Source organism: Haliotis rubra, unplaced genomic scaffold (genome assembly GCF_003918875.1).
Source record: "Haliotis rubra isolate DU_JTF1 unplaced genomic scaffold, ASM391887v1 Scf1866, whole genome shotgun sequence".
NCBI lineage: Eukaryota > Metazoa > Mollusca > Gastropoda > Lepetellida > Haliotidae > Haliotis > Haliotis rubra.
Window position 1 is genome coordinate 26,822 of NW_025765854.1, and position 72,089 is coordinate 98,910.

The 72,089-nt window shown below is 39.2% G+C and overlaps 2 protein-coding genes across 2 annotated transcripts; one reads left to right on the plus strand and one right to left on the minus strand.

Annotated features, from left to right (window-relative positions):
* The first annotated feature begins 18,068 nt into the window (after positions 1-18,068).
* Positions 18,069-23,378, plus strand: LOC124273982 (acid-sensing ion channel 1-like). The gene is made up of 3 exons (XM_046709317.1): positions 18,069-18,223; positions 21,503-22,028; positions 23,223-23,378. The coding sequence occupies exons 1-3, from the start codon at positions 18,069-18,071 to the stop codon at positions 23,376-23,378; spliced, it is 837 nt and encodes a 278-aa protein (XP_046565273.1).
* A 6,802-nt stretch (positions 23,379-30,180) lies between these two features.
* Positions 30,181-50,656, minus strand: LOC124273983 (CD109 antigen-like). Its single transcript, XM_046709318.1, has 33 exons — positions 50,555-50,656; positions 50,197-50,274; positions 49,123-49,316; positions 47,614-47,639; positions 45,742-45,901; positions 45,175-45,245; positions 44,578-44,706; positions 44,097-44,136; positions 43,790-43,874; positions 43,418-43,529; positions 42,869-43,093; positions 40,450-40,683; positions 39,843-39,941; positions 39,614-39,676; positions 38,929-39,120; positions 38,425-38,574; positions 38,221-38,304; positions 37,846-37,921; positions 37,191-37,461; positions 36,705-36,822; positions 36,441-36,554; positions 35,917-36,021; positions 35,626-35,754; positions 34,154-34,292; positions 32,927-33,103; positions 32,607-32,688; positions 32,229-32,385; positions 31,768-31,842; positions 31,377-31,554; positions 30,980-31,186; positions 30,680-30,829; positions 30,486-30,548; positions 30,181-30,243 (listed from the first exon to the last, which is right to left on the minus strand). The coding sequence occupies exons 2-27, from the start codon at positions 50,244-50,246 to the stop codon at positions 32,259-32,261; spliced, it is 3,252 nt and encodes a 1,083-aa protein (XP_046565274.1). The 5' UTR covers positions 50,247-50,274; positions 50,555-50,656; the 3' UTR covers positions 30,181-30,243; positions 30,486-30,548; positions 30,680-30,829; positions 30,980-31,186; positions 31,377-31,554; positions 31,768-31,842; positions 32,229-32,258.
* Between the last annotated feature and the right edge of the window lie 21,433 nt (positions 50,657-72,089).

Here is a 72,089-nt window from a genome sequence, read left to right on the forward strand (position 1 = left end):
GTCAGCCTAACTGTATTCTCGATGTCTAATATTTTGATGTAATTATTAGCAAAGCCATATACAAAATTTCACATATGTGGGTAATGCGGTTAACGAGATATTAGTCATCATAAACACATTGGGGTATACATTTCTTTACAAATTACAGAAAATGAGAAACTATCCGCCATTTTTTGGTACCGCTTGATAATATACTGAAAGCCATTAAAAACGCAATTGGTATTTGTTGTCCTGAAACTTACAAAGTTCTATTGAAGATGTTTTCCTGCGATACAGAGGATGTAGGATAAAGGCTGCTATTCTGGCCCATTTCGAGTTCGAGTCCCGAGCATTCCTCTCACATGAACTTTGATACTTAAAACTGAACCTTTGACATTTCGTAAAACACAACCACATTCATGAAACACATTGTGCACATGCATTACCTGCACCCAGGCCCTGTAAAAGCACAAGGAATTGTGGAACTCAATCACTTTGAGAAAATGCCACACTTTGGACACAAGACGAAAGGAATGAGGTTATCGGTATGGTCAGCCAAGGTGCTTCAGATGTGATGATTGCAAGGCACTTTAATGCATCCATCCACTGTAAGTTGACTCAGACAACGTTTCGCTACCGGAAGTGTTGTTGATCGTCCGCGACCTGGTGCACCACCTGTGATAACAGCTCGACAAAACCGCAATATCCGAGTTTCACACTGCGAAATCGGTTCCAAACAGCTGATGATTAGGCAAGGAGGACAATTGGGACAAGCCAACGTCATTTCAGCGCCCTAAAGGTGCAAGGACGCCTTGCTGCCCTCTTCAACATCCGGTGTCGTCACCCGTACTGTGGTCCAACCTTATTGCATCGCCACAGACTCTGCCAGACAGCGATGGGCAGCAAATGGGGCCAATCTTGGCAACAGGACATGGCCAGATGTCATTTTTTCAGATAAATCCAGGTTTAACTTATCCTTGCAGATGGACGTCAACAGATTTATCGACGTAAAGGAGAAAAGACTTGCGCCAAACTGTGGTCCTTGAACATGATCGTTTTGAGGGGATGGTGTCGTCCATCAGACCACAGACCATCAGAGGCTGCAGACCATCCAATGCTGTTCCTGAGAAATGTGTCTTTCAATGCCCCAAAGACTGCGAGCATGTCTTGCAGCGCACGGTGGACACACACGATATTGACTGCAAGTGACCTCCTTTTGTTTTGCGTGTCGTTGTTGCGTCACTGATGTTGTTGTTGACTGGACATTTTCAGGATGAAATTATTCACAGATGTTCACTTAAAACATATCTGCCAGTTAGGTTTGTATATGTTGCAATTAGTGTGAGTAAAGAAAGTATGAATGTCAAATTGCATTTTAATGGCTTTCAGTATAGTATGCGGTCCTCAGATAATATCTTATAACATAAGTTTAGAATAGTATTGATGACCCCGTCATAATAAACATTCAAATATTTGGATTTGCTTGAATAATATTTAGACGGGGCTGTTTTAAGGACACCCTCATTTTATTCTTTTCAAAACCATTGTGCCCAGATATTCAAGCTCACATTGTTTACAATATATTGAGAGCTGACACTTGTGCGACCATTCAGTATTTAGTTTGAACCCTTGGCATCATGTAGGAATAAATGAAAACATAAGAATAAGTTTTGTCCTTATGATTACGTCATCTGAAAAGGGTCAAGTAGTTCCAAAATAAGATCTTCAGTAAATATGAAGGGGAGTCACTTTTAACAAGCCATTGTAGTTTCAAACTGCTTTTATCCACTTTGATACCTAAGTATGATTCTAGCGGACTTCTGTCTAGTTTCAAACACACAAAATGTTTTGCACATTTTGTTTGCTAAAGTGTGCTGCATATATTGCAGATTTTGCGTTTTTTGTTTGGGTACCAAGACAAAGTCAAATAAATGGGGATCGTGAGTCTGGAACATAACAAAAGCAATTTGATTGAGGTTGACAGATAAGCATGTAAAAAAATATGGCATAAAACACCTCGCATTTTATTTATTTCTAGATGAGGCTCTAATTTTGAACGCCCCTCGCATTATCAACTTCATCATAAAGGATACGTTTCTGACAATGTCTTCAGGGGAGATCTCTTCATGCAGCTTGAACATAAGTGTAATCATCCCTCAATCCGCATCAGAGAATCAATTTGTTCTTCTGCAAGATCTTAACTTCGTACAAGTGTCACGAATTGAATACCTTCTGTCATGTAGTTGGTAGTAGACATGTGACGTTCATATTGTCCTCCGCGCTTTAACTATAATAGTTCATGGCGAAAGTGCTTTATTACACTATACATGGTGGTAGAGCGAACTGTATTTGAAATCTATTTATGGCTATTGTAGTGAGGGATGACTGGGTTTAACACTGCTTTGAACATACGTAGCCTCTGTAATACATCCATGTGTCAGCTCAGTATAGAACAACGGCTGAAGTGATGCAGGCATTAGACGTTCATCACGCTGGTAAAGTCCACGAGCATGGGTATGTTGCTGAATAACATCTAAACAGGAGGTTTCTGTCGTAAAAGCGGATCTCGAACCTACAATTTCAAGCAAGGGACGCAACTCTGTACAGTGAAATGCAGCCCGTCCGCCGTTCAAGCAACTCCGTGCCTCCTGCACATGTTGTAGCATATATCTATGACTTTCAAAATACCGTCAGTTAATTAGACACTATTTTTACTAAGCTTTCAACAAAGTTCCACTCACTGCATATTCCGTCAATTGTAACAAGCGTAAGTTTGTAAACGCACCGAGTAACTCTACACAGACATCTCTTCAATTCTGTATGTATCATACACTTAAAACTTGCAGAGAAAAATAACGTTTAATGGTTGATGATAATTGAGAAATCACATGGAATATAAACATCATCAGAGTTAGAACGAAGTAGACAAAAGCACGTGTTTACATTTACGACTCATTGTTAATCTGTTTGACAAGACTGGCTATTATACCAATAACACATGAATAGTCACATACCGCTTTTAAATGCAATTGTTCCTCCCTGGCTGTCCATTATGGCCCAGGCATTGTTAAGCTTTAAACATACATGATACTGAAAGTCTGCATTACAACATCAATCGACAGAACGTATTATTACATGCTTTACCTGTCGCTCACGCGAATTTATCGATGCTACTTCTGAATAAACCTGTTCTGTCAGCCTATTCTGGGACTATACAGTAAAGATTAATCAGATCCTTCACACCGGAGTTCTGTGAATGGCAGCATGAAGGTTCGAGCCGGCTGCCACGGTGAAGGATGGTAGAACATTGCGAGAAGAACTATTTTCGCAATGGCATGGACTCTATGTCAGCCTTCCGCAAGATACCAGTTTCCACGGATGGAAATATGTTCTTGTAAGAGGCGAGCATATATTAGTCAGGTAAGACGAGTCCTTTGTATTTTATTTGAAACAAATACGTATTATTCATGCATTTTACTTCTTCTATGTATTTGTCTGTCTGGCCATTTAATAGGTCATTGGTTAGAGGCACAAAACGTGTCATAAGACCCAGTAATTTTTAGGTCGGTTTGACATGCATACATTTTATCTTACCCGAAGTCTGTCGTCATGACTCCTCCATCCTGTCGTTGTTTGATGTTGTTACTCATATGGATCAAAATAAGGAGTAATTGGTCCTTTAGTAGCGAATCTCTCAATTAGATTTAAATTATTTTATTTTCTGCTTACTACATTCTCGTCGGTTGTCTCTAAAATGTAAACTCTAGGAACATCTCCTACCTAAGATGCTAATCTGTCCTCTGTTTTATGCTGGAATTACGAAGCCACCTTTCGTTGATTTTATATCCAGATGAGATACGGTGCTGTGGCATCAGTTTCATGTGTACTCTTAAAATATTACGTGGTTACTGAAAATAACCTTAAATTTCCAAACTTATAAGAGAACAGTCTCGTAAAAGTTGTCTGACAATTATGAACTGTTTGGAAGTGAAGTATGACAGTAGATGCTTTGAGGACCTGAGGGACTATACAGATCGACATTTCCAAGACGATATTGGATCAGTACCGCCATGATTGGTCAACTCTTTATTCACTGATTAGGCATAAACCGCGTCTTCTGAATGCCCGTACAGGCAAACAATAACAGTGCGTCTCCTAGTCTCGATGATGATTATGTGAATCATATATTCCAGGCGAGCGCTGATGATGACAACTATCCCATTGATGATCGTCATTCTCACGACAGTGTTCTTAAGACTTTTGGTAATCTGTTATTAGAATTATGCTATGCCTTCAACCTGATCATAGCGAACGGTAGAGTATATGGAGACCTCGCAAGGTGAATATACGTTTCATGGGCAACAGGGACTGCGTCAATGACTATTTTATTGGTTCACCAGACTTCTTCCAATTTATTAACTTGTTGAATATTGAGACAGAGTAGACTCTGATCATTTACCATTAGAACTGACTTGTCAATTTCCAAATATTAACAACTCAAGTGATAAAAACATATTGATGATTATAAAGAAAAGATTGTTTGGAACGACGCCTTCGCGAAATATTTTAGATAATTTGAAAAGCAAGATTTCATTTTATACTATCTCAAAAAGAAACGCATAGACGTTTTGTAATTTTAAAAAATCTATTTACCGATTGTGTTCAAACAATCGTCAAAATATGTAACAAAAGTGTTGATAACATGACTTTACACAATTGCACAAGTAAAGAAATCGACTTTTACCTGAAAAAATGTTTGATTTTGATGACAGTTCTTACAAGGATTAAAAGGCATCATTGCTACAACGCAACAGAAATCACCTTCCAGTTGTAATTGTACAGTAAAAGCACTGTCTGGCTATAAAAATCCAGACTACTTTCGGAAATCGGCATCTTGTTTTGAAGGAGATTCAAATCAAATCACTATGCCACGTCTTGACGCTGCAACACCGAACCTCGCCATTGAAAATGCAGGCTGGAGATTACCAATCTTCTGTTGCCAGGCGTCTGAATGTTAGTCTGAGCGCGATATCACGGCTTACAGCTCGTTACAACCAAACAAGCAAAACAAATGACCATCCCCGCACTGGCAGACCTCGAGTCACCACTGTAACCCAAGATCGGTACATCCGGATACTACATTTGCGTGATCGTACTGCCACGGATGAGAGCACAGCAGCTTTGGGTGCCTGACTTCGAGGATATCCGGTCAAACTGTACATGAACAGGTTGAGAGAGATTGAACTGAGAGCCAGGAGATCCGACGTCGGGCCTTGCTGCGTCGTCACCATGGCGCTCAACGTCTCCGTTACCTCAAATTATGCACTTGGTTGTATAGACATTTCCTTCTTCTAAACTGATGCTAAAATACTTGTACTAAAGTCTGTTTGTGGACGAGTTATACATGTTTGAAAATACAACAGTTTCAAGCGAACCGATTTCTGGGTTATGCGTTTCTTTTTTGAATAGTATATAATGACCGTCTCTTATCAAAACTTGAGTTCGATCTAAACGGAGCTATAGATGAGTTTGTCAATGTCATATTAAACTCACCAGATTGTATGAAGAAAAAGATAAGACGTTTAAGCAAAACTATAAAACACCCCTTAAGTGACGAGTGTAAAAACTGCACGACGATACGCGCAAAGCACTTAGAAGTTTTGAGCGAAGTCGCTCGAGAGCAACAGAAACTATTTTTTTAAAATGAGAAAACAAATATAAAGCTTCATGTAGAAAATTCAAATCAAACCTGCGTAATCAAAGACTGAACAGATTGTATGATTCTATCCACAATACTGCTATGTTCTGGAAACAAATTCGTTCATTTAGAAAGAGATCAAATCCTAAAAGTAATATCTTCAAAATGAGAATGGATGACACATTTCAAGACAGTTCTTTCTAATGATGCTGTTTTTCAAAGTGATGGCTATTCCTTCCATGATGATGATATATCTTCGAAGGATTTATGACACTATTCATCAAATGATTTTGGAAACACAAATTTCAGTAGATGAGATAAAAGAATGCTATGAATAATTTGAAGAGCGGAAAAGCAGCTGGTCCCGACAATATTATAATCGAAATGATTAAGTGTTCTCAAGTCGAGTTATGTCCTTCCTCCATAAGTGTTTCAGTACTGATTTTTGAAAGTGGCTCATTTCCAGAAAGTTGGTCTCGTTCAATTATCGTCCCTATACATGAAAAGGGACTCAAGACAATCCAGATAATTATAGCGGCATATCTTTGATGAGTGTTATTCGGACAATATTTACAACTGTTTTAAAACAACAGAATCTCAAACTGGTCAAATCTAAGAAACTTAATTCCTGAATAATAGGCGAATTTTTTATAAAAGATTTTTCAACTGCTGACCATATCTTTACATTATATGCAATAATACAAAAGTGTCTATCGCGTAATAAAGAAAAACTTTTATGTAGCATTTGTTGACTTCAAGAAAGTTTTTTGCCTTTTTGGATCGTTGTAAAGCATGGCACTGCTTATGAAAAGTCTGGTTTACAAGGAAAATGTATTTTATTTTAAAATCTATGTACTTTGAATATTAAATCATGTTCGTTGTGGGGATGATGTTGGGAATTCGGCAAGGGTGTATTTAAGTCCCTCTATTGTTTTCCTTCTTCATAAGCGAACTGTATTATGATATTTCTGATTCAGGTAAACATGGTGTGCAAATGTTTCCAGATATGATTGAGATTTTTATCCTCCTTTTGCCGATGATGTAATTTTAGTGTCAGATACTATCGTCGGTCTACAAAACCAACTGAATATTTTGGCACGTTATACAGATGAATGGAAATTATGTTAATTTTGAAAAACAAGCATAGTTATTATTTTTAAAGAGGTGGGCCTGTCGCCTCTAAAGCAAAAACTGTTTTGAATGGCAAACAATTATCTATTGTTAATCACTATACCTATCTCGGACTTGTGTTTTCCCATACCATGAACTTTTAAAAAGCGTGTCATAGATCTGAAATCACGTGCTAAGAAGGCTCTTATTGTCAGTTTCCCAGAATTTGGGAATTTTAACCCCGAAAATATATTTCAAATTGTTTCATGCACAAATCAAACCGATTATGCTTTTATGGGTCTGAAATTTGGGGATTTCAACGTCATGAATGTCTGAAGAAACTACACCTTTAGCATGTAAAAAGATTTTAAATGTAGCGCTAACAACACCAACTTTTATATGGTTTATGGAGAATGCGGTAGATATCCGATATATATAAATTCACAAATCAGATGTTTAAAATATTGGTTAAAGATCCTTTGGGATGTACAAAACAAAGAATAAAAACTAGCTAATAACATGCTTATACATCTAGATGATAGGGTAAGGCAACATGCGTCTCATATTAGAAATCTCTTATTTTCTCATGGCTTTGGATTTGTGTGGCTTAGTCAAACAGTTGGTAATATTAATCTATTTTTTAAGCAATTTCGAGAACAATCTGTTAGCATGTAATATCAAGAATGGCATTACTGTCTAGACAATATTTCAAATTATCAGTTGTATAGATCGCATAAGAGATAAATTCAACCAGAACTATAGCTATCTGCACTGACATCTACAAATAACAGACGCACATTTGTCAATTTTCGATTGGGCTTGTTAGACTATTCAGTAAATAAAGGCAGACGATTTTCAATAGACAGAAGTTTAAGGATGTGCCCATTATGTAACTCGGCTATAGAAGATGAAATTCACTTCGCTTTTGTATGCCCACATTATGCTGATTTAAGAACAAAATATATCCCAAATAATTACTTGTTAAAATATCCTTCAACTGCCTTTGTTTCCATTCTATCCTCCAAAATGTAATAATGTAATCTAGCGCTTTTGTAAAACATGCTGTTATCCTTAGAAGCAATATCTTATCTGAAGTATAATTTCTTTTGGGAAATGTCTGTAACATGTGCTGTATATATACTTGTATTACTTGTATATGGGCCGGAGGCCTTAAGTACAATAAATAATCTTTGACTCTGACATGAGGGTATTATGTCCCACCTTCTCGGCACCGCCTACCCAAGTTCGGCGCTCTATGACGTAGACTCGCACTCTCCGCTGTTAATTTTACCATCGGGTCTGAGGTTGACACTGAGTTTAAAAAGACCTCTGTCTAGTTAGAATTTGTCAGACACGGCGACGTCTATCAAGGAGGTGTAAAGTGAAAACTTGACCTTTAGTTTGGACTTATGTACCATTTACGTCTGTTGGCAATGTAATGATTTTAACGTGGCGTCACATGTCACCGTCGAGGGTGGAATAGGATACACAAAGAAGAATCTGACTCATACCTCGATATCTGTGTGAAAGTTGGCGGTTAAGCATTTCCTTTCTTGAATATATTTTGGGAAATCCTGGCATCCCATAAATCGATCCTGTACACTGTGCACTGTTGTCCTGGGATCAGTCATGAATATTTTTGGTTTGTTGTTACCCTTTCCATCGGCGTGGTGGTGGCAATACCCCGTTACCTTAGGGAGAAGGCGACCATAAGTGGAGCACTTGTGCTCAACCCTTTGTCTTATGGTCAATAAAATATGTTTAAAACTAACAATATCCCGTTGGAGCCGTTATGTGTTGAGACAGTGTTGGGAAAAGGCTTACAAATAGTATTTGGGAAAGTGTGACGTGGTAGTAACAAGGAGCATGATGCAACGTAGTATTTTTAAAGCGAATGGTAGGATCCTTACTTTGGTAAGTATTGGCTGAAACATTGCTCCTGAGGGCAGCCATGTACAGAACACATGGGATGGATTGTGCATTGGTGCTATATGCAACTCATATTTGGCACCATTATTTACATTCACATGAATATAAAAAATATATGATTGATTACATATTCCGTTTGTTATGGACGTACAACAGTTGAACGATTAGGATTGAATCAATTCTATATTTAGATGGCCATACAAATGGTCCTTTTTAATACATTTTATAGTAGGTAACGCCTTTTATTTTCATATTCAACAATAAAATGTTGAGTTATATTGATCTAGTCTCATGAAATAATTTGAAACATCTCCATTATAAGCAATACAAGGGCATAGGAGCGAAACAAATACACTTTACCGTATTCAGCAATGAGATGATTTGTGATACATATGGATCAAACAAAATTACGCCACTTCATAAGAAACAGGTTTCAGCTGGAACTATATTGTCTGTCGTTACAAACTAAGCACTGACGTTAGTATTGCACATTTCAGGAAAAAGTGTAATGTCTCGGAACTGTTTGTATCATGATGAAGGTACAACCTGAAATTTTGCTAAACAAAGTATATGTACTATGTTCTCAAGGGCTCGCTTCTTATCATTAGAAACACACTCGTCTGATTGCCTCTTTACAAACAGGGTAATGTGGAACCCAGTCTGCAAATCCATTACCCACCTGGTCCACTGTGTCTAGTCAAATGCGAAACGCCAAAGCACCCGAAGAGCATGAATGAGAATCAATAATTCTTCTGTGTTGTCTCTAAAAAGCAGTAAACCAGTATATATTTCTGTTTCAGAATATTATGGATATTGATGCTTTTAACTATGACTGGAGTGAGTTTGATTTCGCTGACTAATCTTTACAAGAAGTACTACAGCTACAGCTTCATCACCAAGATTACAAGAGAACGCAAACAACAGATCAGGTTTCCTGCTATCACTATATGCACTTTGAGCAAGTTTGACATAAGCAAACAGAACCTAACTAACGCAGAGCTAGCCTATCTTCGAAGCTCTGGGTACCTTGCACAAATTTCACCGCGAGTTGACTGGGATGGCCAGGAAGGAGAGAGCTCGATAAACTGATAATGTCAAGTTCTGGGCTGCTGGGGCATATATAAAAAGAGGATATTTTCAAAGTCATATTCTTCAAAAATAACCGAATCCTCCAGGAAAGCTTGAACTATAGTCAGAAGCAAGATCATCGCTGCTTCACCTTTAACGCTAACGCTGACATCAATGCTCTTGAGTCTGAAGAAACCAAATTGACAATGTCTATTGACATCATGCAAGATACCTATCTGGAAGGAGCTGCATACGAGGCAGGATACAGGTAAATATCATAATAGATAAATATATCCTGACAGGCACACATGTGCCAAGGGTCGAAAAGCAAACTATTTGTTCATAGTCTAAGACAAATGTAGTATAACAATCTCTGACATTTACAGACCAACATTTTGCCATTATTCCAGATGAAGTTATGTCAGACAAATCTGTTTTTCAGATCATCTGAACGTATTAGATTGCCCGACTGTGTGACTTGATTGATTTCTTGTACAGCACACACTGATGATGTGGACCCTTTCTTATAAATTCACTGTCACTGGTTTGTCTGGCCCATTCTCAATTATTTACATTAGTAAACAACTAGGAAGGAATATTATCTCTGGGCAAAGAACATTCAAGACGGTTATTTATAACTCTGCAGTTTGCACGGCAAAACTGAAGCCATATTATGAAAACAATGGAATGTATAATTGTTATGATGAGTGCAACTTCTAATCTGGTGCCACAATGTCGTCTTCTTTTGTTAAATCAGGTATACATCGATGAACCAGAAACAGCACCGAGCTACAGTGATCATTCATTGATTGGCGTATCAGTCGGGACGTCGACGTGCTTAGGGCTAACAAAGAAGATGGTAAGTTTGTGTCAAAACCAAAGCATATATTAAATTATGAGTCATGAGTTAAAATCGGTTTATAAGTACACACGATATTACCTCTAAATCAGTTAATTTCACCAGTATAAATAACGCTAAATAATTTGGTATATTCCCAGCAAATTGGTGGACAAAGCAATGGGACTGAAATAGCTAGAAGCACAATGATGGTGAACTAGGATTCGAACCAGTGTTGGATGTTTGTGGCACCCGGAAGACACACAACCCTGTACAGTGAATTGCAGGGCCATAAATATCTTGGACACGCCTGTCGGATTAGAGCATACAATCTCATGCATCTCGAATCCAACTTTGCCAACAAATAACATGTCCTTACGATGATGTTAAGATGCATCTGTTGATACATGCCCTCAGATGAAGTACCTTCCAGACCCCTATAATACCCACGGGACGGATTGTATAGACACTACAGCCTCGGACTTTGTCAACCCTCTGGAGTGGTTCAAGGTGTACAGCTTTGACGGGTGTCTTCTGGAGTGCTCCAATAAGGCTGCCATGGATGCCTGTAACTGCACCGCCGGCTGGGAACCCCAGCAAGGTACCTTTCCCATTTTAAAAAGCAATGGACACTTCACATCCCAAGAAAGCAATAACACAGTTTCTGCCATTTGGATATATGTCTCAAAATTATGTGTAGTAAACAGGGATGAGTACAATGGTGTCCTGTTTATTTTTCATTTACTAAACTAAGGCAGTGTGCCTTTAATATCATAGACTACGAACATGGCTGTTTTCACTTAGGGCATTTCTTGAAACTATTTGGAATCTCTCCAAGCTGTTGGCGTAGCGTTTTACCTTTTCTCCCAATACACAAAAAACATCTTAGAAAATACAGAAAAGTTTCACGTCAGTTTAAGATAGTTCTTGAACCTGTGGCATTTACACACATTTGAATTACTGAATTCGAGAATTTAGTTGCACACATGCTTTGTATTACATTAACTGGTGATGTATTTTCAGCAAGAGTCAGTCTGCGGCACTGCTCAGTGAAGGAAGCGAAAATATGTTACCGTAAGATCGTTTCTATTGCACTGAATATACAAACACGTATATACAGCATTGACATTTTCCCATGGTACATTCATTGTTATTGTTGATTTCCAAATGATAAAACCCAAAAAAATGTTGCATGTGTCTCGCAAGCGTGTGTCTATTAATCACTGTGACATACTGACACAGGCAATGAAGTTGCGTTAGGATAAGTGTGTCCTGAAGTGCCGATGGCTGCGATAAACAAACATGCAAAGGCTCCTTTTTCAAGCAAACACTTTCTGAAATTTGGAAACGAGTAAGTTCTCCTGTTGAAAAAAGGAAGGGAGACTGCAGAAAGAATACTTGTTAACTGTATACGATTTTTGCCATATGTTTTGAAGAATGGCAGGCTGATTAGTGTAAGAAGAACAGGGACAAGTGTCATGATGTATGTGTAATGTATAATGTATGCATATGATGTAATGAATATCTTCCACATGACACATAGTGACTAGTGAGGTCAACATATTTACTTTGGACCATACGGATTTGCTAATGCAAAACTCTTTGTGTTTAGATCAAGTACAGTCGGAAGCCGGGAAGAGTTGTGCATGTCAGTACCCATGTGAAGAGACATCGTATGACATACAAGTATCATCCATGGTGCTGCCATCAAATGTCACGTTCCCAAGTACTTTACTAAATGCGGCATATACCCCTGACAAGATAAGGTGAGACTAGATCTGCAGTGAAGCATTTCTTTAATGAATTAATATTCATCTTTAAAATTACTAAGCGCGATGCCCAGATAAGTGATTGTGCAGACAATATGCATGAAACAGTCTCCAGGTACGATTACAATCATTACATCAAAGAACTAACAAAGATCGTTCATACAAATATCATCCATGGTACTGCAGTCAACATCCATCGCTTCTCGGATCTGCATTGATTTTCTATACCGTATTTCCTCTAATAAGCGCCCGGGCGCATATTTTTTCAACGGACTCCTAGACCTGGTGCTTATTGCGCTTACTGGATGTACCGCAATTAATTGTTAGTAAGCGTTAGGGACCATTCCTTAATAAATCTATTTTGGGATCAAAGGAAAAGACATTTATGAAAAAACGTACCCGATGCTCATCAGAGACCCAGCGCTTATTTCTTAAACCACTGCTCTAACCCTGGCGCTCATAAGACGTCCGGCACACATTAGATACCCGGTGCGTATTGGAGGAAATACGATATCTTTAAACTTATAACTCAACAAGATGCATAGCAAATTGATAGTTAAGAAACAACAATGAAAACATGTCTCATTACGACTGAATTCTTAAAACAAAGCATACGCCTTTAGCTTTTGTCACTGAATTCAGGATCGGAGCATGTTCTGTGGAACAATTCTTTACTCATGTTTTCCTTTATATCATCCAGACAAAATTACCTGGTTCTACAAATCAGACTTGCCAGCATGGTAGTTGAAAGGACCGAGCAACATACCAGAACTGGAGCTGAATGATATATTTGGTTTGTATCAAACTCTCTATTTTTGTGATGCCTTTCTTTGGGAAAGTGTTTTCAAGTTAGTTGGGACGCAGTAGCTTGCTGTGTAGAAACTGTGTTCTGCAGTCATGAACGTGATATATAATGTTTTCATATTGTTCAGTCCATGGTCCGACTCGTTAATTTTCCTTGGTTTGAGAGCACCGAATTCTTGCTCTTAACTCTATATGAAAATGATCAATTTCAACATTGCTCTCACAGTACCCCAACATTAATAAAAACACATGTTCAAGTGGAAATATCAGTGGATCAGTCATCCGGCGGTACTGCTCATGTTGATCAAGTCATTTATCCTTTAAATGGATCAGGATATCACATTGTTCAACATTGTCAAACTGATTTACGAAACTCGTGCCAGAATTCATGTGCTACCCTCACTCCCCTACCCCTCTCCTCCCCAAATGATACCCAAACGTGCACATAGGCACTCTTGAAATAGTTTTCTATTAAGTATATTCGAGCATGAAGATAGGAATGTCACTCACACTCTGTTGACACAGAAATACTAACTACGCATACTTAATGTCAAGGTGACATGATATTATCTACTTGTGCAGCCAATATTGGTGGCCAGATTGGACTGTTTCTTGGGGCCAGCATACTCACCATCGTCGAACTCTTGGAACTAGTGGCCGCATGTTTGCTGGCAAGCCTGACGACCCTTTGGGCCAGACGTAAACGTGATGGTTGAGGAAGAACATGGACCACGGTAATGTTTGACCTTTGAGGATTCTATTCTTAATAGCAAATCTATTTCATGTTCTCATTTGGTTTGTTTGAAGATTTCCTTTATTATATAAAACAACATTTTAGGGAAGTGATTGTTAGACAGTGTTACATGATCAGTGCAGTTCTTTTAGGTCGAAATTCAATTCCAGGTTTAGTTGTAAAGACATAATCATTAGCACAACATTAAAGTTTTCAACTTCAGCATAAAGATAGGTTTCTGACAAAGTCTTCAGTAGCCAGTTTCTGTACGCAGCTTAAACAAAAGGTGAGCGTCGAAGCTTGGGGCGCGAGCCTGAGTGAGCCGCCTCAGGGTGCAGATCTTGGTGGTAGTAGCAAATACTCAGAGAATCAATTTAACTTCTTACAAGGGCCAGTACTCATGTTAGGTAAAACCTCAATATTTATAGGTTTTTGGTAAGTCAGTTCGATTATAGTTTCCCCGCAGTAGACTAACTGCGATAAATAAAGAAATAAGGGCATCTTCAGTTTCATATAATGCTCTCACAATATTTAAGTTTTCCACTTCAGAGATGACAAATCTTACTGTTCATTCACATGGCCAGTATTTCGATAAAATAACCATTTCACTGTTAAGCTAATGCGTTTGAAAGCCCTAACAAACCAACTTGTTAAATGCTATATTCAGAACTCGTGCAAACTCGTGAATACAGCGAACAGTTTTGGAACCATTTGTTGGAATGTGGACAAATAGCATTACTGAATATTGCAAAATATGCTGCTGATACATTGATTGCACCAAAACAAAACTGCTGTCGAAGTAATTCATACCGTTTGTTGACCAGCTGATGACAAAGAATAGCCACTAACATAGCACTGACCATAAATTATCACAATTCTCTGTCAAGACTATGAAAGAAACATATTCAAAATACAAACAAACATATATCATTTAGATCGTAATAATCAGGACCGTTCATATTCCTTCAAAATGTGTGATAATTATTAAGCAATTGTGAGTGGGACGCTTCGATATAGATCGACAAGGAAAACGAATCTGTATGAAACGTAGGACTAACGAAATATAATAAGTTGTTATCCATAGGGTTTGTCAATATTGTACTTCCAAACTCTAAAATGCCCCTCAAAGAAATTGTTACAATTTTTTCATTTTGTCATACATTGTCATGCATTTAGATACAATATTATTTGCTGCTTGCCTTGTTTCAGATTGCTCCAGTCTCGAGGAAGCTTGATCCCTGCTGTGTTGAATTGTAGATATTCATGTTCCATTGAATACATATGTCGGTTTTTTAAATAATAACGAGGCTTTGTGTTGTGGTTACTTTCTCCTCCGAAGTTAAAGTTTAACGCTTCACTGCGTCCATCTAAACATTGTAAAATATGGCTTCCAAACACAGCCTTGAGAAATATTGGTTGATGTATGTTGTCAGAGATAAGCCTTAAACACATCACTGACATGAAATGTAAATTATTTGTAGTTTCAAGCATGAGTTAGAAGAACTAATCGTCGGATCCCATTGTATGATATAATCCCTACCCACCAGCAACACATACCTCGACTACCTGGAAAATGCATTTGGTTCATTCACTCACTTTAAAAAAGGAAGCTCTGTGGAGCCCTGTTGTGCCATGTTCGAGAAACGCCGTCGCCACAGCATGATCACTTTCATCTGCATCAAATGTTTTCAGAAAAGAATGTGTGTCTTCTCTTTTCACAAAATCACATTTCAACGGCAAAAGTTGTAATAACATACATTCATAAAGCTGTATGGTGATGTTGCCTTTGTTTGGTTGATTGGTTTATTGGTTGATTGTTCTTTCTTTCCTTCTTTGTATTGCTTTAATTGTTAAATATCATCGAAATGAAACATTTATATACATCACGGATATCATAGGTTGTTTTAGTTGTAGGCGTACATCTGGTGATCAAGGGTGTAGTTGTAAGAAAAGAATCCAGATCATTATATTCAAAGTTTTCTTTACTTTGAAAGAGGAAAAACAAATATACTTATTTTCTAAGCTGTGTGCTAAGTTTCTTTATGCTTGAATGACTTGGGTTACAATGTGCCTTGGCATTTGATCATGAAAAGGACAACCATGTTTCATTATGAATGAAGATTTAAATGTATCCTTCAAGACCCCACACATTCACCCTAAATTAATGCTGTCTAAAGATTCCAAATCTTCCCCAGAAAACATTAAACAGAACAATCTAGTGATCAGCTTTGATATATTCTATAAATGAGCAGTAAACCTTTAGAATAGAAACTAATTAATTCCTCTCTGCCTTAAATGTACATATAACTGTGGTTACCGAGATCCTCTTTGGTGTTTTGCCTGTTCATAAACAAGGTGGCAATACAGTCGATGATTTGATCATGAACATGATCTAATAACCAGCATGGGTAACGTTATCATGGTATATATTGTTAGTTGGTTGTGTATTACAGCTATATGGCGTCGGTTTGTAAATAATCGAATCTGGACCACACAATCCAGTGATCAACAGCATGAGCATTGGTCTGGGATACGATGACATGTGTCAACCAAGTCAGCGAATCTGACCACCCGATCTCGTAGGTCGCTTCTTATGAAAAGCACGGGTTGTTGAAGATCGATTTTAACCTTTATCTATTCGGGTAGTAGATATTGTCAGTATGAAACAAACCAATGAACAGAATTAATCAACACTGTGTTATATTACCTCACCGAGGGCAAATGTCAACAAAAATTAACGTACTTGATACCAAGTACAAAAATAATCATTTAAAATCATCAGAAAAAATATTACCATTTCATGAGGGCACTGTAGTTTTCCAACAGAATTAGTGTTTAGTGTTCTTCGCTGTATTAAATATTTACACACACACACACACACACACACACACACACACACACACACACACACACACACACACACACACACACACACACACACACACACACACACACACACACACACAAATTTATCAAAAGAGGACGTTAAGGTAACCGGCATATACACTTATCCAACCAATGTTGATAGACCAACATTATTAATTTAACATCAATATTCTAATGTGGGGAGGTCATCATGCGAATGTGGATCGTAAATATCTTGTATTAGGAAAACACTGTGTGTTTTGAGAGCCTTGGCGTACATATTACTGCACCGGACTGTACTATTGGTTTACGATGATCACAATCAAACAAATACAAAGATTCTACACATTATTACGGTTCTGAAAAGTTTTATTAAAATACAGTACATATTATTATATAATTAACTTCATAGATGTTTGTCGGCTCAGGTAAAATGTTACACCAATCGCAATAAATGTGTATTTCCTGCCCAAACTGTAAAGGTCTGTAACATATGCAGTACCGTTGAAAAGAGTGAGTGAGTGAGTTTAGTTTTCGCAATATTCCAGCTATATGGCGGCGGTCTGCAAATAATCGAGTCTGGACCATACAATCCAGTCATCAACAGCATGAGCATCGAGCGCAATTGACATATGTCAACTAAGTCAGCGAGTCTGACTACCCGATCCGTTCGTCGCCTCTTACAACAAGCATGGGTTACTGAAGGTACATTCTAACCCGGACCTTCATGGGGAGACAAGCATGGGTTACTGAAGATACATTCTAACCCGGACCTTCACGGGTAACCGTTGATAAGAGAGACCAGGATTTCAACAAACTGCACAAATGCCCAGCAACTGTAAAAACATCGATCAATTGGGCAGCTATAACATGCACTCAGACAAGTTCCGAGAAAGCAAATTAAAAACATCGGATGATCTGTTTAAATCACATCAAATATAACCTATGACAGATGGAACAAAAAACAAAACAAAAGCTCGTGTTAACAATTTACAGTTCAATTGTAAATCTGTTTGACTAAGATGAATATTACACAGATAACACAATTCGTCACACACTGTGTTCAATAAATATATTTACTCAGAGACTGATATAACAGCTCTGGCACTGTTGACCATTAAACAATTATGATATTGTATTACTTCATCAAACAACAGGACGTCTGGGGTGATTTCATTGATGATACTCTGAAAACATGACCTGTCAACCTTTTTCCAGACCACACAGCAAGCATTGATCATATTCTTTGAATGCGGCGTTGTCTCCACTGGCAGGATGAGGTTGGGGCCCGTGGTCCCTCTTAAGGATAGTGTGACATTGCGGGAAGAAGTCATATCTCAGTGGCAGGACTTATGGCGAGACTTCCTGCAAAATACCAGCCTCCATGGCAGTAAGAATATCAATTGTCACAAGCGTCATAAAATTGTCAGGTGAGTCGCGTCATTTGGGGCAGTTTGTGTTTCTTGATCGAGATATCCTTATGGAAATGAATAAATGTATTGTTTTGATGTTGCTTGACGCTCCACTCTGCAATATTCCAACTGTACTGCAGCAGCCTTTAAATAATCGTGTCTGGACCAGAAAATCCAGTGCTTCACAGCACGAGCAGCGATCTAAGCTGTGATATAATGACTTGTTTCAACCAAGTCAGCAAGCCTGACCACCCGATCCCGTTAGTCGCTTCTTACGACAAGCATGGGTTTGCTGAGATCAATTCTAACGCCGCACTCAGCAAATTTCCAGCTATATGGCGGCGGTCTGTAAATAATCGAGTCTGAACCAGACATTCCAGGTATCGACAACATGAACATCGACAGGGATACGATGACATGTGCCAACCAAGTCGGCGTGCCTGACCACCCGATCCCGTTAGTCGCTTCTTACGACAAGCATGGGTTTGCTGAGATCAATTCTAACGCCGCACTCAGCAAATTTCCAGCTATATGGCGGCGGTCTGTAAATAATCGAGTCTGAACCAGACATTCCAGGTATCGACAACATGAACATCGACAGGGATACGATGACATGTGCCAACCAAGTCGGCGTGCCTGACCACCCGATCCCGTTAGTCGCTTCTTACGACAAGCATGGGTTTGCTGAGATCAATTCTAACGCCGCACTCAGCAAATTTCCAGCTATATGGCGGCGGTCTGTAAATAATCGAGTCTGAACCAGACATTCCAGTTATCGACAACATGAACATCGACTGGGATACGATGACATGTGTCAACCAAGTCGGCGTGCCTGACCACCCGATCCCGTTAGTCGCTTCTTACGACAAGCATGGGTTTGCTGAGATCAATTCTAACCCGGATCATCAACGGTGTGAATAAATGAAAGTACACTCTTCAAAAAAGAAAAGCATAGGTCAAAAATAAGGAAATGTATTAAACGTATTTAAGTGTACATACGTCGATGAAGCTTGAACATAGATGAAGGGAATTCGACACACGGATGAAAATATGTATTGTTGCAATTGTCAGTATTAACTCAGTTCACTGTACATATGTGGACACAAGGGGCGTTCAGGTCAGTACTTGGTGACACCACCCCTTGTTGCTGTCACTGCTCAACACCACCTTGGAATGGATTGGTGAATTCGTGGACTTTGCTTGGGGAATTCTTTCGCCATTCCTCCTGCAAGGCGTTGGCAAGTTCTGCGTAAGTGTCCAAGGACGATGGTGACTTTACGGAGGCGTCGGTCAAGTTCGTCCCATAGATGCTCGATCGAGGTTCAGATCAGGCGATTTGAAGGCCGCCAGGAATAATTGACGTTTGCATTGGCATGGAGATCACTCGAGCTGCGTGGGGTCGGGTCGAAACAGCTCTCTCTGGTGGTTAGAAAGTGGGAGGAGGTGCGGTCGCAGGATTTGGTCGATTTAGCGATTTGCTGTAAGATTGCCTTGAACCACCACTAGCTCTGATCTACCCGTGTAGGACATGGCTCCCCACACCATGACGCTCACTCCACCACATCCGTAGACCTGTCGAACGCAGTTCGGTGCAAAACGTTCGTGTTGCTGTCGATAGACACGTTGTCTCCCATCCCGTCGTTGAAGGAGAAAATGCGATTCATCGCGTAACTAAACACGATCCATGCGTTCCCCAGGTTCCCTGCCTGTACCCTGTTGCAACATTGGACACGTCGTTGTCGGTGTAGGCGTGTCATTACAGGTCCAACTTTTGGTCGATATGCTCCAATTCCCACTTCTCTCAGACGATTTCTGATGGTTTGGGCGGAAATTCTTCGAAGACCAGGCACCTAGCCTGTAATGTCCGTTGCTGTAGCAAATCGGTGACGTAGGTGATACACCCGGATTAATCATTCCGGAGCAGGAGTGGTGACTCTTGGTGTTCTCTACCCTGGTATTTTCCAATTGTCTCAATATGAGGATTGCTGTATATCACAATATTGCAAATATATCGCAATGAACTGCTGAAAACGCCTATGCGTTTTTGTAAGAGTGTATATAGGAAATTGCTCATATATCCATTTCAGGTTCGTGAGTGAAAATCTGGGAATAAATGAAGGAACCCTTGCACTTTCATGTCCCTCATATATTCCATTTCAAACAGTTTTGTTTTTGCTCTTCAGACTTACAAAAGATAATAGTGCTCTTCTGTCACATGTAATTTCAAGACAAAGAAAGTTCGAAGAGCCCCATGGTGAAACTGTAGGAAGCCGTTGCATTGTGACATATTAGGTTCTTCTTTATTCTTTCAGCTGAACTGCCAGCGGAACTTTATTGTTGCAATTGCATTAATCTTGTTATATTTAAAAGACCGTGTAGCTCTAGTTAACTCATTATCAAACGTTAAATATGCCAGATTTGATGTTCATGTAACATTGGCAGAAATAAAGATACACTGAAAAAATCATTGCAAAGAGCCAATTAAGTAATCGCAAAACACACAGGTAATGGCTCAGCAGAAGCATTCTTGTAATGTCAAAGGAGATGATGTTTACAGAGCCAACATGCTTTTAAAGTGCATACCAACAATAATTGTCATTTTTTAAAACCTTTTTCCCCCAAATTGGGTATTGACTGTATGGAATTGTAATTTTAGCTTAAAGTAATTGGGGTTGGCATCGGTGCGAGCATCTGTTTGATTGGTGGAACGGTTTCTGACGAGATGATGTTTACAATTCATTTTTGGTCCTGGGATATTCACTCTAAATATATTGCCTAATACCATATACTATTCCCAATGTTTTCTGGATAATACAGTGTTTGCAATTGCCTACCAGTCAGATTTAGGAAGGTGCTTTAATAAATTTGTTTTCTTTTGCTGACGTTATCATCCACAATGTCGTGCTGTGATGCAACATTGATACTTTGGTGTATGAGTCAGATGGACCACTGTAGACTGTGAAAATGCCATCTTTCGAGGACTCTAAAATCTTTTTGACACGATACAATTACATGCAATACAGATTCTGAATGCGTTTCTTGATTTGTCAAAATTGTAGGTGTGGTGAACATTTACAACCTGCATCACATCCAGCTTTTCATCCACATCAAGGTTACGCTCTGTGATATACTGCTGAAAGAAGTGTCGAATGACATAGTTATTGAATATTTGTAATAATCATGATTAAGGAGAATTGGGACACGATGTAAATCAGAATAGTATTCTTTATGGTATGGTAGGATGAGGTTGTCATACCTCTGGTTCATTCTCTGAACTGGTTCATTTTGCTGTTTCAGGGTGGTGTGGACTGTGTTGCTTTTGGCAATGGCTGGAGTGTGTCTGAAGACGCTAACTGATCTTTACAGCAGGTACTACAGCTACAGCTTCACCACCAAGATTACAAGGGAACGCAAACAGCAGATCAGGTTTCCTTCTATCACTATATGTAACCGGAACAAGTTTCACATAAGCCAAAAGAACCTTAATGACACACAACTCAATTATCTTCGACATACTGGGGACCTAGAAGAAATATACCCGTCTATTGACTGGAATGGGAAGGAGGGGACCGAGCTAAATAAGATGGATAATGTCAAATTCTGGGAAAGAGGGGCATACAAAGAAGAGGATATGTTCAAAATGACATATTTCAAGAACCAACCTTTCAACGTGATGAGGCTGAACTACAGTCAGAAACAAGATCAACGCTGTTTCACATTCAACGGTGGTGATTTCGTGTCCGAAAATAGCGGACTGACCTTTGTTATTGACATCATGCAATGGACCTATTTGGATGGAGGAGTATACGAGGCCGGGGTTACGGTAAAAATGTTTATATCTTTCAATTGTTGATACATATGATAATATTCCAGGGACAGAAAAGTATTAAGGTGTTTAATTAGGCCATTACCTCATTAAATATGACAATACCATTTTTATCTTACTGTTCACAGCAAACTCTGAAATGAAACATGTCTCCAAATTACAAACCCATGAAGATCCCGGTTAGAATTGGTCTTCAGTAACCCATGCTTGTCGTAAGAGGCGACTAACGTGATCGGGTGGTCAGGCACGCCGACTTGGTTGACACATGTCATCGTATCCCAGTCGATGCTCATGTTGTCGACAACTGGAATGTCTGGTCCAGACTCGATTATTTACAGACCGCCGCCATATAGCTTGAATATTGCTGAGTGCGGCGTTAACAACACACCCACCAACCAACCCCAAATTACAAACTGGATAAGGTGTGATGATTAACCTTCGCCTTCAATGGCGAGTCCATAACTTAGCATGACCATGAACTCAAGAGGCAAATGACATGTTGATGGAACAGTCAATTATAAAATCCTCCTCAGGTTGGTTTCCATCCGCGATTATTCAGTTTATATTTTCTCCATTCTATTTGAAAACAAATATCCTGTACCCATTTGTCACCTTCGTCGCACCTATCTGTTATTCTACGTTTCGACCCTTGAAGATTCCAAATTATAACTTATCTACAACTACCCAGAGTAGTTTTCAAACAATATTTTGAGCTCTCGAGATTGTTTTGTTTCACCCAAATCAGGTCTCTATCGATGAACCAGACACAGCCCCGAGCTATAGTGATGATGCAATAACTGGTGTCTCAGTCGGGACGTCCACACGCTTAAAGATGACAAAGAAAGAGGTACGTTTGTGTCGGGAATATTCAGACGCCTGTTAAATTGTAGATACCCTAAACCCCTAAATTAACAGGTGTCCTCCTACATACCAAGAAAGAATATTGGTTACGTGGGGATTTCAAGTTCAAAACTATTTTTTAGCAACCTATGCTTATCGACTGTTCAGTCCTCGGTGGTCACCCATGATTTAACAGACCTCTCATTTGCACGGATTGTGTTGATACTAAGTCTCGGACGAGTGTCGCATAAGAGCACACAATCCCGTGCATCTCGAGTCCAACTTTGCCAACAAAAAACATGTATGGGCTTGTGATGTTGTTGAATTGCGGTTCTCATCATATGTCTACAGATGAAATACCTTCCGCACCCATATAATTCCCGCGGGACGGACTGTGTGGACACGAAAGCCTCGCACTTTGTCAACCCCCTGGAATGGTTCAAGGTGTACAGCTTTGACGGGTGTCTTCAGGAGTGCTCCAATAAGGCTGCCATGGATGCCCTGTAACTGCACCGCAGGATGGGAACCTCGTCAAGGTACTTATATGTTTTCATTTTCACAACAAAGGACAAGTAACGTTCAATGATAACAATAACGCATTTGATACCGTTGGATGGGAACCTCGATTAGGTGTCGCTATTCATATTTCAATTTATTCTGGTTCTTTTTTAGATACAAATAAAAGTGACTCTGTCATTTTGAGCATTTCTCAAAACCTGAATACATGACGCTTTTATGGATAACAATGTCTGTTTATTCTAAATACGACGTTCCAGAGCTAGTTCTTTCTCCTTCATCAGGTGATCAATATTGAAGGAGCAAGGATTAGCTCTGAAACGTCGTATGAATAATAATAAGTTCTTATCCAAAAAAACTTGTCATGTATTCATGTTCGTCCAACTTCTAAATGCCTTTCAAGAACTTTCTAAAAAGTATAACTGGAACAAGATATAGATAAACGGGTGTCTGTATTTTCTATCCTGTTTCCTATCAGTATCAGTAATCATAATATCAATAGCAAATATGATACAAACACAGCTCTTCTCTGAAATTATGGCCTTTAAACTCACTGGAGCAGAGGCATTTGTGTTAAATTGATTGGCGATATCTATTCCAGCCTCTGCTCTGTAAAGGAACTCCACACGTGTTACTGTCCCAAAAGCAGTAAGTTTATTTCTATGGCACGTATGTTACAACCAAATAGTACCTTTGGTTATTAAATGTCCATGGCTGTATTTCTAATTTTGCATTGTGTTTGTGGTTCTTGTAAAATGACCTTGTGTCCAGCATCCACTTTCGGAAACCTTAAGTTTTATTGAGGGTTTTAGTTTGAAATGTTCGAAATGTACCAACACAATGCCTCTAGTAATTTTGAAGGCTGTTTTGAACATAGCTAGCCCTGACGTGCCGTTTATTGCAATATCAGGTTTATCTGTGTCAGGAACTGTCTTTGCAAACGTGTCCCTGCAATTTATTTGATGACCTCTTGATTCAATGTAAAATTACATAATGATATTGAGATACCGCCATATGAAACCATGTATATATTTGATCATGTAAGACTCTCTCTATATATATTTAGATCAAGTACAATCGGAAGCCAGAATGGGGAAGAATTGTGCATGTCGGTACCCATGTGAAGAGACATCGTATGACATACAAGTGTCATCCATGGCGCTGCCATCAAATGTCACGTTCCTCTCTAATCTACTGCAAGCAGCATATACCCGTGTAATGATGAGGTGAGAACAGATCTAAAGTGAAGCAGCTCTTTGATAAGTTAATATTTCATCTTCGAAATTACTAATCGCGATGCAGCGAGAATTTATTGTACAGTAAATATGCATGAAAGAGTTTCCACTGATACGCGTTACATCATTTAACATTTAATTTAAGATGTGTACAAACGGTGTGGACAAAATATAACGACAACTTCCATAAAGAATTTAATGTGGACTCTGCAGCATGAATTCAGCTATATAACAAGCATGTGTGTAATCACTTGCTATTAGTTAGTAGTGGTACCAGGTCTTAGCATGTCCCAGCGGTGGCCTCTATCAAACACACTGGTAAAGGCGTTTACCTGATATCACACGACGACGTGTGGAAAAGTAAAAAAGAGAAATGCATCGGACATTATTTTTTACTCTCTTGCTTCAATTTTGGAAATATCAGACCATCTATGAATTGAGCCTTTTACTAGGGCATCTAATGTTCTAACAATACTCGAAAAACCTTGAAATCAGCGCTCAGGCCATAAACATTTTGGTCATGTTTTTTTTTATTCAGACAAAATATCCTGATTGTACAGATAAGGTTATCCAACATGGTAGTTGACAGGGCGGAACACAAGCCGGACTTGGAGCTTGGTGATATATTTGGTCTGTATGAACTTTATGCATTTATGTAATTACTCAAAGTTTGATTTGGAGAAAGTATATATTATATAAGAGAATATCCAACAAATACAGATTAAACTATGGTGGTGTGTGGTCCTGTGCAAAGAGCTCAGGTCACAAATCAGTTGAAGTTAAGCAACGTTGAACGCAGACTGTCATTGTATAGGTAACCGTTTGGGGCAGATTGACTCCTGAGAGTTTCTAGGACTTCAGTCCTGCCCCACAACGAACCACATGTGGTCTCAACTTGGACAAGTGAGTTTGATCAAAATCGCTTCTGATCACCCAGCAAAAATTGGTACCCTGTGGAATAAGCCATGAGACTATCAACCTTCTAGCGACTGACGGGCGGCTTGGGTTATCCATGGTAATTATAATCAGATTGTGCGCTTTCAACAGGATATGAAGCCTGGAAAGCCGCATCATAAATATTATCATTATTAACTATCCTGGTACTGGGAGCTGAATGTGACGAACGGACAGGTTGATGGAGTCGTGATGTGTTTGACACCCTATATCTGTATGTGATCAGAGAGCACAATAGATATTCAATCTGATGATTGCAAGACCTGAATTTACTTATGCCTAGGTATACTAAGAGTCAAACATGTCTTTTGACGATCGCTGTATCGGGCATAGTAGAAACTGGGTCAACACAGCGTCACGTTGCAAACGTCTTTAGTGTGAGCCAAAGGCATCGATGCCAGACGTTTGGATCAGTTGCCCATCAACTAGCTTGTGGTCGACAGTGCTACACCTCGGAGAGACAGGTTTCTCCTGGCTGCAGCAAGACGTCATCACTTTGAGGTCACTTTGAGCGATCCTCAATAACTTGTGTACAGTTAAAATACTGTTCAACGAAATGTCCAATTCATTCACTCGCTCACTAACGATTGTTTTAGTTCATATGTTAAAGCGATGCTCGAAATATTCCAAATCTTCAGTAGGTAGAGAATCAGCCATGTCATTTTCGGTTGAGGCTTATGAGCATATGACATTGAAAAGATATCCTACCTCAGATAAGAAATGACACCATTGACTACTCACTGGTTGTCCTGATAAGAAAAGTGAATTAGTGAATATGGTTTTACGCCGCTTTTAGCAATATCACGGCGGAGAGCACCAGAAATGGGCTTCACACATTGAACCTATGTGGGAATCGAACCCTGGTCTTCGGCGTGACGAGCGGACGCTTTAATCACTAGGCTATCCCACCTCCCCGATAATAATAAATTTCATAGGAGACGTTGGTATGTCTCAAAGGACTGTCTGAAAGCTTAGAAGCATGTGCCGAGAATGGTAATTTGAGGAAGAAGATGATTCCAGATTTGATTCACCGTTGCTTCTTGGCTGTAAGTGATGGAAATGTTATTGGCACTGTAAATTCTAGGTCATGACGGGATATTACAAGCTCACATAGACACATTGTGGTGGTTTTTCCCTGTGGGAAACATTCTCGTTTCACTATACTGATAAACGTCAACCTGACGTCTCCTTGTGTACCTTTGCAGCCAGAGTTGGTGGTCAGATTGGACTGTTCCTTGGGGCAAGTATACTCACCACCGTAGAACTGCTGGAACTATTGGCCGCGTGTTTGCTGGCAAGCTTGACGTCACTGTGGGCCAGATATAAACCTAAAGGTTGAAGAACACAATGGACCCTGGTAACCCAGATAGATCACTCATTTTTTATTATCATTCTCTAAATAATGTACTAATGATATGTTTTCACCACTCAGTGTTCGAAGTGTTTGTATGTTTTTCATAAGTTTTCCATCATAAGGGATAAATATTTCAATGTAAAAACTGTTAAGGATCTTTTTAGTTATGTTAATTACCATTTTATTATCGAATTTTTCAAAGAAATAGAACTCATAGATGAATTTTGATTCAAATGTTTTGTAGATTAATGCATTTTAGTATTGGTGATTTAAATTAGAAAGTGATTTTTTATGAGTGGCTGTACCTTCGAAGGGGGTTGACGTAGGGTAAAAATATTGTAAAAAAACATTACAAGTAAATTTAAGTCTACAAGGTTTTTTAATCGTAGTATTTTTGTCATTTTAATGTATGGCTAAATCTCAGCATAAACGCCAATGGCTGAAGGGATGGTGTAAATCAAGCTAGGGTCCATGCAGGTTGCAAAAGTAATGTAAGTCCCCATGGACCCTAGTATGGTGATCTAGGATATAGAATCTGTTTTAGTCACGGTATGGCTGATATATTGCCGATGTCACTTTAAATCTTAACTCACTCACTCATAGGTTTTCTAAATGATTTTTCACCATAAAAGAAAAACATTTCAGTGTGTTTGTTTGTTTGTTGTTTAACGCCGCACCCAGCAATATTCCAGCTGTTTGGCCGCGGTCTGTAAATAATCGCTTCTGGACCACACAATCCTGTCATCAACTGCATGAACATCGATCTACGCCATTGGGATTCGATGACATGTGTCAACCAAGTGAGCGAGTCTGGCCACCCGATTCCGTCAGTCGCCTCTTACGATAAACAAAGTTTGTTGAAGACTGATTCTAACCTAGATCTTCACGGGTCAAAAACATTTCAGAGACATATTTATCCAACAATGTAACCCTTTAGTTCCGGACATTTTCTATTTCTCTCAGAACGATATGTATTGCATTTGCATGCATTGTTTTCAACAGAGATCGTTTCTATTTGCAATAAATATTGGTTTGCCTTTGTTCCAGACTGTCCACTGAATTTTGTTCCCCTGATGTGTGCAGTCAGCTGTGGACGTGAAGTTCATATCCCTCGTTCCATGGAATATATTTCTTAAAATGGACATGTGGCTTTTTTGTGGTTCTTTCTCGTGGACTTCACGTGTGTCGCTTTGATAACTTTGTCCCTGTGTATACGACGGGTCAGAGGCATTCTGTTTCAAAGTGATGCAATCTGTTACAGGACATTTGCAACCATTTCTAATATGAAAAAAACCCAAAGCAACACAACGGGAATATCGCTGTAAACCATAAACGTAACGTTTATTTTTCTGGTCCGGTTGTTCTTTAAGAGTCAAATATTATCAATACATAACAATAAAACACGTAAATAGAATACATGTATATGTTTTCAAGTGTGTGCCAGACCTGATATCCTTTTTAGAGGGGAAGCAGGCAGTGTCATGCACGGACAATCGCACAGAGAGTATTTATTCTGGGGTGGTATCCATGTTATGTTTTGATGCATATGCTGATATCAGAGTGTAGCCAAAAGATACGCCAGAAAGATAAGACTCATTTGCATTTTATTGCTGTTAATAATTCTTTGTACAATAATTTGGTTAGCTGTTCGTTTATCGGTTCTTTCTTGACATCGTGAATCTGTTTATGAAGACTGGAAGACAATGTAAACAGATTTAGCATACGATATGCATACGATAAGTGATTACAAATATGGTCATTTACATGGTTCCAATTAATCAAACTATTTATTTTTTATTGTCAACACAGACAAATATTGTTTCAGATAACATCAAACAAGGTTCTATTGTTGGTCTCGTAAACTATCTGTGCTAATTGTTTTAAATTATTTCAAGCATCAATTTCTTGTAAAACGACAAATATATTGTGACCCTATGGCAAAATCAACAGCTATCACCGGCCATGTATAATTCTCCTACCTTCTGGCAGCACTTAGCGCAAATGTCACAAACAGTTGCGTCATGTAGGGTCTTTGAGCGGTAAAACGCAACACCCTGGTGTGCTGTAAGAGAGAGAAACGCCAGAGTCACAAAATCGTCATGTTCAATCCTGTTTGACGTTTTCATGACAAGAATATACTCCTGGCTTCATGAATTCTATTTCCAGGAAGCAAGTGAATAATGTCAACTCATTTTAAGTAAGGATGTTGATAGTAATTATTCAAGCAGAATGTGAAGATTAGCGTAACTTACTTGGCTCGTAGTAGTCAAAGACATGGATAGGAGATGCCTGTAGCTTAGCAACCATACCATTTCTTCTTGCAGTGAATCTGATGCATGTTTCACTGGCTTCTAACTGTCAAAATAGGATATAATCATTGAGACATGTGTATTTATCAGAAGTACTTCATGTCTGCCCATCTAGACTTCAGAAACATACATGAATAAGTGTACTGAATAAATGTTGTAATCATACAGTTATATACGGTAATTTCAAGTGATAGATTCGTCAAAAGTTTCATGAATGTCATTTTTTTGCAGTTTGAGGAAGTTCGACGTATATGCTCTGAAAAGTCGTGTTTCAAAACTTCTGAAGTTCATAGCTATAAATTCACCACTCTATGTGTATCAATTTTAAATGTCATTCAAATAATCTATACGATATGATAACATTGACAATATACCAGTTGAAACGTTTCATTGGGCGTTTGCATTAAAACATGTGTCTCTTTTGTGTAATTGCTTGTTTCATGCTGTTTGACATCTGAAAGTTGAATAACTGCGAGGCACCTCGTTGAAGTAGACGACAAGAGTCTTGCCCAACAGTTCCGATTTCTTTGTTTTGCGGGTGACATAGAGTGACTCCATATCCGGTTCAAAGCCTGATGGGATTGTGATCTGGACCACGGCCATGTTGCTGGTTCTCGCCTTACTGTAACTGTTGGAGATTATGGAATAGTGTCTATGAGCCGTCACAGATATAATACATAGGAACATAACCTAGTTCAACGAAAGAAAGATCTGCAGGATATACGAGGCACATATAAAGAGACTAAAATTTAAATATGCTAAGGGAATCAATTACAACACCCGACTAAGAGATTGTAGAATGATTGTGATCTCTTTAGACGATGAACCAACATTGAGGAGCATGGACTCTCTCTCAGTCTTAACACCATCCACAGACACAAGCAGTACCCTTACCTCACACAGGTCCTGAGTGTGTACATGTTAAACGTCTCGATCTCTATGTCCTCGCTGATATCGAAGTACTGCTCCTCTACTGGCTTCTCCACGTTGAAGAATGATGCAATCTATATAAAAGCAGCATTCCAGTTAATAACCACTGTCCTGACAATGTCAGTGTAGTTACAAGAGCAACAATCCTAAATATAAACATTTCACTATCCCTGACAAATAGCAAACAATTTTCCTTCCAAATAAGAGTTGGCTTGAGTCTGAGTCTGAATGTAACAAATAAGCAATGCTAGGAAGGTTACTGTACAGCATTGTCAAAATAGTTTTCAGTGATGTCGTTATATCTGATGATACTAACCTCAAGGTATCCCACTCCATGGCCTTGAGCTCTTACGTTGAAGGTACCGGTGAAATCATTGGCCTGAAATACGAGTTTGTACCTGGTAAACACATATTAGGCCTCTAACAATGTCCTGCATGACACAGCAAAATTACCATGTAATGTTTCAAAATATTGCATACTATTGATATTATAAAAATGTGACAACTTACATCAGTAGCTTGAAGGTCAAGGGCGTTCTGGGCATTGATTTCAAAATGTTTGCTGAATTTCCCAGAACTTATGTCGGCGCTGATTTTGAAGGAATCTGAGTTGATGACGGTGGCAAATGCAGAAAGGGCGTCGAGAGCAACAACAGTATCCTGAAAAGGGGATTTAACATTGTTCATTTTAATTCTCGGAAAGAAAACAAAGTTGATAAAGTCATCTAACAGTTAATTTCTGATGCACTGAAACAATTCATTTTTGTCGACTTTTTCATTTTAATTTTAATCATATCATATTTGCTATACCTGAGTGGAAACGAAGCCACCATTTGGGATTCCTGGTGGAAATGAGCCACTTCATGATAGACAGGCCATTGACAAAGTCCTTCCTGAGTGCATATGTCTTCAGAGCGTAGCCCGTTGTCTCAATGTCGATGGCGTCAGCGTATTGGTGATATGGTCTCCAGTAGGTGGATCTGGAGTTGCTGTATCTCTCCCAGAACATCATGTCGTCTAGTAAATTTGTAGTAAATGTGTTGTTTATCAAAATGCAGTGCATTAAATAAGGCTATTTAAAGATGAAGCCATACAGTTTGCTGTATATCTCTTTCAAGAAGTGCTTTAGATGTCGAGATATTTTCATGATATTCTGTAATCTTGAGATGTTATAATATAGCACTCTTACGATTCGTTTAATAAATACCTTTTGTTTTGGAAATATGTTCAAGTCTTTTGAAAGCGTCTTCGGCAAAGATGCTATCTGCTTTGGTTAAAGCATGAGTGACGATTGCAACAGTGTAGGGGTCATCATATCTCACGATGTTGAACTCAAGGAAGGCGCTGGCGCGGATCAAAGAGTCATTCAGGTTGAACGCATTCACCTGTGAAGAGGGTATCGTGTTATACAGTATTGATATCAAGTTCTTATTCCATTTTAAGATTTCACGGAATAGTTTGTATTTTTGCAATGTACAGTCGTCTCCATTTTATTGAATGATTTGATTCACAAATATGCAAGAAATATTGAATGTGAGTATTTACCTACAATGGTGAAAACCATGTGTTCATTTGGAAGCAAGTTTGATTACACTTACCCCTTCCAGTCCTTTGACTTCAAGCAGGGCATCAAGAACGAATGCTGTCAGGGCGTATCCGTGTCCAGATCCTCCCTAGAAAACACAAGGGAACAGGCACATGATCAGCTTTCATTTATCTTACATGCAAATTGCGATCTGGACTAAACTTGGTCTTCAGCAACCCATGCTTGTCGAAAGAGGCGACTAACGAGATCGGGTGGTCAAGCTCGCTGACTTGGTTCACGCATGTTATCGTATCCCATTTGCACTGATACATATTCATGCTGTTGATCACTGGATTGTCTGATCCAAACTCCATTATGTACAGACCGTGCGGCATTAAACAACAAACAAACAAACTGAAATGTTAAACAACACACAAACAAAACTAATTAAACAAATGATTAAATAATACAAAATGCCAATTGAATGACTTGCATGAGCAGGGTCCTTAACTTACAACCTGTATGCTGACGTACCTGGATGCTGGAGCTGTGCACATATCCTTTCTAGCTGAAGTCCCCATTGCTGTTTTGCTTGCTTATAAGCCAGGTGGCAGCACGGGCAATGATTCGGTCATCTATGTAGATGTACTTACGAGCCTGGATGAATGTTTTCACAACAAATGCTGTCAACCTGAAATTAAACACTGAACAAATATAAGCATTGTAAGTTAAAATAAACAATTACCCTATATATACCATATCCTCATCAAATTCACATCATTGGCTCTATCATACATGCGATTTATTATACATTTCATTGATGGAACAATCAACACTTTTACTCCAGTTAATCCAGTTAAATCCTGAAAAGTGAATAGGTGTAAATCCTGAAAAGTGAATGGGTGTACTTGCCAGGTGCTTCCGTAGTAGTCGTTGTTCCCCCAGATGGAGTAGGAGCCATCGTTGTGCTGGTAAGTCAACTCACGCTGGAAACCTGAGCAAAATAATAGATGATTATCGAGCTGTCAAAATAGGTTCAGCCCAAAACATACATATATTTTTAAAGCGAAATAATGCAGGTTTACCTATTTCGTCAAGGAATAGAATGATGAAACTGAGTTACTTTGAGGTTTAATTCCTACATATTATGTATAGCCCCACCATTTAACTGACTGAAGGTAGGCTATTTCAAAATGTATACGCTAACCGCTGGGGTAGAGTAACATGATTACCTTCCTCCATGAATGGAATGACTGTTTGCTCAAATTTTCCGTCAAATTTCTTGGCACTGACAAGGTAGTTGGAGATGTAGACATCAGGAGCAAGTCCCATCATGTTCTGTTCTCCACAGCCAGTGGGCATCTTCAGAAGACTGTCCAGGCCTTCGAGGCTGGGACTCACCACGTCGCCTGTTTATACAAACATATGTGTTCATACTGGACTTCAGGAGAACACATGTTTTAGCATAGCTAAATTTTTGCTAACCTTCCAACACTTGCCTGTTCAAAAATATCTCTTTGTTATATTTGAAAATACGACATTAGAATATATAGAAACGGGTATCAGCTGAACTTGAGATCACTTTTCACTTACAGTTAACATACATTTAAAGTTTCACCATTTACCAAAGAATATACGCATCAGTAATATGTATGTCACAAGATATGTGTATAGTCCAAATGCCCCTACCAAATCATCGTATTAGGTTCAGTTAATCCCATGAATTGACCAAAGTCAGATTTAAGTCTTTTTAAGATGAAAGTGAACGCGTCCGCTTCAGAAACTGAATTAATGAACTCCATACATTTGTTTAGGGTAAGAACACTAAATTAAATATTATAAATGATCCAGACATAAAACGTTAAATCAAGCCCTTGAACGAGCTACAACACATGTCATGCACTATGTATGTATATATACTGGACAAAATAAGATAGGGATACTGGTATTTTTATGATTGATATTTTATCAGTGTGTCATGAATAAATAGATCACTATTCATAATTTCAGAATTTACGAATATACCTAACTATTTTGTCCAGTATATATTAAAGGTGTATTGAGTGCATATCTTTGTGATTTGCGGTTTCCTAACTGATTCTACTGAAAAGTTTGGTGCATAAGACCAGGGATACTGACCGGATTCATCTGTATACACACAATGTGGCAATATATATATACTCATGGTAACAAATAAAGTAACACATGAAAGTACAAGTGTTCCTTTATTCTTTTCCAGGTTTCTTCACAAGGTGTGTGTTGCACTATGGGTGAAATACTGGAAATAAATAAAGGAACACTTGTACTTTGATGTGTTACCTTATTTGTTTCCATGAGTATATTTGATTAACAGTCTCTCTTAAATGGATGATGACGCATTTCATAATGCCCTGGTAGCGGTTCACAGCTATCCATATTTATTCATTAAAGGGTAAATAATCATCTTAGCTTCCACGTACCAAAAGCCCTGACCCTTGCTTTCTGTGAGTCCTTTACGATGTACTTTGGCAGAGGAATGGAAAGATTTTCGTTGTAGGTGTTGCCAGACAGGAGATCGATGGTGACGGGGAAGTTTGTCTCCTTTCTGATACCTTCCGGCTGAAAGAGTAAACAGAAATTAATACGATTACAGGAACTTAACCAGTTGTAGTCATGCCGTCATCCAAATTCTGTACACGTTACAGAACAAAGGGACTAGGGGTGGGTTGGGTTTAAAGTAGCTTTAAACATTATTACAGTTACATCATTGCATGCAGACTTGATCTGGATGAAAGATGAAAGTGCCATTTACTGATTTGGTGAAACACGCGACCACGGTACTAACAAACAGACAACGATGATTGCAGATTGGCATAGGGGCGGACGAAGCATAGAACAATAATATACTATCCCAAAAAAGAAACACTTAGGCGTTTTGTATTTTTTTCTATTAATTACCTACTGCGTTCAAACAATCGTCAAAATATGTAACAAAAGTGTTGATAACATGATTTTACACAATTGCACAATTGAAAAGTCGACTTTACCTGAAAATGTTGATTTTGATGAGATTTCTTACAAGAATTAAGAAGGCATCGCCACAACGCAACAGAAATCACCTTTCCAGCAAAGAACATGCACTGTCTGGCTATAAAAATCCAGATTAGTTTCGGAAATCGGCATCCGTTTTGAAAGAGTTTCAAGGTTAAATCACTACGCCAAGTCTTGACTTTGCGACACGGAACTTCGCCATTGAAAGAACGCTGGAGATTACCAATTGTCTGTTGCTAGACGTCTGAATGTTAGTCAGAGCATGACATCACTGCTTGCAGCTCGTTACAACCAAACATGTATAACAAATGACCGTCCCCGTACAGACAGACCTCGCGTAACCACTGCAGCCCAAGATCGGTACATCCGGGTACTACATTTGCGTGATCGTACTGTCATGGGTGAGAGCACAGCAGCCAAGGTGCCTGGAGTTAGAAGGATATCCGGTCAAACTGTACGGAACAGGTTGAGAGAGATTGGACTGAGAGCCAGGAGACCCGACGTCGGGACCATGCTACGTGGTCACCCTCGCCCTCAACGTCACCGTTATCTAAAATTATCCACTTGGTTGTATAGACATTACCTTCTTCTAAACTGATGTAAAAATTGATTTCTTATTTTTTTGGTAGTCTGTTTGTGGACGAGTTATACATGTTTGAAAATTGTCCCAACATATATCTGGGTAATGCATTTCATTTTTGGAATAGAATAAATTTGACATTGCGCATCATATCCAGAGAATCCCTGCTCAAGTGCACTTCGTCATAAGCTCCTGGAGAAAAGGACGGTTTTCAGGGTGGAACGGAAGCTGCTGAGTTCCTCCTTTTGGCCGACACCCAGGCTCAGCCCATTCCACAGATCAGCGCTTGTTCTACGAAGATTCTACATTGCCCTTACTAACCTCAACTGTGATTTTTCTCTGTACAGCATCGGCTGCAGCAGTTGATCTGGCAGACACCTGGATGTCAAGTTGTCCCAAGGTTGTAGGAACGATGGGAAAGTTAACAGTCTTTGATTCCCCTGAAGCAACCTGGGAACAAATCAACAACACTATGCTCCAATACTGCAATGCTCGACAGAATGCAATGAAAATCAGAATCGGGATAGGCATAAAGAGGTTTAGTCAAAACTGGATTACAACAATTCACATTATATTAAAAAAAACCTAATAAATATGTGTTTTAATACTTACGCGAACTGTCTTAACTTGGTCTGCAGAGAAAGCCTTGAGACTCTCAGTTATAGGGTCGAAGAGGATGTTATCGTAGTCATTGGATTTTTTCATCGTCACCACCACCTGACGACGGTAGCTGATTTAGTATAATTGTTAAACATAGTCATCAAGAGCTCCCGCTTTTTTTCTACTGGAGATCTTTCGCTAATTGGAATAGTTTATCATAAAAAATGGCAGAAGTGTGGAAGGATAAAGAACACAACACGAATCGTAAATAATAGCTGTAAAACCCTTTCAGTATTCGTAAGAAACCCATGCTCACAGCATGGACGATTGTACCTTTCCAGCTATGCTAATTCCGGACACACCTACAGACACCGGTGAAGATATTCTTTCACATTTATAAACATCAATGCTATGGCTCACCATCGGGAATATACATCGGAGATTCATTTGTTTTTTCCAAATTACGATTATTTTGTCGCCCTGATTTCAGCGAAGTAGAATTTAGTTTTCTGTAGTTTCCTAATTACAGGACTTACATCGAGATCAGTCTGCAGATAGTTGAAGACGTTGGCCTGAACCACAACTTGCTCACCGCGGATGACAGACATTGGAACAGCAACACTCACAAAAAATGGGCGGAAAACCTTCATCTGGAATACATCATTCAAGGGGTAAACTGATCAGTAAATCACTGTCTGAAATTAAATGATACTTCTACGAAGACAGACCTACATGTCTAACACAGGTCCAGATGGTTTTACATGTTGTAGGAACGATTTCTGAAAGCCCTTCGACATTACCTTGGATGCTGATGATGTAACTCCGAGCCCGGACACAGGGTTAACTGCGAATGCTGTCGCCAACCATGACGTTATGGTGTCAGGAACAGTTGCAGATATGCTTGCAATGCCATTGGAACTGGATAATGACATCGGAGTTTCAAAATGAACAGGCGAAGAGTTGTGAAGGCCAACAGATAATATGCAAGGGTTAAACAGATAAACAAATACAACGCTGGTGTTACTTACCAGATTTTATTCTCAGTGGTGAATTCCTGCCTAAATCCTTTTAATGGGATTGACTTAATAATAATGTTATCATCGTTGAATAAAAATCCAGTGATTATGACTATTTCTTTCACAACATCGTACCGATGATAGTGATTATCCAAAGTGATGAACCCATCTCAATTTTCACTCACTCAAAAACAAGGGTTCCTTGTATTATTGTTAAATATTAAGAATACTGTGTTTTCACTAATGAAGAATATTGAAACTGTTTCTCACCCAATGGTTGTGTTTGTCCAGAGCCACGTCTCTGGGAAGAATTTCCTCACTCGCTGTACCTGTTGTAAGGCATGAGCTGGTCCAGTGTAAGGTGTTGCTCCTGGGGAGGGTGTGTAGCCGATCGGGTAAGGCGTTGGGCCAAGGTACGGTGTTGCTCCTGGAGAAGGCGTGTAGCCTATTGGGTAAAAGCTTGGGCCAGAGTAAGGTGTTGTTCCAGCAAAAATGTAGGTGGGGGATGTTGGTCCAACATTAGGTGGAGACGTTGAGAAACCTGATTATCAAAACCTAAACATTATTTTCAGGAAACAATGTTATATACTGTATCTGTTTATCATGTAATGTATGACTTTCTTGTCACTCGTCTACGTTTTACATGTACACACAATTTAATTATATATTTAAGGTGTACACCAAGTGAATTAATTTCAAGTACAACAAAGTACTGAGTGAGTGTGGTTTTACACCACCTTTAGAACTATTCCAGCAATACAAGCGTAGCAGGAGACACAAGAAATGGGCTTTGCACATTGCACCCTTGTGGGAATCGAATCTAACCATTCGGCGTGAAGAGCGAACGTTTAAACCACTAGGCTACCACACCGCACCTACAACAAAGTAGATTCATGGTTAAAAATATATGACATATAATCCGCACCTGGTATGTGTCCATAAGCAATTCCACCAGGATTTGTTGGCACATTTGCATCGGTGAATACAGCAACATTGACATCCTGGAAATCATATATGTACAAAATGCAGTGATTCAGTTTGCAAATCTGTCTTGTGTTATTTCTCTTTTTGACATTTTCCTTAGTTGGGTAACTTCTATATTTCTTTTTCATTGAAAGTACTTCTGGGGTAGTTTCATCAGACTTTATGAAACAACCACATTCGTACACACCCACACCCACACACACACACAACAAATACAACCCTGGCAGCACACGACACACATTGTCCATTCCCCCTTTGCACACACACTAGATAATCAAAGATAGGTCCATGATCCCAAACTTCCCGTGGTACTTACCTTAAAGACTTGACTGGCGTCTGTCTCTCCCGAGTAGGTGTTGGCCACGCCACGGATGTCAAAGTATTTTAGCTCAGTCTCTACCTAAATCCAAAATTTTATCTTGTGAGATCTTAATGTTCACCAGGAAACCATACCATCGAAAAATAGATAACAATAAAATGTTTTGTATTCTTGAAGATATGGAAAGGTAACTTAACTAACCATATCACTTGTGATGTCATTTCCACTGGCCAGGAGGGTCACTGATTGGTCAACAACAAGTAAACTGACAAATGACTGTGGATCAGCTGAGACTTGGACATCAACGGTCTCGTGGGGCTGAGATTCGTTCCTGCTAAAGTCGAGAGTCACCTTCAAATAAACAATTCAATGTTTAACTATCAAATAGTAGACTAAGTTCATGTGTTTGCAAAAAGGTACCTAGCAGGTTGCCATCTTAAACGCTTACAAAGACAATGCTAATGTTCCACTAAAGAAATACTTGAACGGTGCAAGTGACAAAATGTTAACTGCACCGAACACCATATCTCTCTGATATGTCAGATTTCAATCTGTCCTCAACGTGTTTTCCATAAAACCTTACCAAAGCCGTTAATGATGTAACGTTGAACAAACAGAGAGAGAAAGAAAAAAGTCAACAAAATCACATTTCTAGTAAAGTTTAGGACATCCAATGACTGGTATTGAATGACCTTTTTGCAATACCTTGTTGGAAAAGAGTCCCTGCACATGGAAGTTTATGCTGTCTGCAATGACCTCGCCATCATCAAGGATGGTGTACATGAGGACACGAGCATGAGGTGCCATGTGAGGAGTAATTGGAAGAGTGAAGTTGAAGCTCTTTTCCATACCGCCATCGAGATGTCCGGCAGTAACAAAGGACCCAAGGGAGATAACCTAAACAAAAAGTGGACATGTGTACAATATCACCGCCAATTTCAACTTTCCCAACATGAACAAACATTGGCACATGCAATTACCAAAAGGTAGCGTGATCTACTTCATTCTTTAAACAAGAGTGCTTTATGTTCACCACTGTCAAATTCATAGAAGATGTGATTTAGGTATGTTGTGTATTTGATTTGAATAACAAAATTGTTCTATTGTATTCAAGCTGCTTATTAGAAAAGGAAATATAAGAAAAAGTAAGTCTACGGTAAAGAAATCAAAAGCACCCGCAAATTCAATGAAAATGGATCTTTGCAATCACAGATAATTGATTATTATACTTATAAATATGAAGTGAACTGATCGAGTTCGCTTCGTTACATTACTTTCATTGCTCCCTTTCTTGAAACCTATATTCCTCATTGTTGGATACTGTAGCTTTAGCAAATAAACACTTTTACTGTTCCATGATATCAGACTTCAAGCTTAAAGATATATTTACCTCATACCAGACTGTATCGAGTGGTTGTGTAGACCTGATGACGATATTGGCATTTTCTCCGGACTGAAGGCAATAATAAATCACAATTGATGACTTCACATCTAGATATACTGATTTTTTCAGAATCGTTATTTACTGATCAGTCAGACCAAAGTTTGAAGTTAATTCCTTTTGTTAACGTATAGCTGTTTTTATGAAAAATGTATTTTGTGTGACATATTTATTTTACCGTAACGTTGGTGTCGTGGAGGGATAGCTGAATGAAGGAATCAGATGGGGAATAGGCTTTCTTTATCGTCCATGACGTTGACGTTTCACCATAAAAAGCCTGTGGATTAACAAGGGAAAAAACCTTTGAGCATCAGTCACTTGGATGCACTGTTGTCTTTTCAAAAACAATAAGAACGATAGTCAAAACAAGAGTTAAATATAAGTGTTAACACATATAAAGGGAGTCTCAAAACTTGAGCTAATTTATTTTAGAATTTATTTTGAGACATTTTAGTTTCGTGGATTCCGATTCCAAGTAATACAAAGGTATAAAGGGGTGGTTTTAGCATCACTCGAAAGGAACACAAATGGTACTAGTCTTGTCAAATTATGCAAATTATTTTAACATACAGACAAACATCCGCATCCTTATCACTCCTGCATAATATCATTGGCGAAATCTATAAGCCAAAGTCGTCCTTGGTGGGTGTTCTCTTAGCGGCCACTGTATTTTAAGAAATAAGAAAACACCACAAATGTCAATCCGTGTTTCCTCATTTGTTTCTTTAAGTACAATTAGAAATTTCTTAACAATTGCAAACAATATACAGTATTTTATCCTTCACCGTTATTGTCACTGAGACAGCATCCTCTGGAACCGTAAGTGTGACGTCCACAAGGCCATCTGCAGGAACTGGGAATGTCTGCTCATCAAGACCATAGGTCCCCTGGAACTTGGAGTCGCAGCTGTGGTAGCGGCTCTGGTTCGGGACTCTAACACGGTAGGTTACACACGGGTAGATGGTCACATTCTGCCGGGGGGTCGGGAGTGGCAGATCGTTTTGAAGGGAGATTTTCACCTGAAAGTAACCAGACAATCAAGTGTATAGTTAATCGGAGGTGTGCCATTTTCTTTCCTTTACACCAGACGTATAATTTCTGAGTTTCAGATTATCTCAAGAAATACAAGTTTCAAGCTATATCTCAGGTTCTGCAGACGGCATTTGTCAAAACAATGTTTTAATCCTTAATACATAAATTGTATAGTATGAACTGCTGTAGTTCAGGACAAATACCCAATTCCTTTGCAATTCTGCCTATTTGTTTCAGCTTTAGATCTGCTTAAACATTGCAAATCATAAAATACACTCTTCAAGAAAGAAACGTAGAGGTGATTTTGAGAATATCATGTAGCTACGGCACAGCAATACAAGTGTACTATTTCTTTCCAAAACGTCATCTTTGTGTGATTGTAGACAGTGTCAGCGCCAAAACGCGGCAAGTTTAACTCTTTTTCTTCTTTTAGAAGCGTTTGAAGAAATATTCGCTAAAACGTCACCAAAAAAGCATGCAAAGCAAAATACACGTGAAAGTAAACGGAAACACCTGCAGTAGCATTCAATATAAAAAGGCAAACGTTGTGTTCAATTTTGTCATTCGTGTTTGCCTTGGAAAGAGAAAATCATCAGCCACGACTGTGCCGCCAATCGAAACATCGCCACAGGCCACCTTGAAGCTGGGGAGTCGCAGCCTGCAGTTGACCGACATTTCAACGTTCATCAGAGCACCATTTCTCGCCTTTAGGATCGTTTCCTGCAGACCAACTCCGCACAAAATCGCCCGAGAAGAGCCGTCCAAGAGTTACCGCCCAAGCCAAGGACGGCTACATCCGAGCTGCTCACTTGCGTCATCGTTTTCCTCAGCCGTGGAGACTGCACAAGGGCTCCCTGAACAATTTCCGATCAAACTGTCCGATCAATTCCGATCAATCGAAGTGGGGATTCGATCAAGAAGGCCAGTTGTTGCTCCTGTTTTCAGAGACTTCCATCGGCGCAATCACTTGGAAAGTCCGAAACTGGAACCTTAGAAACTTAAGGCGAGTCTGTTTCAGTGATGAATAACGATTTCTTTTTCACCAGCGAGATGGAAGGCAAAAGATCAAAGATCTGATGTAGTGGTGGTTCAGGGCAATTTGAGAGCAAATCGGTATATCAACGAAGTCCTTGCACGTCACATGCTTCCGATTATGGACCGACAGAGGGAGTTTGCCCATCATGACAACGCTACTTCACACACAGCACGCGTCACGCGTCAATTCTAAAATAAGTGTCTTGCCATGGCCTTTCCGATCACCAGATCTAAACCCGATGGAGCACATGTGGGATGAACTCGATGGACGTGTACGCCAACTTCAAAACACGAATCAGACACTTCCACAACTGGCCATTGCATTGCAGGGAGAGTGGGGAAGAATTCCGCGAGAGCGATCAGTCGACTTTTCCAATCTGTGCCGCGCAGTAATTGTTGCCAATGGTGGCCATACAAAGTAATAACTTTGACACCATCTTGTGGACGCAAGTAAACAGAAACACACCAATAAAGGCTACTGAAGTGTTGGCGACTCTTTGCCTATAGACGTGTGGATTTTCACCTATGTACCATTGAAATTGCATGAAATAATCGCTCTTAAATTAACGCAAAAACGCCAATTTTATGCCTTTGTTTGTTTTTGGTTTGGGGGTTGTGTTTCTTTTTTTTTTTGAAGAGTGTACAAAGATCTCCGTAAAAAAGACAAAAGAGATGCCTTCAACTTTCCAAAAGTCACTTTTTCCTCTATTGTGGACAATATACACTCCAGACGTTCCAGACAAGTGTTTGGTGTCGGCACATCTGAACTGTGAGATCCACTGGAACGTCTTCTTTCAAAGAGCGTCTAAAGTTCTTTTTAAACAGTTGGCACTGCGACAAAACTGGTGTTAGATGCAATGCCCTGGGGGGGGGTTTGTAACAAGGTGAACAGTATGTCTTTGTGTCTGGCGCCTTTGGGGCAGCATTTGTACACATTTTTCATACTGATTCATCAAGACATAATCGTTATGGTATAGTGAACTGTGGTTTTAGTTTAAACTTTTTATGTGTGGAAATAATAATTGATCAGTTTCATTTATCTTACTTTAATTTACATCGCTTATTGTATGTGAACCAAACACAAAGCAAGACCCAAAGGTTATACTGTGAACAGAGTTATTTTCAGAGACAATTTACCGTGCCAGTGTAGTCGAGGCCAGGCTTGAAGTTGTGATCACTGTAGTCGAGGTAGGTTAACTTGACTGCGTTGGTGTAGAAAGTCACAGTCGAGGAACCACTTAGTTTCTTGCCCGTCAGCGTTTCTGTGACAGTGGCTTGTATTTCCAGTTTCCGACCATTGAGGTAAGATTCGAGGTGCTGAACCTCCACCATTGGAATCGTGAACTTACTTTCTCCATCAAGCTGTGTAAATAATTAAATTAAAATAATCACTTAATACGGATGTGTATTCTATGACATGTCGGCAGACAAAGGCGGGAAAGAATGCTTTTCTTTACCACATGGTTCCAGAGAGATGATTATGCAGTCTCCCTCACAACTGTGTGTTTCATATTCTGAAGAAATTTAAAGATATCATGTTTTTGTTTTCAGTGATAGCTTTGTTACGTATGTAAAGCCATGGATGAAAATGACCATTTTCATAATTATCACATCAACACACTTTCTTTCTTAATTGAGACAAACAAAATTATAGTAATTGTCGGAAAAGAAGTTGCATCTACATACTGGGAAAGTCATGAGGATCTTTGGTTGCTCAGAGGAACAAGATCCAGAATAATCTCCAGGTATCGTAGCGTGAATCTCTGCGACACCAGATACTCCCTCGCCAAATGTATACCTAAATGATGCCAATGATGCATTTCCTGAGGTTGAAAATACGTATTGATTCTTTGATTTTCAAAGTGCTTTTGCAGTTGAGCATACATGTGTTTTTAACGGACAGGATACGCTCATCTCGAACACCTGGTATCATCATTTTTTCATAGTGATTCATAAACACACGCTTATGATTGGGTGTGAGTCACACTATGAACTCTGTTTTTATTAAATGTTCCTTACGGTTTTTGGATATGTTTCTGAGTGTTTAAATTAACATACTTTGCAAAAACTTTGCCCTTAATGTCCCGATCTGTTACCAGAGCAAAACTGGGAACATCCACTGTTACCTCAAAGCGTGGAAGATCTTGGAAAGAAAGAATGTAATGTAAATATACATTTGTGAACAAAGATATTATACCTGACAGTGTCACTAAGCAGGTTGTTGTTTAGGGGAACGTCATCATTGCTAATATTAGGAACATCATCTCCAACCCAGCATAACCCCAAGACATTTGATTTTCTAATTACCAAGCCTTATAGGATACAATATCCAAGTTATTTAGCTTTTAATCAAAATCATACTCACTATAGTTGGATACTTCAAATTTCTTCTCTTCCATCTGGCTCTGTTAAGGTGAAGTTCGATTGACAGTAAGTTTTCAAGTTTTTACAGATATGTTAAACATGGCCTAACAGATGAAGTGGTATGATGTTGATGGAAAATGTTAATAGATGTTGAACCATGCCTGCCTTAGGCAAGTAAAGATACACTGTCTTCATAAAGATAGTATTAACATCATATGATTTTAATTACATTGCTGAAATGTGTATATGAGAGACAATTTATTCATATTATTTCATATAAGTACACAGGTATAACTTCAATGATTACACCCACACATTGCAAATGACATGCAAATGACAGAAGCAATGTGAAGGATCACTGGCTTGATGAGACAGCAGCAAAAGCATGTGTATATATGTTTATCATATGTTAACTTTTAAAACTTGGTCGAAGCAAGTTTTCTAAAGTTAAAAGAAACATTGAAGCCGTGTCCTATAATTACGTTGGGTATTGTGACCCTGATCTTCCAATCTCCGAGGATGGGCATGGCGCTGAGTTTGAAGGACTTTGTGACGACACCAGTAGGATCTTTCACATCCTTCTGCAGCATCAGTTTGTTGTTGTTGGGATCCTGCATTGACAGCATACATGTCATGTCACATAAATAAAACTTAATTATAGTGTTCTTGTGACCAAGAAATATATCCATGTTTGATTGGGATTATGCATATATTATTTCACAAATCAGAATTAGAATCCTTGAAAATAGTACATCGGGTATTCAGCTGAATAACACTTTGACAAAAACTAATTCTAATTACATTAAAAGTGCATTTGCTTCCCTTTATACTTTGAGCACAAGTACCGTACAAGCAACCTATCATGGTCAAAATCAACCTAAAATGATTTTGAATTGGAAACATTGTGTCTTTGCTCATCACAACGGGCCATGACAAATTCAACTGACCATTCTATGATTGATATCTAATGTGGTTTATTTGTTTCCTTAAATATGTAGCATCCATACCACCACAATACACCCCATAGTTAATGCAAATGAAAATCTATGACTTTAGGATGGGGCAGGATGAACACTCACAAAGATCTCGATTGTCATGTTTCCAGTGTAGGAAAGAAGGTCAGAGTACACAGCAAATGCACGGATGTTGACTGCAAATAGAGGCGTATGGTTAACAATCTTTGCAGAAATCTGGATAGACCGTAACATCGTATTCAAAGATCGTATCAAAACATCGAAAGTGTCATGAACATGATAATTCAGCGCAGGCCGAGACAGAGATCCCGTATATGGTTACTGTCGAAGGAAGTAAGGCTAGTAAGCAGCAACATTTGGGTGTAGGGTCTAACAATATTACCACGAAGGAGAATTAGAACCACAACCATGAAAATAGGGTGAAGGAGATTAGAAAATATGACAGGCGAAATTGTCCCAGCTGATCAATATCAGTGATCACACAAGCGTCCATTGTCATTTATTCACTTGGACATTTAAAACTGTTCTACGAGTATTTAACCACTTGAACGGTTAGATCTTTTCTACGGGTAGTATAACTTTTTCACATGAAAATTGACTCATTCACTGGTTAGTTAAACCATTTATCCCTCTCAAGCTTCAAAACAGGCAGACGAAGCGTGAACTACTTACCTGTGGATCCGGGCTTGTATATGGCTTTGTCAGTCTGGATAAAGGCTGACAGGTACTTGCTGTAGTACTTCAGGTTGTACATTTTTGTGTATTCCTCTCCAGAGCTAGTCTCTACCTGGACCTTCAGGAAGTAGTTGTCAGATTTCAGATCCTGGGGAGTCTGCGGTACAATAATTCGAGTTACTGTCAGTTGTGGCTGGTGTAGAAACCGTAGTGTACTATTACGGTAACTTGTGTAGTGGATACGATGCTGTTCTTAACAACAACGAGATGTACATGCCACATCCATCCAGTGCAGTGTTCAACGGCTTAATCATTCAGAAACATGCGAAGGTTTAAACATAAGATAATGACATCATCTTTGTCGCACAACCGTCCAAAATACAGCTATGTTTGAACTACTTATATTTGTATTACTGATTATAAATAACAGCGGTCCTCGAGCGGACCCTTGAACGGACGCCAGTTACAACTTGTCCTTATTCTGAATCGTAACCAATGCTAACCTTTACTAACCAGTACTAACCTTTGTCGTTTATTTTCAAAATAACTTTGGAACAATAATAGTATAGTAGTTTACCCCATATATCGTAGGATTGGATCTTATGTATTATTATATAATAACTTTCTGCCAAATTTATTGAAAGCCGTTCTGATGCCACATGATACTGCTCTCATTTCTGTATCCTTATCTGACACTTTCACAATAAAATCGTAGTAGTAGGTTAACTGCTTATCGATCAACGATCCGTATGTAGCAGCACAATTTCTCAGGAATGAATTATCCAAAATAACACATTGGGCTAAAGAAATGCAACTTGATTTTAATCCTAGTAAAAGGGTTTCAATCCAGGTTACACTTGTTCACGCAAATCCAGATCTAACAATTTAATTAATAAGGCTATTATTCCTGAAGTAACATTTTGGAATATCGAATTGAAAAGATCAGTCCGATGATAAATTTTCTCAGATGTCACTAGTATCGCCTCAACAGAAGAACACTCGATGTAAGAAATATGCCATATTCATATTTTACGGTCTTTGCTTACTCTCGTCATATGTGGGATAATTGTACAAAAGAACAACTGCGCATGCGTGTAAAATATAAATGCATTTAGACCTATCTGTGTCCCACCCGTGTCACTAGTCACGATAAACCAAATTTCGAAACAAATGTCATCTTGATAGAGAAAGGGGGATATCGTCAAGAGCTGAATATGTTTTATAAAATGATAATTAACATGACAAATGTTCATGGATCAAAGATGAAGATGAGGAATAGTGAGGCACGAAATGAAACAGATTAACCACAACTTTACTTGTAAATCCTTTGAGTTTACCAACAATTGCATCCAACATGTTACGAATATGTTTAATACATCAGTTCGAAGTGTTTATTTCTTATGTGCATATTATTTAGACAATTTTAGTGTGTACAAACAATGTAGCTGGATGTTGACGCAGTGAAGACGTTATCATGAATTGTACTACTCGATAAAGTTAGGTTAATAAAAACGATAAACCCCTTTCTGCGTCTATAATCAAATCTCCGCTTCAAGCAGAGTCGATTGTGCGATTCCTACCATACCATTAGCATGGGTTTATATCACTATCACTATCATAAGAATAGTTACACCAGGGCTGCACGAAAAGGTTAGCGTATCCTGTCACAGTGTCATAAACATGTGGAAGAGCCCCCGACAGCAGTCGGTACGTATGCTACACGTCATAATAGTGAATTGCATCGAACATTATTTTGTCACTGATTTGTCTAATTTTGAAATGTCTTTCACATGTCTATCATGAAACCTTTTGAAAGCTTTACTGTGGCCTTGAATGTAACCTTGATCAAACACCTCTTAGCCAATTTACCTTGACATTCACGATACCTGCATCTCCTGAAAGTACAAAAAGTATTTTTTTCATTACAATAACCTCTATAGCGGTGGGGTAGCGTAGTGGTAAAAGCGTTTGCCCCTCACGCCTAAGAAACGGGTTCGATTCCCATGTGGAAGCCCACTTCTGATGTTCCCCGCTGTGATATTGCTGGAATATTGATAAGGCGGCGTACCATACTCACAACAATAACCTCTACAGGCAGACCCACTGATTTTAATTCAATAAAATGTCAAATAACGTCTAAAATGCCATTACAATAGGAAGCATCAATGAGACAATACATATCATACATATTACAAGCCCTTATAAACCATTTGCAACCGTTTCCGTGGTGTAGTGGTTAGAGCGTCCGCCGAGAGAGCGGCAGGTCGCGCGTTCAGTCCCCAGCCGCGTCATACCAAAAGACGTTAAAATATGGTACTTGTTGGTACCTGCCTGGCGCTCGGCATTAATGGGTACAACAAGGACTGGTCGGCTCGGAGTCAGTATAATGTGTCTGAGTGTGGTATTCATGCTTAACTGCGGCATGGTATCTCAGTGAACTAGCACTATAAGCGAAATATTCTTAAGTACGACGTTAAACCTCATTTCACCTCACCTCACCATAAACCATTTGAAACCGATAAACCATAATACCGAGATAAGACATGGGTCATTCTGAATAAAGTGTTTTACAGAAGGTAATCATTTTGAAGAATTACGGTATAATGTGTTCATGACAATGACGGCATTGCTGATGCCAATCCTTTTGTTCTAATATCATACTCCACTTATCTTTTAACAAATGTCAACACTATGACCTAAATGTCACTTCGCATGCAGCTAAAGCACAATATTATGTATGTATGTATGTATGTATGTATGTATGTATGTATGTATGTATGTATGTATGTATGTATGTATGTATGTATGTATGTATGTATGTATGTATGTATGTATGTATGTATGTATGTATGTTGTGTGTGTGTGTGTGTCTGTATGTATGTATGTAATGTATGTATGTTTGTATGTTTGTTTGTATGTTTATGTTTGTGTGTGTAAGTGTGTGTGTGTGTGTGTGTGTGTGTGTGTGTGTGTAAGTGTGTGTGTGTGTGTGTGTATTCCACTGGGTGATAAATAAATTGTATTTCAATGTGTTATTCGTTCGAATTATTTTAAAGAAGAATCCGTGATTTTCATGAAGGATATAATTAATACTGAATGAAAGGTTTCTATTTGTGAAGAAAAGAAACATCTGTAGTTATAAAGTCAGGTTTTATCTTGTTGAAACTGTCGTGAGAAATGATTTGCATAAGTAGCGTCAAACTTGATAAATTACCGTATGTAACAGCGAAAATAATTATGTGGCCTACTGCCGAGAACGAAGTTTGTGTTACTGGCAGTGTTCTCAGTCACGCGACGGTGATACTGTTAGAAGATTGTTCAACGCGGTGTAAAACCCAACTCACTCACTCACTCACACTGACTCATGCTGTGGCCTACCTCCGAGGATTGTGTTTGTGTTATTGGCATGGTCGACGTAGATTTGTTCATAGTGTTCATAGGGGAAGTTGTTCCACTCTTGTGTCTGTACACGTGCTGTTACAGTCAGGTCCTGACTGGCGTTCAGGGAGTTGACCCCCAGACGCAGGGTTGTCGAGGGGCTGATGGTCTTAGGGGCAAGGATCAGAAAGGTGCTGCAAGATGCACAGAAACAGAAATTATATTCCAGTGTTATTCACTTAAATATGGATGCACGCAATGAGGTGTTTGATTAGAATACACCTAGACAAATCAGTGGCTGATAATATCAGCGTTGATCATCATCGGTGAATCACTCCGGAAAGCCAGACCAAACTGTTGGTTCGTTGGTTTGTTGTTTTAAACCGCTCTCAGCAATATTCCAGCTACATGACGGCGGTTTGTAAATAATCGAGTCTGGACCAGACAATCCAGTGATCAACAGCATGAGCAATGGATACGATGACATGTGCCTGACCACCTCTTAGTCGCCTCTTATGACAAGCATGGGTTACTGAAGATCAATTCTAACCCGGATGTTCACGGGTTAGAACGATCTGGAGACCTGCACGATCACGTCTCACATATATCTGCCTAAAGGCCATAGTGGCTATTAATGGAATTAGCACACTGATTATGCATTCAATAAGAGTATTTTTTCGAAAATCGAGTGATAGAAATCTTTGAAATTATATTCATCAAGTTTATATATATTATAAATAAGAAACAGGTAACACTGTCCTATTATAAAACTACAGAGTGTATGTGTTGATGCATCAGTTTGCAAAAGAATGATAATTTCTGATGAACAATAAACGTTGTGTTTACATATACTCATGCCAATAATGGTTGTCACCCCCAGCCTATTTGGGGTGAAAACCATTATCGGCATGGACATACATTGGACTCATGAGCAATTAACGAGTGGGATCATCCTGTCACTATATTACATACCATGATTCTTTGTGTTATTCTTGCAACATAAACAGGTAAGTCCAAGAGTGCACATACGCTAACTAAGGACGTAAACCGGTATTGAGTCATCAAAACACGTACTTTTTAGCATTAACAATGCTGATTGATGCGAGAAGAAGTAGCTTCCACATGTCGGAGTTCCAAACACTGACCGGTTTTCTGGAACGTATGGAGAATCATCGTAACGAGTCATGCATTACTGTTGATATCCATTGAATTAACGTAAACCAATGAGAACTTTTCCGTAACAAACCCAAGCCATGTTACATCAAAAAAGAAATATAACATGTTCTAAATAGTGTAATATAATCACAAACAAGTTTGAATGCAGAAATATCGACAACGAAACTTCTATGTTTAAAAACCCAATGCAGAAAAGGTTTTAACAAAAATATGTATCGTTATAGTGATTCATCATTCCCCGCTGTGCCAAGCATACCCAGTTGCAGTAGGACTTGGTCCTGTATATTTTCCACTTGTCCCTTATCTTCTTCGTTGACGTTGTGTCTTGTGCAGTTGTGCAGCTGGCTTGACCCTGTGTTTGGAACTGGCGTCCAGTATTGGTTCTTGGCTTATATAGAACACCTCCTATCTTATCTGTCCGCCCTCATTACTGCACAGCCTACGATTGCAGACGGACACTCTCACGCCGAGGTTTGGAGACAACACCATGCCCGCCCACACATAACTAAGAGGGCACTGATAATCAGGATCATACCAACCACCTGTTTGGGAATATTGTGTTTGTATAACAGCGACAATGGGGTGAAAAATCATGAGTGTTCTGTGGAGTTTTTTTCGTCTAAACAATGGGAATACATTCATCACAAAGTGGACAATATCCCTGGTAGATATATAGTTGTAAGAGGAATTTCTCTCTGAACAATCAGGTGGTATACGTACTGATTAAACATATTTGACTTTCAAATGTGCACTGCTTTATATAAACATATGGTTCAGTGACAGGTCTTAGTTTGTTCTTAGCAATCATTTGTAGGTAGGGGTAATAGTAATCTGTTCTATTTCCTTCTTAAACAACACTAACCTTTTATATGGTGTATGTTTGAAGATAGAAATAAAAACATGCATATGTTCTCACACCAGGACCGTATATGTACATTAATCTTGTGAAGTAAATAGTAAAAATATATAGCTACTCTATTCAGAAAACATTTTGAGACTTATTGATGTCATTAAGTCGTTTCATAAACAAAACAATACGAAATTAGTTTAAGCTGCAAGAAGTTCCTTATATAAAACAGCATTGACTAGTTCCAGTTATACAGATTTCATACGAAACATCTGGACATTGACTTCTGGCAAGTGCATGTTGATGTCAAAACATTTCCAGACTCTTGTGAAATATCAGGTAAAAGTCCGTCGAACGATCCGATTCATCATAAACTTCACAATTGGTGATAACAGAAGGTGTTCGCTGAAAGGTGAGCTTATACTGCAGAATAGTAGAATAGATGTCCCCTATCACAAATATAACTGAAGCGTATCTTATTATTACTCGTATCATAACCTAAACCCTTGCCCAACTATCGTATCACATCCGCCAGATGGAAGGACACTGCCACTTAAAATCAAAACATGGAATGACTATGTTTTTATTAAAAAAAAGACATGCCCGTTTCGGGAAAATGCAAGAGTACAAGAGACAGTAACGTGTATCCAATCACCTATTAACAGCGTCATATGCACTTCCGGTGTGACGACATCATTGGGGTCGTAACGAGTCTGCGCTAGTTACGCTCATGTTTCCTTTTTATTAACCGATCTAAGGATTACATTCTCATTTACCTTGAAGTTGAACACATAACTGGTAAATCGGCCATCCACCTCAACCGAAAGCAGGTATAAGCAGATTGCCATGACCAGATTTTCTTCGCCGTAGCAGGTAATTCCAAGCTCCAACGATACGATTGATTTGGAAGATGTTTTGCATTTTAGCTCCTTGGAAATGTCAACATTAGAAAAAAGCAACAGCACACGTGGAATAAAGCACCTAAAATGAACCGTCTTAGCCACGGTGGCTCAGAGGGTTAGATCGAGCATGGTATTATTTTACTCTGTTTAAAAAAACCACATTCAAGTTTGAAATTCAAATTCGGTAACATTGTACATGCAATCTGAGATAATAATACAAAAATGTAAATATCATCAATGCCGGAGAGTATGGTAATCATGACTACGCCTCCAATATATGGAGTCCGCCGATATGGACTCCAGAAGGGTGAACAATGTCATCCATGAATATCGAACGACTGACAAGGGGGATGTTTATTATCAAAACGTGAACCAAAGGCGGGATCAAATACTTCCTGTTTATAATACTGACTACTGTGTGTCCCAGGTACTGTAATGGGATGCTGTTTGCAATAAAACGCAACCCCACACCGACACCTTGCCACTACCAAAGGTTCAGATGTATGGATCATTTCCTGGCGGTACGCCTCGGTACGACGTCTCAGTTTGCGACAACGGTAGTTGGTTACTTGTAGAAGATAGCAACTCTCATCAGACCAAATAAACCCTTCGCCATGTCTCAGAGCCTGCACCAGGATTGACGTTCATCCCTGTATCTGTGAGGAAGGGACGTGAGATCGGACAACGTTCCCAAAGACAAGCTGCCCGCACCCTCCTTATGGTACTGGTGTTCACGTTAGCACCGATGTTGCGACAGGACATCCCTGCATTATGCATGCTAATCAGTTGGCATTGTGTATTTGTTGAAAGTCTACATCTTGTGATGTCAAGAGAAGCAAATGTTTAGTACTGTCGTCTTTTAAAACAGTTGTGATAAACTGTAGTGTACATACATACTAATTTATGCACACACACAAACACACACACACACACACAAACGCACATATATAATAGCGACAAGAGCATTTCTGGCAATATCCCTACTAAAATAATTTCACAGTGAGCTCCTAGCTTGATGTATGCAGCAGCAACGGAAGTATGACTATGCCATTGCACCAAGCCAAGCAGATAAATATCCGTGCTATCAACCAACAAAGGTTACAAAGACGAGTCGAATCTCAAGGTCATGTTTGTCATTAAGAGCAAGAGGTAAGTAGTTAGACCTGAACACAAGTGTGTTGAACGCCGCTTTTATCGGTCCTCCACTACAGTAAATGACCTCAAACTGAAAATACCCATGGTTCTTGTTTGTTTGTTGATTAACGCCGCACTCGCAGCTTTATGGCGGCGGTCTGAAAATAATCGAATCTGAACCAGACAGCATGAACATCGATCCATACAACTGAGATACGATATGTGTCAACCAGTCAGCAAGCCTGATCACCTAATCCCGTAAGTCGCCTTTTATGACATGCATGGGATGCTGAAGATCAATTGTATCCCGGATCTCCACGGCTCCACGGATCTGAAGCCGGCCTGACGCGTGAATGCTTTAACCACGAGGCTATCCACCCTCCCGTCTAAACCAGAAGTAATATTCGAATTTAACTATGCCTTTAACTATCCACTCGTCACGCTGAAGACCCGGGTTCGATTTTCCACATGGGTACAATGTGTGAAGCCCATTTCTGGTGTCAACCGCCCTGATGTTGCTAAAACTAAACTCACTCACTCACCTACTATTTCAGAGATGTTGCTGAATCAACATGTTTCTGGATCAGTTCGAGTTACTACTTGGATGCTGCATCTAACTATATACACTGGCGGCAAAAAACAGGCAGGTCCACTGCCTGAGGACATTGCCATCAGGACGGACATTGTGTACACAATCAATCCTTGACTATAGATTGTTTAGATTTGGTTTGGTTTGGTTCAGCGAGTGAGTTTAGTTTTACGCCACACTCCGCAATATTCCAGCTATATGGCGACGATCTGTAAATAATCGAGTCTGGACCAGACAATCCAGTGATCAACAACATGAGCATCGATCTGCGTAATTTGGAACTGATGATGTTACCAATAACAGATAGAGTTTCACAAATGAAAATATACAGTATTTTACAACGAACATCACACTCTTAGTTACATATGTAAATCCACATGACTACCTCAGCGGGTCACATCTTTCTGAGGTACTCCCTCAGAGCCAAATGCTGACAGTATTGAGACAATTTTTTTATGTTGTTGATCAACCCAGGGATCATCATCTACTTCCCAGTTCTTGAGAACGAGACCACATTAAAAACACTTGCAAGCGTCCCCTCTGATTAAGTACACAAATCCTGCCTGGGCCTTTTGACTAGAATGCTGTTTCATCTGCAAAGGCCAGTCCTTAAACGAATCAAGCCATTTCTCGAATGATGTCCAATCGGATTTAGCACTTAATACACAGCAATCGGCAACGGCAGTCTCGCTGAAGGGTAATGTCCTCACACATCCATGATATCCAAGGGGGAGAGAAACGGAAACACGTCTACACAGTTCAGTGTCTAAAACAAAAACAGTTTTACACTCAGTGACTGCAGTCTCTAAGGTTACAGAAGGAACAGATTGAAGCTCCTGGTTCTGATGATCTTCCTGTAGCATACACAGCACCATATCTTTCAATTCTGGTACAAACTCTTCCATGACTTCTGTACATTATCCTAGTTTCTTCCACTGGTCTAGGGACAACAGAATACCGTTTGCAGTAGGTATGACTTTCCCTTTATGTAGATTCATTTCCAACTGTCTGAGACCCACACCATGCTCATCATCCAATGTGGCATACAGGTTAGTCCCCATATGTGCATAAGAACCTGAGTGACTAGACTTCATGACGTCCTATTTGCTGGAACACACTGGGGAGCTCCAGCCAGTGTTTCAAGGTGAGCACAATCAATCGCTCAGGGGGTAAGACTTTCCACTCGAGTACACCTCATATTTTCAGATTTTCTGTAACTTTCTGTTTGATTTTTGTCAGTAGAATCAGGAGTGTCAAGACCCAGCAATATCATTGCTTCTGTCTCTCCACATTCCTCCAAAGCTCTACAAGAGCCAGTGGGCCCCCCCGTCTAGATAAGATAGACAGCAGTTCTCCAGCACAGTCAAAGGAGGTTTGAGGTTTTTCAATAATCTCAGCTTTCATGTAACCAAACTGTATCAGTTTGTCTACCACTTGGTCCACATGTTGTATAGCTTTCACTAGTCCAGACTGATCCTTCCTGAGAATATGTAGACCCAGAGGGTCCGAAGGGCTGTGCTCCCTTTGGAGAAGCCGGGCACTCTCCTAAACTGTGCCAGGCGGTCAAGACTCTGGGTATCTTGTTTTGTCCAATCAACTACTCCAAAGAAATAGGAAAGAACTGGCACAGCAAAAGAATTGGTGGCTTTGACCTTGTTTCGAGCATTTAGCTCTGAGCTCCAGATTTCCTTTAAGTGAGTTTATACTCAGTTCGAAGTTTGTCTTGAATCTTTACATTCTGGAGATTGTCTCGAACTTGCATTCCAAGATAAGTGTAGGCCTGATCTTAAACAACTTGCTCAAGAAAAGGACTCGACAAGGAGAACCTGCACTTTCAAATTGGTATCTCATTTGGCAAGGAGCTCGATGTCATCCATGTAAAAGAGGTAAGTGGTGGTAACCCTCCTTTTTTATTGAGCAGAAAGCTCAAAGGATCATGTTTTACAGAGTAAGGTAAATATGCAGCAGATAGGGTTCGGGTGACCCTAGCACAGTCAGGCTGGTAAGGTTCATCTTCAGCTCAAGGCCCTTGCCCCCCTCTACACGCAGCTTAGACAGCAAATGGAACTTTCCCCAGGAGTGAGTGAGTGAGTTAAAATTGAACGTCACATCGGCAATATTTCAGCCATATCGTGACGAGAACAATTAATTTTATGCATAGTAAGTAATGGTAAACTGTAAAAACCTGTCAACGAAGGACAGTAAAATAACTAGATTATCACAGATTCGAATTTAAAACTAGTAATTAAATCTAAAACATTTCAACTATAGGGGACAGCACAATATAAAAATAGGCTATAGTTCGCCAACAACTGAAGGTAGATCACCATACTAGGGACCATGGGGACTTACAAACTTTCCCCAGGAAACACTACCCAGTCAAACACACCAAGAACTTTCCGTACTACATGTAGACTCCCCAACACTGCAGCTTTCTGCATTACCCAGTGTGTCAGAAGGGCTGTGCCCCCCTTTGGAGACCCTGGGCACTCTCCTGATCTGTGCGAAGAGATGAGAAGGTACCAAACCAAGGGCACCGAGAACAATGGGGAGTCTGACGACAGTGTACTTTGGATGCAAGCGAGTCATTTCAAAGGCGAGGTCCGCATATTTATCATGCTTTTCCTGAATCTTGCCAATCACGTTGCTGTCAAAAGGGGAATGGAATTCAATTTTATAAATAATTCATTAGCTTTATGAAAATGGACAAGATCAGGTTTGTTGGGAGGTATTCTTCTCAGGCTGTATATAGGGGTATTCCACAGAAGTTTGAAAGCAGCATTTTTCATGACGCCCTGGACATGTTCACGGTCATACCACAGATGGACCCCAGAGTTAAAACCACAGGCATGGCGGAGACGGTAGTAAAAGCAACGAGCCATGCCATCATGTCGTTTAAGATATGCTGTTTGTGCCAAGGAAGGGCTTCCACTGACAGTCTCTGTAAATTCATTGCACAATCGACATTTCATGCAAATATTTTCTTTTAGAATCCGTTTGACGATTGCGAGTGGGAAGTGACTGGTCTTGTGCAGCAAAAAGAAAGTGCTCAGTTTCAAATTTAAGACTACCCGACGTAGTGAAAAAGCCGGTTGGATTACTGTTCTGCTTTTCACACTGCATGTACACACGATGCAATGGTTTCTCAAAGAGCTTCTCTACAAATGACCGACTCTGAGCAGACTTGGTAAAGGATTTCACCTGGTTTACTCCCATTGCTGCACCGTCCATCAGCACACCACCATCCACAAAATCAACCTCAAATTTCAGATTCTCTCTAACAACTTTGGCACAATTAAAATAGCTGTGGAATTCCTTGCTGTCATCATGAGTCTTGACATGCATCACCAGAGGATCATCCGAGAAATAAATATGTGCAAAAGTACACAATGAAATTTTGTCATGAAGAGCCTCCACATTAAGCAAACCCCGACCTCACGAATTGATTGGCATATATAAACAATTGAGAGAGGAGCGAAGGTGGTGGGCTCTGTTATCAGACATGATCCTTCTGGTCAGGCGATCAAGACTCTGGATGTCTTGTTCTGTCCAATCAAAGGAATAGGAAAGAACTGGCACAGCAAAAGTATTGGTGGCTTTGACCCTGTTTCGAGCATTTAGCTCTAAGCTCCCGATTTTCTGTAAGCGAGTATATACTCAGTCCGGAATTTGCCTTGAATCTTTACATTCTGGAGCTTGTCTCGAACTTACATTCCAAGATAGCTGTAGGCATATGATCTTCAAAAAAGATACTCAGTAACTCCTCACCCTGTAACTTGACCGATCCGTCATTAGTTACCTTGCCACGTTTCAGTTGAAGAGTATTACATTTGTCGAGTCCAAATGCCATGCCAATATCATTAGAAAATGACTCGACAAGGAGAACCTGCTGTTTCAAATTGGTATCTCCTTTGGCAGGGAGCTCGATGTAATCCAGGCAAAGGAGATGAGTAAGCGGTGTTGGGGATCTGTGCTGAGGTGTAAGATGGTAACCCTCCTCTTTATTGAGCAGGAAGCTCAAAGGATTTAAAGACAAACAAAAATGCAAAGGACTGAAGGAGTCTCCCTGGAATATTCCCTATATGCCACCAAGACGTGTTCATTAGTGCCATATTTAGATGGCCAAATATAATGCCCATTTGTAATACTGTTTATATAGAGAGAGAGTGTCAAGCTGTAAAGTGTCATATTCAACAATGAAATACTTATATTGTATCTAGTCTTATGAAATAACTAAAGATCGTCTCCATGGCGATCAATACAAGAGCTTAGGAAATGTAATGAGATAATTTATGGTATGTGGATCAAACAAAGTTATGCCACTTCATAAGAAACAGGTTTTAGTTAGAACTATATTGTCTGTTGTCCAAACCCAAACACCTTTGACATTGTATATTGCACATTTCAGGAAAATGTGTAATGTCTTTTTTTGTGACAACAGAGTTTTAGAATTTATATGATAAAGAGGATACAGGCTGAAATATATAGTATCGAACACAGTATTTGTTCTTAACTGCCAAGGTCTATCTTCTTACGATCCGAAACACACACGTGTGATTGCCTCTTTACACTATTTTTACGTGCAACCCAGTCAGTAAAATGATTGCTCAGCTGGTCACGGTGTCTAGTCAAAATCAAAACCAAAAGTGACCGAGAACAAATGAGAATCAATAATTCTACAAACGGTGTCTCTAAAAAGCAGTAACCCAGTGTATATTACTGTTTCAGAATATTATGCGCATTGCTGCTTTTAACAATGATTGGGGTGAGTCTGAGTGCGCTGGTTGATCTTTACAAGAAGTACTACAGCTACAGCTTCATCACCAAGATTACAAGAGAACGCAAACAACAGATCAGGTTTCCTGCTATCACTATATGCACCCTGAACAAGTTTGACATAAGCGAACAGAACCTAACTAACGCAGAGCTAGCCTATCTTCGCAGCTCTGGGGACCTTGCACACATGTCACCGCAAGTTGACTGGGACGGCCAGGAAGGGAGAGAGCTCGATAAACTCGATAATGTCAAATTCTGGGCTGGTGGGGCATACAAAAAAGAGGATATTTTCAAAGTCATATTCTTCAAAACAACCGAATCCTCCAGGAAAGCTTGAACTACAGTCAGAAGCAAGATCATCGCTGCTTCACCTTCAACGCTAACGCTGATGTCAATGCTCTTGAGTCTGAACACACAGCACTGTTAATGTCTATTGACATCATGCAAGATACCTATCTGGAGGGAGCTACGTACGAGGCAGGGGTACAGGTAAATATCATAATAGGTAAAGATAATTCTGACAGGCACACACATATGCCTTGGAGTCTAATAGCAAACGACTCTATATTAAATGTGTTCATAGTCTAAGACGAATGTAGTATAACAATCAATGACATTTCCAGACCAACATTCTCCATTAATTGAGATGACTTAACGTCAGACAATTCTATCTTTCACATTCAGATTGCCAGACTGCATGACTTGATTGATTTTTTGTACAACACACTCTGACGATGTGGATCCTTTCTTATCATTTCAGTCACTGGTTTGTCTCGACCATTCTCAAATATTTACAGACTGCCGTCATGTAGCTGAAATATTGCTAAAAAAATCCAAGAAGCAGTATAATAACCGGGCAAAGAATGTTTAAGTCAGTTATTTCTAACTTTGTTTAGTTCGCTAAAAATTTAAAGTCGGGCTAAAAAAAGAAGCCATCATGTTTTCATACCAAATATAAAGGCATGTATATTTGGTATGAAGGGTACACTCTTAAACTTCCGCACCGTGATATAGCTGGAATATTGCTATAAGTGGCGTAAAACTGAACTCACTCACTCACTCTTAAACTTCCAATTCGGTATTACGATGTCATCTTCTTTTTGTTGAATCAGGTATATATCGATGAACCTGAAACAGCGCCAAGCTACAGTGATCATTCATTGATTGGTGTATCGGTCGGGACGTCGACACGCATAGGGCTTGTTTCTGGCACTCGGAAGAGACACAACCATGCACAGTGAATTGCGGGGCCATCAATATCTTGGACACGCCTGTCGGATTAGAGCATACAATCTCATGCATCTGGGAATCCAACTTTGCCAACAATAACATGTCCTTACGCTGTTGTTAAGATGCGCCTGTTGATACATGCCCTCAGATGAAGTACCTTCCAGACCCCTATAATACCCGCGGGACGGATTGTATAGACACTACAGCCTCGGACTTTGTCAACCCTCTGGAGTGGTTCAAGGTGTACAGCTTTGACGGGTGTCTTCTGGAGGGCTCCAATAAGGCTGCCATGGATGCCTGTAACTGCACAGCCGGATTGGAACCCCAGCAAGGTACCTTCCCATTTTCAAAAGAAATGAACACTTTACATCCCAATGAAAGCAACAACACAGTTCTTGCCATTTTGATGTAAGTATCAAAATTATATCACAGAAGACGAATATGGTCGTTTTTACTTAGGGCAGTTCTTGAAACTATTGGTTGGAATCTCTTCTAAGTTGTGGGTTCAGGTTCTTTTCTTTTCCCATTTAACCATAACAATACACAAATAACATTTTACAATGCAGAAAAGATTCACTTCATTTTAAGATAGTTCTTGAACCTGTGGCATTTAAACACATTTGAATTATTAAATTCGAACTTCTAGTTGCATAGGTGCTTTGTATTACATTGACTGGTGATATATTTTTCAGCAAGAGTCAGTTTACGACACTGCTCTGTGAAGGATGTGAAAACATGTTACTGTAAGATCATTTCCATTTCACTGAAATTGCAAACACGTATATCCTATATATACAGCACTGACATTTTCGTGGTACAGACGCATTATTTTTGTTGATTGTCCATAGTAAAAGCTGCAAAATATGACCATATCATAAGCGTGTGTCTAAACATCACTATAACATACTGACGCTACAATGAAGTCGCAACAGGGTAAGCGCATCCTCAACTGCCGATGGCTGCCATAAACAAACATACAAAGGCTCCTTGTTTCAAGCAAACACTTTCTGACATTGGAAACGAGTTCTCCCCTCTTAAAACCGTTTTGGTACAAAAAGGAAGGGAACGGGCAGAGAGAATCCTTGTATATTGTACACAATTTTTTAACAGGAACTGGTGTCATGATTTATGTGTAATGTATAATGTATACATATAATGTACGAACATCTTTCAACATGACACATAGTGACGAGTAAAGTCAATATAAACTTACACAATAATGGTGAAATACAACTTACTAACACCATATCACTTAGGGCCATATGGATTTGCTTAATGCAAAACTCTTTATTTGTGTTTAGATCAAGTACAGTGGGAAGCCAGGATGGGGAAGAGTTGTGCATGTCAGTACCCATGTGAAGAGACATCATATGACATACAGGTATCATCCATGGTACTGCCATCAAATGTCACCTTCCCGTCTACTTTACTGAATGCGGCATTTACCCCTGACAAGATAAGGTGAGAATTGATCTGTGGTGAAGCATATCTTTGATAAATTAGTATTCCATCTTTAAAATTACAAATTGCATAGATAAGTGATTGTGCAAACAATATGCCCGATACGATTACAATCATTACATCAAAGAACTAACAAAGATCGTTCATACAAGTATCATCCATGGTACTGCAGCAAACCATCCATCGTTTCTCGGATCTACACTGATTTGATATATCTTTGAATTTACTCAACAAGATGCATAGGAACTTGATAGTTAAGAAATAACAATGGAAACATGTCTCAACAATTACAACAAAGCATACACCTATAGGTTTTGTCACTGAATTTATAATCTAAGCAGGTTCTGTGGAGCAACTCTTTACTCATGTTTTCCTTATATCATCCAGACAAAATTACCTGGTTCTACAAATCAGAATTGTCAGCATGGTAGTTGAAAGGACCGAGCACGTTCCAGAACTGGAGTTGGGTGAAATATTTGGTCGGTATCAAGGTTTATTAATTTGTTGTATTTCAATGCCTTTAATGCATACTTAATGTCAAGCTGACATGATATTGTCTACTTGTGCAGCCAATATTGGTGGACAGATTGGACTGTTTCTTGGGGCCAGCATACTCACCATCGTCGAACTCTTGGAACTAGTGGCCGCATGTTTGCTGACAAGCCTGACGATCCTTTGGGTCAGACGTAAACGTCATGGTTGAGGAACAAAATGGACCTCAGTAATCCAGTTCACCTTTGATAATCCTGTTGTAAACAACTTATTTATCACATGATCACATTCGTTATTGCTTGAAGTTTTCCCTGATTTTGAGAACAAAACATTTCAGGGACATATTTGTCCGACTTTTGAACCCTCATCATCAGTGTAAGGTCGAACATTAACTTGGTACATGTTTCCTCGCCATAGACTGACTGCATACATAGAGAAATAAGGGAATGTTGAGGTAATACCATTATATATGCACACGAGGGGCGTTCAAAAAGTAGTCAGCCTAACTGTATTCTCGATGTCTAATATTTTGATGTAATTATTAGCAAAGCCATATACAAAATTTCACATATGTGGGTAATGTGGTTAACGAGATATTAGTCATCATAACACATTGGGGTATAATATTTCTTTACAAATTACAGAAAATGAGAAACTATCTGCCATTTGGTACCGCTTGATAATATACTGAAAGCCATTAAAAACGCAATTGGTATTTGTTGTCCTGAAACTTACAAAAGTTCTATTGAAGATGTTTTCCTGCGATACAGAGGATGTAGGGATAATAGGCTGTTATTCTGGCCCATTTCGAGTTCGAGTCCCGGAGCATTCCTCTCACATGAACTTTGATACTTAAAACTGAACCTTTGACATTTCTCGTAAACACAACCACATTCATGAAACACATTGTGCACATGCATTACCTGCACCCAGGCCCTGTAAAGCACAAGGAATTGTGGAACTCAATCACTTTGAGAAAATGCCACACTTGACACAAGACGAAAGGAATGAGGTTATCGGTATGGTCAGCCAAGGTGCTTCAGATGTGATGATTGCAAGGCACTTTAATGTGCATCCATCCACTGTAAGTTGACTCAGACAACGTTTCGGGCTACCGGAAGTGTTGCTGATCGTCCGCGACCTGGTGCACCACCTGTGATAACAGCTCGACAAAACCGCAATATCCGAGTTTCACACTTGCGAAATCGGTTCCAAACAGCTGATGATTAGGCAAGGAGGACAATTGGGACAAGTCAACGTCATTTCAGCGCCCAAAAGGTGCAAGGACGCCTTGCTGCCTTCAACATCCGGTGTCGTCACCCGTACTGTGGTCCAACCTTATTGCATCGCCACAGACTTGCCAGACAGCGATGGGCAGCAAATGGGGCCAATCTTGGCAACAGGACATGGCCAGATGTCATTTTTTCAGATAAATCCAGGTTTAACTTATCCTTTGCAGATGGACGTCAACAGATTTATCGACGTAAAGGAGAAAGACTTGCGCCAAACTGTGTCCTTGAACATGATCGTTTTGGAGGGGATGGTGTCATGTCCAGACCACAGACCATCAGAGGCTGCAGACCATCCAAATGTGTGTCTTTCAATGCCCCAAAGACTGCGAGCATGTCTTGCAGCGCACGGTGGACACACACGATATTGACTGTAAGTGACCCCTCCTTTGTTTGGTGTCGTTGTTGCGTCACTGATGTTGTTGTTGACTGGACATTTTCAGATGAAATTATTCACAGATGTTCACTTAAAACATATCTGCCAGTTAGGTTTGTATATGTTGCAATTAGTGTGAGTAAAGAAAGTATGAATGTCAAATTGCATTTTTAATGGCTTTCAGTATAGTATGCGGTCCTCAGATAATATCTTATAACATATGTTTAGAATAGTAATGGATGACTCCCCGTCATAATAAACATTCAAATATTTGGATTTGCTTGAATAATATTTAGACGGGGGCTGTTTTTTAAGGACACCCTCATTTTATTCTTTCAAAACCATTGTGCCCAGATATTCAAGCTCACATTGTTTACAATATATTGAGAGCTGACACTTGTGTGACCATTCAGTATTTAGTTTGAACCCTTGGCATCATGTAGGAATAAATGAAAACATAAGAATAAGTTTTGTCCTTATGATTACGTCATCTTAAAGGGGTTGGGTAGTGTCTCCAAAATAAGATCTTTCAGTAAATATGAAGGGGGGAGTCACTTTAACAAGCCATTGTAGTTTCAAACTGCTTTTTTATCCACTTTGATACCTAAGTATGATTCTAGCGGACTTCTGTCTAAGTCAAACACACAAAATGTTTTTTGCACATTTTGTTTGCTAAAGTGTGCTGCATATATTGCAGATTTTGCGTTTTTGTGGGGTACCAAGACAAAAGTCAAATAAAATGGGGATCGTGAGTCTGGAACATAACAAAAGCAATTTGATTGAGGTTGACAGATAATACAAGTATGTAGAAAAATATGGCATAAAACACCTGCATTTTTATTATTTTCTAGATGAGGCTTCCTAATTTTTGAACGCCCCTCGCATTATCAACTTCATCATAAAGGATACGTTTCTGACAATGTCTTCAGGAGACTTTCTCTGTATGCAGCTTGAACATAAGTGTAATCATCCTCAATCCGCATCAGAGAATCAATTTGTTCTTCTGCAAGATCTAACTTCGTACAAGTGTCACGAATTGAATACCTTTCTGTCATGTAGTTGGTAGTAGACATGTGACGTTCATATTGTCCTCGTGCTTTAACTATAATAGTTCATGGCGAAAGTGTGCTTTATTACACTATACATGGTGGTAGAGCGAACTGTATTTCTGAAATCTATTTACATATTGTAGTGAGGGAATGGGTTGGGTTTAACACTGCTTTGAACATTGTGCCTCTGTAATACATCCATGTGTCAGCTTGGTATAGGAACAACGGCTGAAGTGATGCAGGCATTAGACGTTCATCACGTTGGTAAAGTCCACGAGCATGGGTATGTTGCTGAATAACATCTAAACAGGAGGTTTCTGTCGCAAAGCGGGATTCGAACCCACAATTTCAAGGGACGCAACTCTGTACAGTGAAATGCAGCCCGTCCGCCGTCTGGGCAACCCGTGCCTCCTGCACATGTTGTAGCATATATCTATGACAAAATACTGTCACACATAGACACTATTTTACTGCTTTCAACAAAGTTCCACTCACTGCATATTCCGTCAATTGCACAAGCGTAAGTTTGTAAACGCACCGAGTAACTCTACAGACATCTCTCTTTCAATTCTGTATGTGTATCATACACTTAAAAACTTGCAGAGAAAATAACGTTTAATGGTTGATGATAATTGAGAAATCACATGGAATATAAAACATCATCAGAGTTAGAACGAAGTAGACAAAAGCACGTGTTTACATTTTACGACTCATTGTTAATCTGTTTGACAAGACTGGCTATTATACCAATAACACATGAATAGTCACATACTGCTTTAAATGCAATTCGTTCCTCCCTGGCTGTCCATTATGGCCCAGGCATTGTTAAGCTTTAAACATACATGATACTGAAAGTCTGCATTACAACATCAATCGACAGAACGTATTATTACATGTTTACCTGTCGCTCACGCGAATTTATCGATGCTACTTCTGAATAAAACCTGTTCTGTCAGCCTATTCTGGGACTATACAGTAAAGATTAATCAGATCCTTCACACCGGAGTTCTGTGGAATGGCAGCATGAAGGTCGAGCCGGTTGCCACGGTGAAGGATGGTAGAACATTGCGAGAAGAACTATTTTCGCAATGGCAGGACTTATGTCGTGCCTTCCTGCAAGATACCAGTTTCCACGGATGGAAATATGTTCCTTGTAAGAGGCGACATATATTAGTCAGGTAAGACGAGTCCTTGTATTTCTTATTTGAAACAAATACGTATTATTCATGCATTTTACTCCTTCTATGTGTATTTGTCTGTCTGGCCATTTAATAGGTCATTGGTTAGAGGCGGCACAAAACGTGTCATAAGACCAGTAATTTTTTAGGTCGGTTTGACATGCATACATTTTATCTTACCCGGAAGTCTGTCGTCATGACCTCTCCATCCTCCTGTCGTTGTTTGATGTGTTGTTACTCATATGGATCAAAATAAGTGAGTAATTGGTCCTTTTAGTAGCGAATCTTCTCAATTAGATTTAAATTATTTTATTTTCTGTTTCTACATTCTCGTCGGTTGTCTCAAATGTAAACTCTAGGAACATCTCCTACTCTAAGATGCTAATCTGTCCTCTGTTTTTATGCTGAATTACGAAGCCACCTTTCGTTGATTTTATATCCAGATGAGATACGGTGCTGTGGCATCAGTTTCATGTGTACTCTTAAAATATTACGTGGTTACTCGAAAATAACCTTAAATTTCCAAACTTATAAGAGAACAGTCTCTCGTAAAAGTTGTCTGACAATTATGAACTGTTTGGAAGTGAAGTATGACAGTAGATGTTTTGAGGACCTGAGGGACTATACAGATCGGACATTTCCAAGACGATATTGGATCAGTACCGCCATGATTGGTCAACTCTTTATTCACTCGATTAGGCATAAAACCGCGTCTTCTGAATGCCCGTACAGGCAAACACAACAGTGTGTCTCCTAGTCTTGATGATGATTATGTGAATCATATATTCCAGGCGAGCGCTGATGATGACAACTATCCCATTGATGATCGTCATTCTCACGACAGTGTTCTTAAGACTTTTGGTAATCTGTTATTAGAATTATGCTATGCCTTCAACCTGATCATAGCGAACGGTAGAGTATATGGAGACTCGCAAGGTGAATATACGTTTCATGGGCAACAGGGATCAAGTGTCAATGACTATTTTATTGGTTCACCAGACTTCTTCCAATTTATTAACTTGTTGAATATTGGAGACAGAGTAGACTCTGATCATTTACCATTAGAACTGACTTGTCAATTTCCAAATATTAACAACTCAAGTGATAAAACATATTGATGATTATAAAGAAAAGATTGTTTGGAACGACGCCTTTCGCGAAATATTTTTAGATAATTTGAAAAGTAAGATTTCATTTTATACTATCTCAAAAAAGAAACGCATAGACGTTTTGTAATTTTAAAAATCTATTTACCGATTGTGTTCAAACAATCGTCAAAATATGTAACAAAAGTGTTGATAACATGACTTTACACAATTGCACAAGTAAAGAAATCGACTTTACCTGAAAATGTTGATTTTGATGACAGTTCTTACAAGGATTAAAAAGGCATTGCCACAACGCAACAGAAATCACCTTCCAGTTGTAATTGTACAGCAAAGTACCGTCTGGCTATAAAAATCCAGACTACTTTCGGAAATCGGCATTCGTTTTGAAGGAGTTTCAAGGTCAAATCACTACGCCACGTCTTGACGCTGCAACACCGAACCTCGCCATTGAAAAATGCAGGCTGGAGATTACCAATCTTCTGTTGCCAGGCGTCTGAATGTTAGTCTAAGCGCGATATCACGGCTTACAGCTCGTTACAACCAAACAAGCAAAACAAATGACCATCCCCGCACTGGCAGACCTCGAGTCACCACTGTAACCCAAGATCGGTACATCCGGATACTACATTTGCGTGATCGTACTGCCACGGATGAGAGCACAGCAGCCAGGGTGCCTGGACTTCGGAGGATATCCGGTCAAACTGTACAGAACAGGTTGAGAGAGATTGAACTGAGAGCCAGGAGATCCGACGTCGGGCCTTGCTACGTCGTCACCATGGCGCTCAACGTCTCCGTTACCTCAAATTATGCACTTGGTTGTATAGACATTTCCTTCTTCTAAACTGATGCTAAAATACTTGTACTAAAGTCTGTTTGTGGACGAATTATACATGTTTGAAAATACAACAGTTTCGCGAACCGATTTCTGGGTTATGCGTTTCTTTTTTGGAATAGTATATAATGACCGTCTCTTATCAAAACTTGAGTTCGATCTAAACGGAGCTATAGATGAGTTTGTCAATGTCATATTAAACTCACCAGATTGTATGAAGAAAAAGATAAGACGTTTAAGCAAAACTATAAAACACCCTTAAGTGACGAGTGTAAAAACTGCACGACGATACGCGCGCAAAGCACTTAGAAGTTTTGAGCGAAGTCGCTCGGAGAGCAACAGAAACTATTTTTTTTAAAATGAGAAACAAATATAAAGCTTCATGTAGAAAATTCAAATCAAACCTGCGTAATCAAAGACTGAACAGATTGTATGATTCTATCCACAATACTGCTATGTTCTGGAAACAAATTCGTTCATTTAGAAAGAGATCAAATCCTAAAAGTAATATTTCAAAATGAGAATGGATGACACATTTCAAGACAGTTCTTTCTAATGATGCTGTTTTTCAAAGTGATGGCTATTCCTTCCATGATGATGATATATCTTCGAAGGATTTATGACACTATTCATCAAATGATTTTGGAAACACAAATTTCAGTAGATGAGATAAAGAATGCTATGAATAATTTGAAGAGCGGAAAAGCAGCTGGTCCCGACAATATTATAATCGAAATGATTAAGTGTTCTCAAGTCGAGTTATGTCCTTCCTCCATAAGTGTTTCAGTACTGTTTTTTGAAAGTGGCTCATTTCCAGAAAGCTGGTCTCGTTCAATTATCGTCCCTATACATGAAAAGGGGACTCAAGACAATCCAGATAATTATAGCGGCATATCTTTGATGAGTGTTATTCGGACAATATTTACAACTGTTTTAAACAACAGAATCTCAAACTGGTCAAATCTAAGAAACTTAATTCCTGAATAATAGGCGAATTTTATCAAAGATTTTCAACTGCTGACCATATCTTTACATTATATGCAATAATACAAAAGTGTCTATCGCGTAATAAAGAAAAACTTTATGTAGCATTTGTTGACTTCAAGAAAGTTTTTGCCTTTTGGATCGTTGTAAAGTATGGCACTGCTTATGAAAGTCTGGTTTACAAGGAAAAATGTATTTTATTTTAAAATCTATGTACTTGAATATTAAATCATGTGTTCGTTGTGGGGATGATGTTGGGAATTCGGCAAGGGTGTATTTAAGTCCTCTATTGTTTTCCTTCTTCATAAGCGAACTGTATTATGATATTTCTGATTCAGGTAAACATGGTGTGCAAATGTTTCCAGATATGATTGAGATTTTTATCCTCCTTTTGCCGATGATGTAATTTTAGTGTCAGATACTATCGTCGGTCTACAAAACCAACTGAATATTTTGGCACGTTATACAGATGAATGGAAATTATGTGTTAATTTTGAAAAAAACAAGCATAGTTATTTTTAGAAGAGGTGGGCCTGTCGCCTCTAAAGAAAACTGTTTTTGAATGGCAAACAATTATCTATTGTTAATCACTATACCTATCTCGGACTAGTGTTTTCCCATACCATGAACTTTAAAAAGCGTGTCATAGATCTGAAATCACGTGCTAAGAAGGCTCTTATTGTCAGTTTCCCCAGAATTTGGGAATTTTAACCCCGAAAATATATTTCAAATTGTTTCATGCACAAATCAAACCGATTATGCTTTATGGGTCTGAAATTTGGGGATTTCAACGTCATGAATGTCTGAAGAAACTACACCTTTTAGCATGTAAAAGATTTTTAAATGTAGCGCTAACAACACCAACTTATATGGTTTATGGAGAATGCGGTAGATATCCGATATATATAAATTCACAAATCAGATGTTTAAAATATTGGTTAAAGATCCTTGGGATGCACAAACAAAGAATCAAAAAACTAGCTAATAACATGCTTATACATCTAGATGATAGGGGTAAGGCAACATGTGCGTCTCATATTAGAAATCTCTTATTTTCTCATGGCTTTGGATTTGTGTGGCTTAGTCAAACACTTGGTAATATTAATCTATTTCTTAAGCAATTTCGAGAACAATCTGTTAGCATGTAATATCAAGAATGGCATTACTGTCTAGACAATATTTCAAATTATCAGTTGTATAGATGGCATAAGAGATAAATTCAACCAGAACTATAGCTATCTGCACTGACATCTAGAAATAACAGACGCACATTTGTCAATTTTCGATTGGGCTTGTTAGACTTTTCAGTAAATAAAGGCAGACGATTTTCAAAAGACAGATTTTAAGGATGTGCCCATTATGTAACTCGGCTATAGAAGATGAAATTCACTTCGCTTTGTATGCCCACATTATGCTGATTTAAGAACAAAATATATCCCAAATAATTACTTGTTAAAATATCCTTCAACTGCCTTTGTTTCCATTCTATCCTCCAAAATGTAATACGTAATCTAGCGCTTTTGTAAAACATGCTGTTATCCTTAGAAGCAATATCTTATCTGAAGTATAATTTCTTTGTGAAATGTCTGTAACATGTGCTGTATATATACTTGTATTACTTGTATATGGGCCGGAGGCCTTAAGTACAATAAATAATCTTTGACTTGACATGAGGGTATTATGTCCCACTCTCTGGCACCGCCTACCCAAGTTCGGCGCTCTATGACGTGGACTCGCACTCTCCGCTGTTAAGTTTACCATCGGGTCTGAGGTTGACACTGAGTTTAAAAAAGACCTCTGTCTAGTTAGAATTTGTCAGACACGGCGACGTCTATCAAGGAGGTGTAAAGTGAAAACTTGACCTTAGTTTGGACTTATGTACCATTTACGTCTGTTGGCAATGTAATGATTTTAACGTGGCGTCACATGTCACCGTCGAGGGTGGAATAGGGATACACAAAGAAGAATCTGACTCATACCTCCATATCTGTGTGAAAGTTGGCGGTTAAGTATTTCCTTTCTTGAATATATTTTTGGGAAATCCTGGCATCCCATAAATCGATCCTGTACACTGTGCACTGTTGTCCTGGGATCAGTCATGAATATTTTTGGTTTGTTGTTACCCTTTCCATAGGCGTGGTGGTGGCAATACCCTGTTACCTTAGGGAGAAGGCGACCATAAGTGGAGCACTTGTGCTCAACCCCTTTGTCTTATGGTCAATAAAATATGTTTAAAACTAACAATATCCCGTTGGAGCCGTTATGTGTTGAGACAGTGTTGGGAAAAGGCTTACAAATAGTATTTGGGAAAGTGTGACGTGGTAGTAACAAGGAGCATGATGCAACGTAGTATTTTTAAAGCGAATGGTAGGATCCTTACTTTGGTAAGTATTGGCTGAAACATTGCTCCTGGGAGGGGCAGCCATGTACAGAACACATGGGATGGATTGTGCATTGGTGCTATATGCAACTCATTTGTGGCACCATTACTTTCACATTCACATGAATATAAAAAATATATGATTGATTACATATTCCGTTTGTTATGGACGTACAACAGTTGAACGATTAGGATTGAATCAATTCTATATTTAGATGGCCATACAAATGGTCCTTTTTTAATACATTTTATAGTAGGTAACGCCTTTTATTTTCATATTCAACAATAAAATGTTGAGTTATATTGATGTAGTCTCATGAAATAATTTGAAACATCTCCATTATAAGCAATACAAGGGCATAGGAGCGAAACAAATACACTTTACCGTATTCAGCAATGAGATGATTTTGTGATACATATGGATCAAACAAAATTACGCCACTTCATAAGAAACAGGTTTCAGCTGGAACTATATTGTCTGTCGTTACAAACTAAGCACTGACGTTAGTATTGCACATTTCAGGAAAAAGTGTAATGTCTCGGAACTGTTTGTATCATGATGAAGGTACAACCTGAAATTTTGCTAAACAAAGTATATGTACTATGTTCTCAAGGGCTCGCTTCTTATCATTAGAAACACACTCGTCTGATTGCCTCTTTACAAAAAGGGTAATGTGGAACCCAGTCTGCAAATCCATTACCCACCTGGTCTAGTCAAATGCGAAACGCCAAAGCACCCGAAGAGCATGAATGAGAATCAATAATTCTTCTGTGTTGTCTCTAAAAAGCAGTAAACCAGTATATATTTCTGTTTCAGAATATTATGGATATTGATGCTTTTAACTATGACTGGAGTGAGTTTGATTTTCGCTGACTAATCTCATACAAGAAGTACTACAGCTACAGCTTCATCACCAAGATTACAAGAGAACGCAAACAACAGATCAGGTTTCCTGCTATCACTATATGCACTTTGAGCAAGTTTGACATAAGCAAACAGAACCTCAACTAACGCAGAGCTAGCCTATCTTCGAAGCTCTGGGTACCTTTGCACAAATTTCACCGCGAGTTGACTGGGACGGCCAGGAAGGGAGAGAGCTCGATAAACTGGATAATGTCAAGTTCTGGGCTGCTGGGGCATATAAAAAGAGGATATTTTCAAA

Excerpts from the sequence above, each read along its gene's own strand:
- LOC124273983 (XM_046709318.1), bottom strand. The coding sequence starts at position 50,246 with ATGTGGAAGCTACTTCTTCTCGCATCAATCAGCATTGTTAATGCTAAA. Across the intron at positions 40,684-42,868 it reads GCCTCGACTACACTGGCACG|GTGAAAATCTCCCTTCAAAA; the intron begins GTAAATTGTCTC and ends GGTTACTTTCAG. Across the intron at positions 33,104-34,153 it reads AGCAAGGGTCAGGGCTTTTG|GCGACGTGGTGAGTCCCAGC; the intron begins GTACGTGGAAGC and ends TTGTATAAACAG.
- LOC124273982 (XM_046709317.1), top strand. The coding sequence starts at position 18,069 with ATGAGGTTGGGGCCCGTGGTCCCTCTTAAGGATAGTGTGACATTGCGG. Across the intron at positions 18,224-21,502 it reads AAGCGTCATAAAATTGTCAG|GGTGGTGTGGACTGTGTTGC; the intron begins GTGAGTCGCGTC and ends TTGCTGTTTCAG. Across the intron at positions 22,029-23,222 it reads TATACGAGGCCGGGGTTACG|ATGAAATACCTTCCGCACCC; the intron begins GTAAAAATGTTT and ends ATATGTCTACAG.